This window comes from Setaria viridis, chromosome 1 (genome assembly GCF_005286985.2).
Source record: "Setaria viridis chromosome 1, Setaria_viridis_v4.0, whole genome shotgun sequence".
Classification (NCBI taxonomy): Eukaryota; Viridiplantae; Streptophyta; class Magnoliopsida; order Poales; family Poaceae; genus Setaria; species Setaria viridis.
Genome location: NC_048263.2, coordinates 31,988,655 through 32,049,602, shown reverse-complemented (window position 1 = coordinate 32,049,602; position 60,948 = coordinate 31,988,655). Strand labels below are relative to the sequence as shown.

At 46.0% G+C, this 60,948-nt stretch overlaps 7 protein-coding genes and 1 pseudogene across 11 annotated transcripts; 3 read left to right on the top strand and 5 right to left on the bottom strand.

Annotated features, from left to right (window-relative positions):
- Positions 1 to 5,108: 5,108 nt before the first annotated feature.
- Positions 5,109 to 7,574, bottom strand: LOC117833263 (uncharacterized). 2 transcript variants are annotated; one of them, XM_034713033.2, is made up of 6 exons: positions 6,863 to 7,574; positions 6,678 to 6,771; positions 6,106 to 6,227; positions 5,776 to 5,898; positions 5,598 to 5,705; positions 5,109 to 5,505 (listed from the first exon to the last, which is right to left on the bottom strand). In XM_034713033.2, the coding sequence occupies exons 1-6, from the start codon at positions 7,178 to 7,180 to the stop codon at positions 5,464 to 5,466; spliced, it is 807 nt and encodes a 268-aa protein (XP_034568924.1). In that variant the 5' UTR covers positions 7,181 to 7,574; the 3' UTR covers positions 5,109 to 5,463. The 2 variants fall into 2 exon arrangements, with proteins under 2 accessions (XP_034568924.1, XP_034569601.1); XM_034713710.2 differs by having other exon boundaries at positions 5,598 to 5,696; positions 6,863 to 7,565.
- A 5,495-nt stretch (positions 7,575 to 13,069) lies between these two features.
- LOC117835280 (elicitor-responsive protein 3) lies at positions 13,070 to 16,460 on the bottom strand. Its single transcript, XM_034714646.2, has 5 exons — positions 16,198 to 16,460; positions 15,556 to 15,621; positions 14,858 to 14,984; positions 14,508 to 14,622; positions 13,070 to 13,462 (listed from the first exon to the last, which is right to left on the bottom strand). The coding sequence occupies exons 1-5, from the start codon at positions 16,262 to 16,264 to the stop codon at positions 13,406 to 13,408; spliced, it is 432 nt and encodes a 143-aa protein (XP_034570537.1). The 5' UTR covers positions 16,265 to 16,460; the 3' UTR covers positions 13,070 to 13,405.
- A 358-nt stretch (positions 16,461 to 16,818) lies between these two features.
- On the top strand, positions 16,819 to 19,809 carry LOC117863939 (thioredoxin M1, chloroplastic). The gene is made up of 2 exons (XM_034747866.2): positions 16,819 to 17,126; positions 19,210 to 19,809. Exons 1-2 carry the CDS (start codon positions 16,925 to 16,927, stop codon positions 19,530 to 19,532), a joined length of 525 nt encoding a protein of 174 aa, XP_034603757.1. The 5' UTR covers positions 16,819 to 16,924; the 3' UTR covers positions 19,533 to 19,809.
- A 2,456-nt stretch (positions 19,810 to 22,265) lies between these two features.
- Positions 22,266 to 26,073, top strand: LOC117863915 (E3 ubiquitin-protein ligase RMA2). 3 transcript variants are annotated; one of them, XM_034747840.2, is made up of 3 exons: positions 22,266 to 22,918; positions 23,778 to 23,888; positions 25,049 to 26,073. In XM_034747840.2, exon 3 carries the CDS (start codon positions 25,142 to 25,144, stop codon positions 25,898 to 25,900), a length of 759 nt encoding a protein of 252 aa, XP_034603731.1. In that variant the 5' UTR covers positions 22,266 to 22,918; positions 23,778 to 23,888; positions 25,049 to 25,141; the 3' UTR covers positions 25,901 to 26,073. The 3 variants fall into 3 exon arrangements, with proteins under 3 accessions (XP_034603731.1, XP_034603713.1, XP_034603723.1); XM_034747822.2 differs by lacking the exon at positions 23,778 to 23,888 and having other exon boundaries at positions 22,519 to 22,918; XM_034747832.2 differs by lacking the exons at positions 22,266 to 22,918; positions 23,778 to 23,888 and adding an exon at positions 23,897 to 24,953.
- A 65-nt stretch (positions 26,074 to 26,138) lies between these two features.
- On the bottom strand, positions 26,139 to 32,889 carry LOC117863904 (putative nuclear RNA export factor SDE5). The gene is made up of 12 exons (XM_034747812.2): positions 32,733 to 32,889; positions 30,728 to 31,389; positions 30,613 to 30,638; positions 30,315 to 30,389; positions 29,704 to 29,765; positions 29,376 to 29,611; positions 28,497 to 28,582; positions 28,316 to 28,372; positions 27,937 to 28,004; positions 27,367 to 27,473; positions 27,214 to 27,284; positions 26,139 to 26,573 (listed from the first exon to the last, which is right to left on the bottom strand). The coding sequence occupies exons 2-12, from the start codon at positions 31,347 to 31,349 to the stop codon at positions 26,469 to 26,471; spliced, it is 1,515 nt and encodes a 504-aa protein (XP_034603703.1). The 5' UTR covers positions 31,350 to 31,389; positions 32,733 to 32,889; the 3' UTR covers positions 26,139 to 26,468.
- A 2,618-nt stretch (positions 32,890 to 35,507) lies between these two features.
- On the bottom strand, positions 35,508 to 39,902 carry LOC117865980 (expansin-B16). 2 transcript variants are annotated; one of them, XM_034750289.2, is made up of 4 exons: positions 39,421 to 39,891; positions 38,095 to 38,401; positions 36,981 to 37,110; positions 35,508 to 36,131 (listed from the first exon to the last, which is right to left on the bottom strand). In XM_034750289.2, exons 1-4 carry the CDS (start codon positions 39,602 to 39,604, stop codon positions 35,937 to 35,939), a joined length of 816 nt encoding a protein of 271 aa, XP_034606180.1. In that variant the 5' UTR covers positions 39,605 to 39,891; the 3' UTR covers positions 35,508 to 35,936. The 2 variants fall into 2 exon arrangements, with proteins under 2 accessions (XP_034606180.1, XP_034606187.1); XM_034750296.2 differs by lacking the exon at positions 35,508 to 36,131 and adding an exon at positions 36,204 to 36,556 and having other exon boundaries at positions 39,421 to 39,902.
- A 6,512-nt stretch (positions 39,903 to 46,414) lies between these two features.
- On the bottom strand, positions 46,415 to 48,089 carry LOC117863100 (CBS domain-containing protein CBSX5). Its single transcript, XM_034746695.2, has 2 exons — positions 47,618 to 48,089; positions 46,415 to 47,461 (listed from the first exon to the last, which is right to left on the bottom strand). The coding sequence occupies exons 1-2, from the start codon at positions 47,947 to 47,949 to the stop codon at positions 46,603 to 46,605; spliced, it is 1,191 nt and encodes a 396-aa protein (XP_034602586.1). The 5' UTR covers positions 47,950 to 48,089; the 3' UTR covers positions 46,415 to 46,602.
- An 8,745-nt stretch (positions 48,090 to 56,834) lies between these two features.
- Positions 56,835 to 59,134, top strand: LOC117842472 (cold-responsive protein kinase 1-like; annotated as a pseudogene).
- The last annotated feature ends 1,814 nt before the right edge of the window (positions 59,135 to 60,948 follow it).

Below are 60,948 nucleotides of genomic sequence, written 5' to 3'. Positions count from 1 at the left end.
TAAAATAGGTTTTTCATTTGTTTAAGTGTGGTTTTGAATTCAAATTTGAAACAGTTTTAAAATTTGAAGTGAGTTTGAGGCATAGGGTTGAAATGGCAGAGTTGGGATTTTTTGGATGGTTTTGGATTTTAATGGGGTTTGAGTGTGATTGAAATTGAATAGGAACCGTATAGAGATTTGAGTTGGAAATTAATATTCAAATTTGATTTGAATATTAATTTTAGAAAAAGAACCCTTATCCCGAGGATTGAGGGTTAGATTTAGGATGGGTTTTTGAGGGCAATAAAATGCATCACATATGTAAGTTCAATGCATGTTTTGGTTTGTAAAATAGGTTTTGAATATTTTAGGAATGAAGATTATGTTATATTTAGAGTAAAATTTAAAGAGTCCGTATTTTTTAAATGCTACTAAAAGTACCTTTAACTATAACGTGGTAGTTGGATTGGAATGAGATTATTGGGAGACTGCAAAAGCAACTATCCGCATAACGGTGAAAGTGATATTGTAATATCCTATTAACTAATTATTGGAAAATATTTATTGGGGGACTGCTGGAGATGCTTTAACATAGGCTTTAATATTCAAGAACTAAATAGTGATACCTCATATATCCACTTTATACCTCTCAGCATATTATAATCTATGATACCTCTTGATTGAGCAAGGCTGCAAGTTTTCTTTTCTCTAGCCTATGTGGACCGACTCAAAACTCATTCAATTTTTTATGAACTAATCTGGAACTGAAAAATAAAAAATCATAACATTACTAAGGGAATTCAACACTTGTGACATGGAGGTCCTAAGTTTGAACCAGCCTCTTTGCAGAATTTTAAAAGAATTTGGCAAGGGTAAAGCTATCTATAAATTTCCTTCCCCGGACTCCACCTTGTGTGGGAGCTTTCGCACTGGGCACATCTTTTTTTTATTACTAAGGGAAGGATCTAGATGTGTCCACCCGTGCCTACTTACACTACATCCTGACTCTACTTACATCATATAACATTAAAAAAAGGATCCTTTCACAACGAGATACTAAACAGATTCGTTGGATGCAATTCGGAACATCTAGTCATCTAGATACGGGCTTGTTCGATCACCGTAGTCTAAACGGGTGTATACCGTATACTTCTATTCGCGTAGACCTAGTCAGAAACTGGCCATTGAAAGTGAGAAGCCGAAGAAGAGTCATTCATTCAGAATGCAGCAAGTCCTTGCATGGACCGTATCTACAGTGAGCTGACTCAAGTGAGGATTCTCAAGAAAGAAAGAACGGCCCAAACAGTCCAGTTTTCTCCGATCAATTGGCATTGGCTATTGGGCTCACCCCGCAACATGAGCTTTCTTCGCTGTTGCCCACGTTGCGAGGTTTCAGTTCTGTTTCTGATGGAGAACTTTCACAAAATTCTCATGGAAGAAGAAAAAAAAATCTTTAGTACTTGTTTTTTAGAATAATATTAGTTGTAAGATGTAGCTTCAGTAACCTATTATATGAATCTTCAGTTTATAATCTTCATTCATGTCTGAAAAAGCAAATTAGCAAAAGGGTGACGATTGGTGCAGAACATCAAGTCTTTTCAGTTAGTAATCTTCATGTCCGCAGAAGCAACGGAACGGCGAACCATTTCATTTTTTTTTTCACCATACAAAATCAGAGTTTTCGTGAATACGCAGGAGAGCTGCGTATCTTTGTATTAAGAAGAAAAAAGTTTTTTACATCGCGGGCCTATCTAGGTTTAGGCATGTTTTAGCTTACATTACACCACCGCAATGACAACACAAATGGCACAGAAATGCCGAAATCAGAAATGTTGATCTAAAACACCTGATGGTATCGGCCAACCTATGGCAGCTAGGTGTTTTGCACCAGAGGCACACCAAAGTTGCCCTTCCTGAATGATCTCCTGCAGCAGTTGTGATGCATCCTTTGGTGGTGATCTTGCAAACACCCTTTCATTGCGTTCCTTCCATATTTTCCATGAAACAAGCATAAACGCTGAGTCAAAGCCTTTCATTTGCCCGGAATGGACACCGCTTCTCTTGCTGAGCCACCAGTCTAGCAGTCCGACTTCATTTGCCGGGATGGCGTTGTGCAGGTTCAGTACTGCACTGACTCGATGCCACACTTGCATAGAGAATGGGCACCTGGAGAAGAGGTGATCTGCAGTCTCTGATTCCTTGTCACACAGGCCACAACACGCATGATCTTGCAATCCTCGCCTCTGCCTCCTAGCAGCTGTCCAGAGCCGATTCTTGACAGCTAACCACATGAATACCTTCACTTTCAATGGTGCCCAAGCCTTCCAAATCAGTTCCGCTGCAGCAAACTTGACGGAGGTGCTGTAGAAGAACTTGCATACCGATTTAGAGGAGTAAGAACCAGAGATATCCCATTTCCAAGTCACCGAATCTTCAACCCCGGGCGTTAACTGAACCTGCTGTAAGTGATGCCATAAGGTGACGTATTCAGTTAACGCAGTTACTGTTAGGTGTCCGACAATATCATGAATCCATTGCTTTTGGTGCATCCCCTGCGCTACTGTCCATCGATTCTTGATTCGTGGCCTGATCAAGTTGCACAATTCCGGAGCCAAGGTACACAGCGAGGCCTGACCCATCCAGTTATCGATCCAAAACAATGCTAAGTTGTCATCTCTTACTTGTACCTGAATCGAAGCTTGGAACAGTTTTTTCAGATCATTATCCTGTTCGAAGTCGAGCTGCATATGTTTCCATGGACGACCGGGATACGTTTTCTTCAGCCATAGCCACCTCATTCTCAAGGCTAGCGATGCGATGCGCAAGTCGGGGATGCCCAACCCTCCATAAGCGAGCGGTCTGCAGACAGCCACCAGGCAATGGCCACCATACGCTGCAGGCTGGCTGCAGGCTTGCCGGCCCAGAGGAAGCCCCGACGTCTCTTGTCGATTTCCTGTAATACCAGAGTTTACTGACCTTTCCATGTGAAATCAAAGTAATTGTCTTGAGAAATTAATTTTTATAAGGATGCTTAAGCGCCATTTTATTCACTTTTATTTCCCTCTTCTTAAAATGAGTATCTATTTTCTTAGAATTTTAGCCAGGCTATTGTGAAGGGAATTGCTTTGTAGCAGTTGGCTTAGTTTGACGATATACAAATACCAAACTAGTAAACTATTTCAGTTAGGAAGATGCTTTCTAGATGCTGATCAGTCCCAAATCAATTCACATCTCATGTGAACGGAGTGTTTGAGAGGTCACCTAAATTCAACAAGGCGTTTCCAGCTTTTATGAGCTCACCACTATGGATGGCACTGTAGCTATCTGAGCTTAAAAATTTCCTGTCATTCCTGGTCTAATCAAAATGATCTGACCTTTCAGAGAAGAATCAGGAATTATTTTCTCCCTTAGAAGATTCATCAGAAAGGAACAGCTTATCTGATAGCATGAGAATGGTTGGATGGCCAACCAAATAGCATCAAATTACTCAGTTTTGGCATTATTGACATCATTGAGCACCTTTTCCACAACTGATCTTACAGGAACTGATAGTGACCTTAGTGTAACATATCCATGGTTGCAAATGCAATATGTTCCTTCATTTCCACTTTCATCTCCTTTTGCAGGATGTTTTACGGACCTGATGGCCCATACATCTTGTTCGCTGGCAGAGATGCAAGTAGGGCTTTGGCACAGATGTCATTTGAACCAAGTGATTTAACCAGTGACATTTCAGGGTTAGGCCCTTTTGAGGCCGAGGCCTTGCAAGAATGGGAGTACAAATTCAAGAGCAAGTATGTTACAGTTGGAACAATCAAGAAGACCGTTCTGGTTGCAGAGGAAGATTGTACGAGTACTGTGACAACTGAAAGAGACATCGATGCAAGCACTCTTGAAAGTGACCATGTGCCAGAACCAAAGGAAACTGGAGCATCAAATCAAGGGAGCGTAGTTGAGGAGACAACAGAAACGCCAGATGTCGATGTGAACACAAGCAGCCATCAAGATATAGAGAGGGAAAAGAATTGCTGGATTCAGATGCAATGAAAACAAGCAGCCAAGTAGATGCGGTAGAGAAGCCTGATGAAACACCAAATGTGGCTGTAAAGAACAGTAGTACTGAAGAAGCAATTGAGCCAAAAGAAACACCAGATGCGGATGTAAAGAACAACAGTAGCACTGAAGAAGCAGTTGAACCAAAGCAAACACCTCAGATAGTAGATGACAAGAATAGATGTAAACCTGAAGATGCAACGGAGAAGAAAAATAAAGCAGCAGATGCTGTAGATTTGAAGAACACAGCAACCAGCCATGAAGATGCTGGGCAACCAAAGGAAACAGGGAACATATAGATGAAAAGGATCTAAGCAATCGTCAAGATGGTGAGAAGCCGAAGGAAACTTCAGATGCGGAAGCCAGGAATGCATAGAGATTTGGCTGCTGCTATGAAGCTTTCTGGCTCTGGCTGTCTGCAGCTAGTTGGCATAATAAAGTGTAATGCACATTGTGTTCTGGATTCATTTATGAATCCTTGTATAGAGTATAATTACACTAAACCAAAACTAAACTAATAAAAACATATGGATCAAGGTGAACCGTCCTTCACCTTTGCATCATGGGTGCAATTCTGCATACCATCAATTTAGTACTGTACATGTGAACATTTGCAATCTTGTATAGTATTTTATATAGTATCAGCTGTGGAAGTTGTAATCAGCATTTGCTTACTGATTTCGTCCATTGGTTACTATAGGGAAGGGTTTGAAGCTGTTGGAAAACGATCAAATTATTTGTATTTAGCCAGCATGGTACTCGAAGCAAGATTTTGGTATATACTTGACGGGTAACGAGCTGTATAATCAGGTTAGAACAAGCAGCGGGACCAAGCATGCAGTTCTGCACCTTCAAATGATTTAAAATCTAAAGAAACACAATGTTAGCTCTTATTGGACAACGTTGTACACAATGGCAATTTAATCATCACCACTAGCTTCAGCACTGAGTTCAATAGTCATAATAGTTGCACCTCTGCACAACTCTGCAATAATTTGCGATTAAAAATCTTCTGCTTCTACATCAGCAACTGAATTAAAGCCTGACAGAGCATATTCAGGTCAGGCAAGATATAATAACACCAAATATCATTTTCATTTTGAATGAACACACCAAATACCAGTTTGGACAGTATACAGATCTTACATGTGTGTTGATCTACTTTGCAATCCAATGCCATTGATTATGTACATGGAATTGTGAAACTTGAAAGAATCAGCATGACCTATCACCTATGTACAACACATGACTACCAGCAAATAAAACAAAAGGCTCATTCTCAGCACCACAGTTGCTTCATAATCTGCCATGGTGTTTGCAGGGCTAAATAGAACGCAGACTTCATACACTCTGTTTGTGCTTCCTGTTCTTTCCATGTTTGAGAGTAAATCGTAGAAGTTGATACAGAATATGTGCTGATCACATATCGCATCATTCTCTTGTATGTGATCCTATGAGGAGAGACTCAAGATTCTGCATAAACAACAGGACAACAAAGGATGCTGAGCACTTGAGCTATCTCCAGAATTAAATGATGTGGCATGACACAGATTAAAGCCCTGTACCTTCACCGATCGACTAACTTCTTCAAGCTTGTGGAGCAATATACTGTCAGGAATTTTGCCCTTAGGATCGAGGAAAGCACGGATTGAGGAAGCTTTGACCTGCACACACTAATTCCACCCTTAGAATCAAGGACATCCAACAGGAGCAATGAGCATATGACCAGGGCCACAGGACTACCTTTGCACTAGGAGAGTGTAATCCACTAGTTGGTGGAACATAGGAAGGGCCTTCCCCAGAGTACAATCTAGTTCTCCAACTTTGGACTTCTTGTGTTCTCCTGGAAGCTTCTCTGATAATAACCTTCACGAAATAATGAAACAGACAGCACCAAACAATCAGCTAAGAACATGTATACATGTGCTAATTTTGTGACTGCAGAAAATCCCAGACTGGATCATTATTTTCAATCATAAAAATAGTACTAAAGATATTGTATAGCAGATTAACAGGTGTAAGGTAACACACATCTTATAAGGTCCGTTATTAGCAATGGCGCACAGCAAATACCTTTCTCAGAAGATCTGGATCATGGACACCATGAAATTGCAGTTCATCAACGGGAGCAGGTTTCCCATGGGCTATGCTTTCTATTATAAACGTGTATAAGCTATAAGCAGATTGTAGACAGCCTGCATAATTGAATTTTTTTTTCAGAAACATACAAACAAGGTCATTTCACAACTTTCTGTTTCATGTTCATCAATGAGATATGAACTGTAAGAAAAGCAGATATTTTCTTAAACATTAGATAAATAAATTCACTAACATGTGTTTCTTCAGTGAAGTTTAACAAACAAAAAATCAGCACATGACCAAAGTAGGTAACAGAAATGATAGGTTTACGCAAATGAATCCACCAAGCCAGTGTAGAGGTGATTTTTTTTTTAAAAAAATAGATGTTTCCAAAGCTTCATATCCATCATAAAGCAGATTTGCACTATATGAATATGGAAAGGCACCGTGCAGTAATTTCAGGATACCAAGAAGGTGTATTGCTACTACTGGTTTGCCTAAACAAGAAGTAACATGTCACTATGTCAATAGTCGAAATCAGAATAGGTTCCTATGCTCTCATCTACCTTGCTCAACTACAATATCAACGATCAAATGGAGAGGCACTTTAATCTCTTTCTTGACTATCCCCATGAACGGCAAGTAGGAAGGTCTAGTCGCCTGCGAAAATTTCACACCCATTGAGCACCAATATTTCACATCTCCAGCACAACCAACGAATCAACACAGCAGGACTACCGCTTACGGTTACCTTGTACACTATGTTGTTTTCCGTGACATAGAGTTGGCGGGACATGATGTCCCTCTTGAGCACGTATCTCTTGTACGGCAGGTAGAGAAGCAGGAGCAGACCGATCCCCCACGCCAGGACGAGCAGCAGGGATATCGCCGCCCAGATGATGGTGTCGTACTGTAGGTAGCCGGGCATCAGCTCCTGGAACGAGGCCCGGTACAGCACCCTCGCGGTGGACTCGGCCTCCTCGTCGCCGGCCTCGGGCGCGACATCCTCGTCCAAGCGCGTGCCGGAGTCGCCCCTCTCGCTCAGCGTCACGGCGCGGCCGCTCAACATGGGCCTAGTTCCCACCAGTAACCTGCAGGATCAGTAGCAACTAGTAGAACCGATTAACCAACGAGTCCCCCGCACTCTGCAGCCGATTCACTTGCCGAGGGAGAGAATTGGTGCCGAGTGGTAGCTGGTGAGGGGGGACGGGATCACGTGAGGAGGCAAGTGGGAACGGAGCTCAGGTAGCGGCGACGGGAGGGGGGAGTAGGAGATGAGCGCCTGAGCCCAAATCACACCGCGGGAGCGGGACCTGATGGTCTCAGCTGAGAATTTTCCCCTTCGCCTTGTCTGAATCAACGAAATCTTCTTCCCTCTCGCATCTTTCGCCAGAATCCTCTCGTCTCGCCGTCATACAGCGAGAGGAGAACGAAGAAGGTGAGGGGGTCCCAACTGTTTATTGGGCCGAGCAAAATGTAAGCCCACCCGTGTCTTAATTCCTTATGGGCTCCGTATATGTGGAGTGGGGGGAGTCCAGTGAACCCAACTGCGCCGCGCGGCCCATCCAAACGCTGCGGCGCGGTGCCGAGACCCATATACGTGCGACGACGAGCCGGCGACTGCACGAGCATCGACCATCGGAGTCAAGCGAGAAAAGCCACTGGCGTCGGCGCCGGCACGCTGGGGACGACGGGGATCACTGCCCCAGCGCCTCAGGTCAACACGTGCCTGCGAAATTTAGAATCCTCAATCCTGCAGTCTGCGCGTAGCCAACGATGCGCATGGGGAAAAAGTCGCCGGCTGCCGCGCCGACGCCTCTTACTCCATGCAGTCCTGTTTCAGAGCCAGCTGTTTTTGGAACCGTTGTTCCCCGTGCCTTCTCCTGATCCAGACATGCGACGCTTCAATTGGATGTGCTTCAGATGACAAATCACATTCCTCAACTTCTAGCCTGGAACGCGATGTCCATGGCAAGGCAATGGCTCCATGCAACAGAGACCAGATGGAGTAGTGATGCCATGTGGGTGGGCTAGCTCTGTAGTGTAATCACTGATCGTCCACCAAGAAACGCGTCCCTTCCCGTCTAGTCTCTTCCGATGGTCGCATATGAGCTAGCTCATAGGATATTTTTTTATATTTTAATAGAAGAGAGAAGAGCTATCTCTTAATAAAAAGATAGTCTCAGACATGCACTTTAAGATTAAGTAGGGACGACATGTGGAATTATTTATATTATGAGCTATGTGCTAAGTGCTGAAGAGTTATCTACTAGAGTGCTTAGAACTAGGTACTAGTATTAGCTTGTACCATTGGAGGAGGCCTTAACACGCGGCCAACTCATTGCAACTACGGGGTACAAGAATTTTAATGGCAATCAACAGCCCGGCAGCCACATAAATTGGCCAGCAGCGGCATAACCGATAGATGCGCCTCTTTGAACGCAACAAGGCTCCGTCAGTCCGTCGTCGATTTGGGCCTGCAATTAGAGCAAACAGTTTGGGGACTAGCCTTCATCGATACGCCTAATCAAGAAAGAGTACTGCTCTCTGTTTTTGCAGTCTTTCTTTTACGGGGTGTTTTGGTCTGAGCCAATATTTGATTCTTCATGAAGTGGTCTATTGTGAAACCATCCGATGAATTTGTCAGGAGAATGAACTACATTTTTATCCTGTGTGCAACAAGCAGACGCTATGGTGAGCCAGCCACTACTTCCAATGATTTGCCACGTACCATAGTTGCTTGCTGGAGGTACTGTAGTCAAGTCTATGGACACGAGGCCAAAGTGGTAAAGTGACGCAAAACGTTGTCTCTTCTAAAAAAATGGGAGGACATCCAAGCTAGAGGGGGGAAAAGAAAAGCATCTAAACTCAAGTTAAAGATGACTCAAACCTGGGTGTTGGAGATGTAGACCTGCACCTCACTGCTCTTAGGTTCAATTACTAAAATAAGACGGGAGGATAGAAATGTTCTAGGTTCTATACAAGCTATTCTAACTTGCTAAAAGTAATTGAGCATTCCTAGCCTTGCCATAAAGCACGACAACTAGACTCTTGCAATATCTCAAGTTTCAGAGAATTCTCTTAGGGCTTGTTTAGATACCCTGTGTTAAAGTTTAACAAGTGTTAAAGTTTTAACATTTTCAAATGAAGTGCTAAAGTTTAACACATTGGGGTGTTTGGATGGTGTGTTAAACTTTAACACCTTTGGTGGGAAATGACTCCATTGCCCCCTCATTTATGACCAGCGGAGAGAGAGGGAGGAGAGAGAAGGGGGCAATGGTGGGAAAAAGTGGAGAGGGGAATCACTTTTAACAAGTTTAACAACTTTTAACACCCCTTGAGGTGTTTATGAAATTGGGGGTGTTAAACTTTAACACATCCATTTTAACACGTATTTGGGAGGCAATGTGAGGCCCTGTTTGGGAAGGGGGTGTTAAAGTTTAACACCCCCTTTAAACACCTTTTTAACACATTGGCTGCCAAACAGTTGTGTTAAAAGGGTTGTGTTAAAGTTTAACATCCTATTTTTCATAAACACATGGAGGGGGTATTAAAACTTGCTAAAGGTGTTAAAAGTGATCCCCTAGTTCACATATCCCCTTGTTGCCCCCTCTCTCTCTCCTATGCTGCCCCCCATCTTCCTTCCCCGATCCGCGCGTGGCGCTCCGCTGTGCGCCTGTGCCTGCTGCCACTGGTTCGCCCGTCGCGCGCTGCCACTGTGGCGTCCCCCCCCCCCCCGGGGCCGAGCCCGCTTACACATGGCAGCTCTCTAGGATATCAGGAATTCCCTCACAGACCAACACAAGTCTTTTCTGCGCACTTTGTCCTTACTCGTGCGCACCCGGGAAGAACTTCCCGGTCGGTCACCCATCCCAAAATTGCTCTGGGCCAAGCACGCTTAACCCCAAAGTTCTTTGAGGATGAGCTTCCGAAAAAGAAGTTGCAACTTGTTGGTATGAGTATTCTATCAATCCTATTAAGCCTTGGGCCAGGATGTCACAGCCGTTGTGCCCGCCACCGCCAGTCCGGGATGCCGCGCCGGGCGGCGGGCTGGCCTCGCGCTGGCGGCCTCGCGCGGGCGCGGGAGTTCGACGCCCCTCGAGGCTCCTCCGCGGCGGGCACGGCGGAGACGCAGGTCGGCGGCGGCGTGGTGGTGGTGGTGGGGTGGTGCGCGCGCGGGCGGCGAAGGTAGGCGGCCCGGGGAGGGGGCGCGCCTATCTCCTCCCTCTGGCACCCCTCCTCCGGCCTCCTCTGGCGCACCTCCTCCCTCGAGCACCAGCCGGGTGCCCCAGGAGCGTGGTTGCTACCTCATAGCGCCGTCGGGTGGCCCAGGAGTAATGAGGGGCAATATTATCAATTCCAACATAAGGTGTTAAAGTTTAACCAACCATCCAAACACCCCAATGTGTTAAAATTTAACACCGTGTTAAACTTTAACACCCCCTTCCCAAACAGACCCTGATAAAAAGGTGTTAAAAGTAGGGTGTTAAACTTTAACACCTCCTATCCAAATATGGCCTTAAGCACGTATTGCTATTTCCTATATTGCTTATAAATTAATTTAGTACTTTCTCTTATCAAAATTATAAGCCCATTTAGATTTGTTCTTAAGTTAATATTTTGATTTCTTATAATTATTATAGTTTTAACTATCAATATCTACAATTGCACATAGATTGATATCACAAGATTAGCAGAATTATTTTTCAAAGTTTTTTTAAAAAAATATATAAAAGTTTCTATTTAACACAATATATTTGTACATATTACTAATTGAAAGGTTATATTGCAAATTATATAAAATATCTTAATGGATACTTGTGATCATGAAAGGAAGCACTCCCTTTATTTGAAGTTATTACTAGATTATTTATCTTTCATTAGGATAACCCTTTGACCAATAATTACTCCATTAATGTATGGCATAAAATTGATCTTACTAGATACGTATGTATTCAAAAATATTTCCTTATATAAGGCTTATTACGTTTCATTGAGATGAGACTTTGACCGCCAATTACTGCAATAATATACAACTTTTGTGATACAAGCTGATGTCAGTACTAGATTCATATTAAAGGATAGCTTTCTTATAACTATAGGTTTATATAAATTAAAGAAAACTTATATTAGTGAAACAAAATACGTCTTGTAAAAACCACAAGGAATATTAGTGAAGCAACTAGGGGTCAAAGCTTTATCCTAATGGAATAAAATGTAGTACCTTGCAAAAATAAAGAGAAACAACTACGCGGGGCATTTTTCTCCCCTTAACACCAAGGTACCGAATGAACCATTATCACCGGTACCACCATATTTAATGCTTATAAATGACCCACACGAACCAAGGAAAATATAAACATGTGCCGCCTTCACCCGAGACCACGGGTCATCTGAAGCTTCTGAGCAGCCATGAGCTGATCGACCTGCAGGCTGCAGGCGGCCATCTGGTGATCTCTCTTGCTAGCTTGCACTTGCAGAGCTGACCCCGCAGAGAAGCTAGGAAAACCACCCTTCCAATCCGCTCCTCGCCTCTTCTTGCACCATGAGGCACGCTCCATCGCCGGCCATGCTTCTGTTGCTGCTGTTTCTGGGGATCGAGCTGGCCACCGTCACCTGCAGCTGCAGACTTCTGAAGCCAGCCGTGGCGGCGGTGGCGCCGGAGCACGGCGGTGGCGCGCTGTGGGCAGCGCGCGCCCCGCCGCGGACGGCGCCCGGTGTCGGCGGCGACGCAGGCGCGTGGGCGGTGCAAGGTGAGTCGAAGAGGCTGGTTCCCCAGGGCCCCAATCCGCTGCACAACTAGCTTCGTTCAAAGCCTCGGCGGTTCAGCCCTCAGGTACTGCAACCGTGTGCGTACGTGCTCTGTCGTGCTGAAGAGTGCTTGCACCTTCTTCTTTCTTCCTTTTCTTCTCTCCCTATTTTTCTTCTCTGTTTTTTCTCGTGTTCTTGTGGAAAAGAGCACATGCAGGATACAGCATAGAGTTCGGTGAGTTAGCACTTAGCAAAAACAGGGAAATCATGGAAACAAGCAAGATTTGTACTAATGCCATTGCCATGTAATACTTAGTAGTAGAAAGGTTGTGAAGTCATACCCACTCTAAACTCTCTCAAGAGTCTATGCAGACTGCATTCTTCTTCTTCTTGTGATGGTGGACTGGGAGACTGGTAGAGTGGTGGTGGATGTAGTCAATTTTGAGGGACCTTGGTGTCCCTCTGGTGGTCTCGTGTGTCGTGATCAGAGAAGCAAAGGGACATGGGGAACCTGGTCAGGCTTAAGTTCTGGTGAGTTGTCTCATCTCACCAGCTATGACCAGCTCCTTTGTTCTGTTGCTTCTTGCTTGCATGCTTCCCAGTGCCCACAACACTAGTGGGGGGAAATTGGTTGGCTCCTATAGGATCTTGGAAGCCTGCACACTGTCATTGAGACAGTGACAATTTTACGTCTGATATTACTTGTTCCTTCTAGAACGGTGGATTTTCATTGGGAATTTCAGTGAAGAACGCACTTATTCATGCAAAAATTCATCCTGTTTGAACAAGCCTAAAACAAAAGAAAAATGCTCAGTGCAAAATATAAACAGCAGCATCAGAAGTTCGTTCAATTGCTTCCTACACTTCAAGGATGGTAGGGTAGCATTACTGAATTCAGTATGTGGAAAAACTGTCAGCGCAGCAAGTTACATGCAGATCACAACTCCCAGGAGAAGGTCAGTGAACATTTTGCCAGAAGCCTTCTGATGTTCTGCTGCTACAAAGCCCTTACAAGACAAGTACGTAGGATCTATCAGCTTCATAGCAGGAAGTTAGAACTAAACTAAGGTTTGAATTTATGATTAACTCATCCTGTACATGTCAAGTTGGTACTGATACCATTGTTTATAAGGATAAAAATAAATTTGATGCTGCTGCAAGAGAAATGCTTCCAGTATTACTGTCATACACCTTCTTAAACGTTGAACAGAAAGAAGGACCACTTAAAACTTCAAAAGCATAGAGAGAGAGAGAGAGAGAGAGAGAGAGAGAGAGAGAGAAGTAAAGAAGCAAAACTAGTTACTGCAACCAGTGATCACGAACGGCCTTAAAATTTCCAATAACCGAGGGACTGTATAAAATACATCAAATGCAGCTGTGTTTTTAGATTAAACTCGCTAATGATGCATCTTTTGAAACAATTAAAGAAGCCAAATCAACTGAATTTCATGTTACATTAGCATGAACGTGTACGAGGGATGAATGCCTCAAGCACATGAATTGTCGCTGTGCTCTGGTGGAATCTCAAAAAATCTTGCTCTTTTCAGTGAGATTGCTTCCATCCGCCGCAGTCATCTGGGAGACCCCTCTGGCGAGTATTCTATATAAAGAACAACAGTTAGCTTACTCAAAAGATGCCGTGTTTTTTGTTTGCAGCCTAATACTAGCGTATCAGGGCAAGGTAACCAAGGATTTAAACCATGGTATTCTGCAACCAGGTTTCATGTGAGCAACTGACGAGTAAAGGAGCGTATTTTTTATTCGGTACTAGATGAATGAGAACGGAGCTACAAGACTGAAAAGTCATGTTCAGGTGATTCCATGGTTGCACATCCAATGAAAAAATTTGGGCAAATGGTTCAGTAGCTTCACTACTGCCAACTGAATCTCAGTACAGAAGTATAATTGGTAGTACTTGACACCACTGCATTGCGGGCAATGGCATCTCATGACTAGACACCATTGGATGGTCAGGCTACTATCCGCAATTATAGTGTACCTAAAAAGTAGGAGCTCATCACAATTAATATGATTGAAAAATGGGAACCTTGGATGTTATACTCATAAAAGAAATCCTTGCTCTGGACTGGGCACGAACCTTTGTAGTTTGCAGGTTATGCATACACCAAAAAAATGGAAAAGAGTTGTTTTAATTTTACTTTCTGTAATTAACAATGACCAGGAAATTTGGACAGCAGAGAAACATCAAACATGCTGGTATATAGTTCATATTTTCAACATAATGTGAAAGCGATCGCCAGACTGAAATGCTTGCGAATTATGAAACAACATAATTTAATGTAGCAAACTGCCAAAATTCATGAGCTTGGCGTCCATAATTTGATTCATTCATGACATCACTCTGGACCAAAAAACAATTGTATCTGCCCTAATACAAAATAGTATTGAACGAATCATTCTTAAGAGTACTTACATATACTGTTATTTTGATAATCTTCCCTAGCAAATAATTAGAAAATTATGGTAAAATCATAAATATCCGAGGTTGTGTTAACTTTCAAAAGGGCAATCAAAATAGAGGGGATGTACATAGTGCCTATCCCAAAAGGCATTCAAGATAAAAGTTGGATTCAGGAATTTTAGTATTCAATGAAATATAACATAGAGGTAGGTTTTCAAACTACCTCGGGAGTGAATGTGAGACCAACTTTGATTTCCCCACAGTACTTTTCACCTTTCACAACATTATAGATCGTTGGTGGAATGCTCCTTTCCGAATACACTGCTTCCAACGGAATCCTGCAGAGACCAATTCAATTCGGCTCTTTAAAATTCGAATCGCCTACATCACTACAATTTGCTAATTGACATTAATACAGTGGATGATATGCAGAAGAGTAACTTCATGAAAAATGTTCTGCAAAGCTTATGAAGAATCTGATACCAACATTACCAACTGTTCATTTCTTCCAAAAAAGAAAGTAGAATTGCAGACATAATTTACAATAGGAATTCCATTGCAATAAAAACTTACGTCGCTTCACCTACAAAGTCATCTGCTGTGCCTGTATCACTATCCATAAGCTTGATTAGCAAGTCTGTAGTTCGGTCGGACACGGTGAAGACAAAGTTTTCATTCCACTCAGGGTTAGTTCCTTTTCCTGTATGCATGATCATGTGACAGTCAAGTGTTATTCAAGAAACATAAATTAGTATCAGTCAATACCTTAGAGAAGTTATATATGTACTCAGTACACGAAATAATAGCATGATTTTCTCTATCTTTAGAAAAGGATATGGATATCATAATAGAAATTTGAGGTCCCGACCTTTTTTCTATGCAGTGCATTAATTAACCAAAATACTGACTTTCAACACAATGCAAAGTGTAATTTCTTACCATATAAAACCCCTGCAGCTGAAAAATTGTGTCACTATCATTTGACTTGCATCATACTACAACTTTTACATGATGTCTACTATTGTTCAAGCAGATTACATTACAGCCCAACCTGCATTTCTAGTATTCCACAAAACAGAATTTGCACAAGAGATCTAATGTTTCAGTGTACTTCTGAATTCTGATAATCAAATTGCTTCACTATATCTCAGTAGGAAACTAGAGACCTATATCCCTAGTGCAAAACATGGAAATGTTCAGAAATGCATAAGTACAATGAGGAAAGAAAGTAACTATGACAAGGAAAAATACACATAGATGAGTATATCCACCAGCTGCAATACTGCTCCTCTGCTCCTGTGATCGGCACTTGAGAATTGCATACGGATCCATGTTGCCTGCGGGATCAATTTGCCATAGAAAAACTCATCACAAAGGAGACTTATCAGCATTCAAGAAAAAGATGGGAAAAGATAAACAAGCGATGCGGATGATTTTATAGCACTTCTGATTGTAAAGAAAATAATCTCCCATGTCCTATATGGTCTTTTGCTACTGATCATCACGAAAAAAGAATCACAAACCTAATCACTGTACATTTGCTAAATCCACAATCTCCGAGGGTCATTTCTAGGCCAGCAAGTGTGGCAACAACCCACAAAATCATTGGACTCTTTGCAATGGTAGAAAAAGAAATTATTCATTAAGAAATAGCCCATAAAATCATTCTTCCAAGCACAGCCCACCAAGGCCGAAGAAGTGATCAAGCAACATGTTGCATTAATAAAAAAATATAGGTTAGCAACACAATTAATAGGATTAAAACCCATCGACCGATAAAGATTAGCCGAGCAATTATTATTGTCAGCCCAAATGCTTCGGTTCCCTATGGAAAAAGAATGGACCGCGCGCAATATGAAGATCGAGCAAAGAACAGGAAAAAGGACTATGTTGAAGATCTAGCCGATGCGTACAGAGGTAATCGGTGTTCTCGAGGCCCTTGGCCCCGACGAGCAGCACCTCCAGCGTCCCGTGCACCATGTCCTCCTCCTCCTCTCTCCTCCTCCTCCTCCTTGCTCTCCCTCACAAGCTCCGGTGCCTTGCCTGTGGCGCCAACGAACGGAGACGCAGACAGGTGGATCCGAATCTCTGGCTGCCCTTTATACGCGTCTGGCTACCTGCCTCGCATGGCGGAGGCGGCATGGCACGGATGGCCATTAGCTTCGCCCGCCACCGCCAGTTCCGCGGCGTCAGGGAGGGGTTGAAGCCGAAGCACCACCTGGCCGCCGATACGCGCCGATGTGGGCTGGGATAGTTGGGCTCATTTCTCGTGCTGGTAGGCTTCTATTCTTTTTTGAAAAACAAGCGTTGGTGGGCTTCTATTCACCTTGGACTCGAAACGCTCCGGCCCACCAAAGCTTCGACGTGAGATTTTGTGCGAATTCTGATGACGTTTTTTTCCCCCTCAAAAAAAAAAGCTCACGCGTCCACATCGGCTGATCGGCAGCACACGGCGGCGCCACACGTCCCCCGCCGCGGGGCCCACCGTCCGATCTGTACTTATCTGTTCACCCATATGGCCATATCACTCCTAGCACCTTCACAACTCGCCCCTCCACTCCAACTCCCTCCCAACCACCTTCCCTTCCACACCGATTCCCCTCGCCTCCTCCCTCCTCACTCCCGTCCCCATCCGCCGCGATGGCCTCCCACCTCGCCGTCTCCGTCTCCGTCGCCGCGCCCGCCTCGTCGCCGTCCCATGTCGCCGCCGTCGTCGCCCCGCCCAGCGTCGCGCTCCGCCGCGGCCTCCCGCCGACGCGCCGCGCGCTCCGCGCCCGCCCGAGCTCCCGCGGCGCGGCCGTCGTGTGCCAGGCCCAGGGCGGCCAGGACACCGCCATCCAAGGTAAATTGGTCCTCGTGTAGGTTACTCTCCTGCTTTTAGGCTTTGGTTTATGTATCGATCTGAGATGAAATGGCGCTGGGCCGCTGATCTGGATTCTGGAACCGCCCTGTGATGCGAGTAAGACGTTAAGGCAATATTAATTGGGTTAGTGATCCGCCGCTTGATTGTGAGTGTTTCAACGGAGTTAGGGTTTTTTTCGCAAATTTTGTTAGTTGGAAGTTGGGACTGGTTTCTAGACGAATAGGAAGTTGGAATAGCAGGCCAGCAGGGCATAGAGCAGTTCTAACGATGAGATGGTGAAGCAAACAGCCGTTAATTGGTGAGGGCATGGCGGCTAATTTGTGTATCTGTATCCCTGCATGCATGTATGTATGTATCCGACAAGACATGCATCACCTACCGTGTTGTGCTGCGCAGACCTGTGTGCACCAATGCATGTATTTGGATATGTGTGCATATCAAACTTAACAGGAGATGTGCATGAGGCATCATGTGTAACTAATTCTGTAATGCATGTATATGGCTATGCGCTTTAGGTTTCCTCTGCATGTACGCAAAGGCACGAAAGTTAGTTTGAAGTTTAACCTATAAACAGTTAACATCCCATATCATTGCTTTGTTGTGGTCTGTGAAGAAAGTTATAAATTGAACGTAGCATTTATGGCCGCAGTTTTATACTGTCTTTTGGCGCCACGCGCCAAAAATACGAGACTATGCCATTTTTAAAGTTGACCAAATACAGGCAACGTGTCATACAATTAGATAAGAAGAGAGCTCTATTTATGCTTTCACCATAAGTGTGTTTGTCGAAACATGGTATTACTCTTATTCTGAATCTAATTTTAGCTAGCCATTAACTTCGATGGTAACTGCTGTACACTTGTGCTGAACCATATTTGAATATTGTGAAATGTAGCAATGAAAATATTTCCCTATTTCAAATTTGGGATATTTGGTATATTATAGGTTTTTTTAGAGACCATGGTATATTATAGATTTGTCATATTGGTACTGTTACTAGAATGTGGAAAATTGATTCTTGGTTAGGATTATTACGAAATTTTGTAACAGCACAACGGTATGGTGTGATTGTTAGGATCCCAACTGTTGTTTCCATGTCATCCTGTGGTTGTTTTATATGGATTTCATTTCATTTATGAAAATTGGCTGCAAGAGAGCTACCAGCCATTTCATTAAGGTAAAACTGCTAGGTTAAGTGTGACTGCTTTCTTTAATGTTGCTATCGTTTCCTGTCTCTAAATTGAATCAAGGTTAAGCAAACAGCTATGATAGAACTTGTTCATACTGCAATAAGTTAGGACATCTACTTCCATTCTCATTAATAAGTCTTTGATACCGGCTAAGCGCAAAGATTGCTGTACAAAGCTCAAAGCTGCCTTAAAGTTCTCCTGAGGCTAGCAGTAGCTGGGAAGAACATGGATTAGATGCATCATTTGTTCAGTTGATACGTTGCAGAATCAAATCAACATTGTAGTATTGTTCTCGTAGTTCCTAGTTTTGAATATGATGTATAGTGTAATGAATTTTTTCACATCTTGCATGGTGGAATGCATACCATGGCCATACATCATTTACAGTCTATACTGCCTAATCGAAACACAATGAATATGCTTATGAATTGCTTTGACAAGACCTATTCTCATAAGCTTTGGAAAAATGCTTATGAATTGCATCTTGGGCTAGAAAGCTATGGTTGCTGAATCTTTAATGCTGTGGTAGGTTTGTGCGAATCTTTAGAGTTCTGGCACATATCCTAATGCGTGAAGCTAGGCGTAGCGTAGTAGAAGCAGCATCTGTGCAATGGTATGTGAATTTGAATGATATATTCGAAGAAATGGATTAGAAAAGCATGCAAGGTAGAATCAATAAATTGAACTTCTGTTCATTCATTTAGTTAATGGCACAGCAGTAAATTTCTCTTGCCTGCTTTTAGAATAATTATGCGTCAACTTTGACTTGGAATTTATTGGCCCTATAAGCAGCATTGAGTAGTTTATGTTTTGTCCTATGTTATGGTGATTGATGTGCCACCTTACATACTCCAAACCTGCTTCCTTTTCAGTTCCTGATGTGAGCAAATCTACCTGGCAATCGCTTGTGGTGGAGAGCGAGCTCCCCGTCCTCGTCCAGTTCTGGGCCTCATGGTGCGGACCGTGCAAAATGATAGACCCCATCGTCGGCAAGCTCTCAAAGGAGTATGAAGGGAAGCTGAAATGCTACAAGCTGAACACTGATGATAACCCCGACATCGCGACCCAGCTCGGCATCCGGAGCATCCCCACAATGATGATATTCAAGAACGGCGAGAAGAAGGAAGCGGTGATCGGCGCCGTGCCGGAGAGCACCCTCATCACCTGCATCGAAAAGTATGTCGACGGGAGGTGAAATCTGAAACCGAGCCGGTTAGCCTTGGACCTCTATGTGTAGATGGATGGGTATGAGTATACCGTTTGTCATTAATTTGCTCTTAAAGTAGCCATATGTAGATAATAATGTGAGATAACATCGAATAAAAGCGATTCAAGGATGAGAAGTCATGGAAGATGGCCCAGAGGTTGCTTCTGGTCTAGCTCCTCCATGTTTCATTCATTGGGTTGTGCTACTGTATGCAGATCTGCTAAATCGTACAGCATCGACCTAATCCTTTATCTGAATTTCCTTATGATTGTTTTGGACTGAGTTAATGGATCAGGAGCTGGGCCTGGATGCTATGTCGGTAATGCTTTCGTGGGCTTTGCAGGACTTCATGGCCTGTTTTGGCCTAGAGGTGGCACTGGAAGCTTATTTCAATGGACAAACGAATTTTGGCTAATCATCGTGTAATGCTCTCGCCTGTAAACCACCCATAACTTCATAAGGGTTTGTAAGGCCTTGTTTAGGTTGAATTGGAATGGGAGGGATTGAGAGAAAATTAGTTTATTTTTGACTCAATCTCCTTCGTTCCCTTTTAATCCTTTTCTATCCAAACAAGACTTGCCAACGTAAAGAGCTGAAGTGTGGCTGGACGAGTTCTTCAGACTCGGAGCCCTACGGCTTGAGGAACAGCTCAAGCGTCGCTGGTGACTGAACTGCAATGCTCTGGGTCAAAGTGCAGCTTGCAGTGGAGTCCAACGATGCTAGGGTCGTGTTCAGTTCACCTCCAAATTCCAACTTTGACAATATACAAAAAGAAGATTCCCCATCACATCAAACTTGCGGTACATGCATAGAGTACTGAATATAGACGAAATCAAAAACTAATTGCACAGTTTTGTTGTACTTTGCGAAACGAATGTTTTGAACCTAATTAGTCAATATTTGGACAATAATTCACAAATACAAATGAAACGCTACAGTTGCGCTACAGTAATTTTGGTTGTTCAAAGTTAGGCAACTAAACAAGATCCAGTTCACATGGAAAGCTGTTGCCAGGGTGGGAAACATGGCATGATAGAGCTTTAATTCAGACATGCGAATAGCGATTGCGGTTCAGAAACACGAGTTGATGTGGGCTACGCGCGCTGCTGCTCTCACGTCGATTCCCATTCGGCGTGAGGCGAACGAAACAATATTCCCACTGGACACCAGCCTAACCACCCTTGGTCCAAATGCTCGCCCCTCGGGCTAGGCATGGAGCTCTAGGCACTAGGCACTACGTCGGCAGAGCTACCGGTGTTCATCTCGGCGTCAGTGCCTCTTGCAATTATTGTGCCCTTTCTGTCGGAGTCGGTGCGATCGGATGAAGCACACTGGGTCACTGGCTACGGGTTTGCAGTCTGCGTGTGTCGACCAACCATGCCGATTTTCCCTCGTTTTCATGTAGCTGTAATCCTGTTGAGCACGCGTGCTCACGATCGCGAACTTCACGCGACGGGTGTTCAAGTTGGTTGGAACTTGGAAGCAGGATTTTTTCCCCCTCCCTTTTTTGGTTGCTTCTGCGGTTGGGAACTCGTGAGTCGTGATCGGGGCGACCCTTCGGCGCAAGTCCAAAAGACGCTAAGGGGTGATTGATCCCCGGGCTAAATTTTAACCCATGTCACATCGAATGTTTGATACTAATTAGGAGTATTAAATATAGACTAATTACAAAACTAGTTTCACAATCCATATGCTAAATCACGAGATGAATCTATTAAGCTTAATTAATCCATGATTTGACAATATGATGCTACAGTAAACATTCGCTAATGGTGGATTAATTAGGCTTAATAGATTCATCTCGCCGATTTAGACTAGGGTTCTGCAATTAGTTTTGTAATTAGCTCATGTTTAGTCCTCCTAATTAGCATCAAATATCCGATGTGATACGGACTAAACTTTAGGGGATGTTTGGGAGCACTCCACTCCAAATTTTTGAGCTCCACTCCACCACATTGCAGCTCCACTCCACCAACTCCAAAAAAATACCAGAGTTGTCCACATGTTTGGCAAAATGCACAGATCCAGCTCCAAAAACAGAAGATCTTGCTGTGTAAAGTCCATTATACCCATGTGAATGGGTCCCACTTGTCAGGCTCTTTAGTTCTCCCTTTCTTCTCCATTATTCCCATGCGAGCAGGGGCGGGCGCGCGGCAGGGGTGGCCGCGCGGCGGGCGGCACGGGGGGCGGCGGGCGGGGGCGGGCGCGGCAGGCAGGGCGGGCCACGCGGTGGGCGGCGCGGCGCGGCGGGCGGGCGGGCGGCGCGGCGAGCGAACAGCGCGGCGCGGCCGGCACGGCTGGCGGGCGGCGCGGTGGAAGGCACGGAAGGGAGGCTTTTTTCTATTTCGCGAACCGGTAACTTGTATAACGAATGGTAATGGTGGGTAAATACCCACCAACTCCACGATGAGGTCTGTAAAGTGGGTTTTTGGAGCACCTCTTGAGGTACTCCACAGAAAACGTGGATCTACCCGCTGCTCCACCTTTTTTCCTAGAGCCGGAGTTGCTGGAGCTAGACGCGTTTGGCTGCGAAATTTTCGAAGTCGGTGGAGTGAAGCAATTTTTCGTGAAGTGGAGTACTCCCAAACACCCCCTTAGCTTCAGAATCCAAACACCCCTAAGCAGTCTAGGAGGCACAATGATGTAGCCGACGAGCTGCAACTGTAAACTGCGGCGCGCACGCTTGCGGCGGCGCGGCCGTTGCAGCTTGGAGCTCAGCCTAACGCGGCCGCGCGCGCTGTGCCGATCAGCTGATTCCTGCTGTACTTCCCGGCCGGATCCGCGCCCGTTGCCCTGCTGATCCATGGACAAAGTGGCGTGCACGAGCTGATGCCCATTGCCCCGGCTCTCACGCCAAGGCAAGCGTACGCGGACGCAAGCTATCCTTCGGGATCACTCAAGAACAGATTTTCCGTCACCGAATGATCACATCACAAGCCGATAAAACTAGCCGAATTTTCTAACGGTTTGCTTCTGGATAAGAGCAAGTTTTTTCTTCTGATAAAGAAAATGCTGTAGGTTAAAGAAAGAAGAAAAAAAATCTGCACCCAACCAATTGCTCCCGAGTTCCAACAACACTTCGGGTCCCTGCACCGCCGCTCCGCTTGTATTCCGTCTCTTCTTCTTCCTCTCCGCCTTTTTATCCCCCCTGCACCCCGCGGCTGACGTCAGACGCGCATCCGCCGCCGCCGCCCTCCTCATCTCCTCCTTGGAATTGGCAGTCTTCCTTTCAGCCACAAAAGCTGTTAGCGCCGGTACCAGTCAGTATCTTTCCTCCGCATCCACACCACCATTCCGTTCCTGCGCCAACTCCTCGACCTGCAGAAGGATAGCGAACCGGACGTCGCCTCCACTCTGCACCCTGCTGCCACAAGGTCAGCCGATGATTCCTGCGCCGTCAATTCTCGTGTTCTTATTGGTTCCTGGTGATGCGATGATCTTAGAACTTTTTTTTCCCTTTCGTGCTACGAATAAGTGCTGCTTGATGTTATTCTGTTTGTGCTCATGGTTTGCAACTTAGGATCAGCAGCTTCGGCTCCTCTGGTGGAGTAGTGCAATTGCTTCGCATTTTGGGGGGAGTTCGTTGGGGTTGTTTCCATGGGGATCGTTGTTGCGTCGCTGTTCTTCAATTGCTCATGATCTCCTCTCTCATCAATACTCCCGCACCATTTTAGTGCCACCTTGTCCTAGTTTCCGGATCTGGCTATTGGGTGTGTTCTTGACATCTATTGTTATGCGTGTTCCTTTTTTACTTTATTGGTGCAGTTGTTCACGGGATGCACCAATATTTTCTTTCTGAACGCCAAATGTTGTTGTCTTCTTTTTTTGTTCGGCAAGGAAACCAAATGTTCGCTGACAAGTACCTTTCGCTAAACTGCAAGGCTATACTTTTCAAATCATTCTAGTTTCCCGATACGAGGTTTGAATTTGCTTCCCATTTGAAACACGCGTGTTATATTGTGTCTGAGTTTACATTTTGTCAATTATTCTGCCATTCATGTTCGATACGAAATGAAATTGACTGCACAATACTAGAGTAGAGGAAAACTTCAGGATGTTGCTTCAGTCTTACACAACAATAATCGGATCGGCTATATTGTTGAGTGCACCTAATCAAAAGCTGAAGGGCTAACGGCGCCTTGTTTGCAGGCGCCGTGTGCTAGTGCTGTGTTTTTTTTGCTTTTGGAAGTAGTGCCGTGCTTAACTAGATCCAAATCATTGATACCTGTGTAGGTTACGTCTTTTATGCATCGGTTTTGGAGTGCACCATCTCACCTTGGTATTGAGTACTCCCTATGTCCCAGGATACATCGGTTTTGGAGTGCACTAAACCATCTGACCTTGGTACTGAGTACTCCCTCTCTTCCATAATACAGCTACGTTTAGACTTTTTCAAAGTTAAAACCTTTTCAATTATTTTTAGAGTTATTGTTGATCAAAATTAAAAATATTTGACTTTAAAAAAAACCTAAATATAGCTATATTCTGGTACGAAGGGAGTATCGACTAACAGTGTAAACCAGTAAACGTAGCTATATTCGTAACTATTTCGGTATCTATCAGTAGTGTCGGTGTTTGTCAATTGCTCCTATAGAACTAATTGAGTGATTAGGATCAGACTGAGGATTAGAGTACAGATGCACGTGGCTATATCTTCCCTCCCTCCCTCCCTCCTACGATTGTTGTGTGGTAAACTCTGCTCTACTGGTCATTTCTTGGTCCTTGACGAAAAACAGAAGTTAATCCCTGTCATTGTCCATGACCTGCATCTTTGTCCGAAATCAAGTCTGCAAGACATGCTGCCTGATCCGGTTGAGCAGCAGAATTTATGAACGCTGGCACCCTCAGCTCAAGGCAATCATGGATGCTGGGTGACAGCTACAGTCTTGACCTGTGGAGCCTGATCGTTTCGACCAAGGGCATGTCTGTATCAGGCCAACCGTGGTGCCGGGTACGGAAGGGTAAACATCAGACGACAAGAAGACGCAGTAAAAAAACAAGATTTTTGCGGATACAACAAGAGTGATTGCGGTTAACGCACGCCTTCTTTGTCAGATTACCATTGGCCATTTGGCCTGGAGCAGTAGTTGTCGTTTGCATTGCTGTTTGCTCGTCTGGAGCAGTGTATCTTGAATTCTTTTGATTAGGACCCTCTGAATTTTGGATAGGGCACTGAGCAACATCTGACTGAACCTGAAAGTTTCTGGACCCATCAATCTCTGCCGTCCCTACTCTTCTTGTAGGTTCATTGGTGTCCTTTCGGTGGCACCCCCACACGCAAGTATATCTTGCACATGACCCTGTACAGCAAGGCCACATATGTGTAGTCAACGTGGCTTTATCCTTCTCCTTTGTTTTGCTGCTGCCTGACTAGTCGTCTCGCACAGTTTCGATCGTACGTCTTGATTGGTGAGATGCGGCATTCAAGTCGGTGCCCTGTGCGTGCGCGTCTTTGCTATGATTCGTCACCGGTGATGGAATGACCCTCCTGGTTTCTTTTGCAGTGCTACAAGAGGAAGACAGCAAAGCCGGAGTGCAGAGACCAGTAAACCACAGATCACCGGCCTTGTGCTTGCTGAAAGCGCATGAAGTAGTACATGGATCAGACGCGCACGGCCGGTGCCGGTGAGCAGCCGGCGGCGGCTGCCGGCGATGAACCGGCGAAGAGGGTCGTCGGCGGGGACGCGCCGGCGGCAACAGGAGGCGGCTGCTTCGATTGCAACATCTGCCTCGAGTGCGCCGCGGAGCCGGTCGTCACGCTCTGCGGCCACCTCTACTGCTGGCCCTGCATCTACGAGTGGCTGCGCCCCGACGCCGACGCGGACGCCGGGAGCTCGGCGAGGCGGCGGTGCCCCGTGTGCAAGGCCGCGGTGTCCCCCGACGCGCTCGTGCCGCTCTACGGCCGCGGCGGGAGCTCCCGCGCCAAGAAGCCGCCGCCGCGCGGCCTGGCCAGCAGCATCCCGCGCCGGCCGGCTCTACGACAACAGAGCGCCCGAGGCAGCGACAACGGCGGCGGCCACCACCACCGGAACGTCGAAACCGACGCGCCGGCCCGAGCACCACAGCAGGCGCGGCACCACGCCGACGCCGCGCGGTTCGACGCCCTCCTCCCCCCGTCGTTTGTGGACCGCGGCATAATGCACTCGACGGCCGGAGGTGTGCTCGGCAGCATGGCGGTGGCCGTGCTGCCGTGGGTGCTCCGGGGTCAGGCGCAGGCGCCGGGCATGCACTACTCGAGCCCTTACCACCTGATGAACCCCAGGCAGAGACGGCGGCACATGGAGCTCGAGAGGTCTCTGCATCAGATATGGTTCTTCCTCTTCGTGTTTGTGCTGCTGTGCTTGCTCCTGTTCTGATGTCTGAAGCAGAACATGATGCTGCGAGCCATGCGCAGAAACAAGAGAACCGAGTTGCTGACTTGCTTTGTACATAGTGAAGGGATGTGTGATATGATTCACCCGTGACCTATGTGTCTAGGCTCTTGTTCATGTACATGTGAATGTAATAGAGCTGTGGCGATTGCATGATAGAGTTCAGGATGAAAATTGAAAACCAATGAACATAGCTTTTCGATCCTAGAAAGAATACAGGGAATTGGTTTAGAAACTGCAACGGATCCTTTGCAGTAGATTAGAAAATGTTGTCCACATATCCATGCGCACTCGCAACAGTGAAGCTACAGGTAATGTAGATCGATGTTTCAGTATCTAACTGTTACGCTACCCTCTGCCAGATCACCTGTTAATTCCAAACATCTGCAATGTGCTCACAAAAAAGAATGCCAATCACGGCAGCTTACATGGATCGTTTGCCAAAAGAACAGAGAGCACCAAGATTCAAAACGGCAGTTGAAGATGTACTACGAGCTATGATCATCTTCCATCAGTTTTGTGTCACGCCATCTTTGTACACAAACGGATGGACCTATCCATGCTGGTTTCCCACCTGATTAATGGAGATGAGAATGTTCCCAGAGTGGGGTTCTTCTTCGGTCCACTTGATTGAATTCTTCTCTAGATACTTCATCACCTGTCAATATTCAAGCAATCAAACTAATCAGATGAAGACCTATAACAGCATCTACGTGAGCTACAAATAGGAGTCTGCTAAACATAGAATTTATTGCCAGCATACTAGACAAAACATCTGATAGTTGAAGACCAGCATAACGTATTTATTGCCATTGGTTGGAAGGCAGAATGGAGAAGCAAAAGTCCACGAGTAAGGGATTTGATCACGATTAGCAGATTTGCGACATATACAATACCTGCATGTTGAGTATGCATGGGTATATGTTAAAGCTTTAGCATGTCTACTAAGATTTCATTTCTGTGTTACAGATATTATTCTTATCATTTTATATATTTATAAATTTTGTTGGCACAATTTCGCTGGATATCTTGTCAATAGCTAGATGAGCCAAGGGAATAAAAATGAATAATTTTATAAGATAGTGCCCAAGGAGCGAAACAGACTGAAGTAGTGTTGTTGATATAATGAAGCTTTAGCACCACTTGATGCTAGTAGTACCCTAAGATATTTATGTCAATACAAGTACTTTCAGTGAAAGCTCAAGGATTGACTTCAGGATCACACATGCAGATGCAGTAGGTACAGCGCAAAAATCATAAGTAACAATCATTTAGCAGATAATCTGATAAAACGATACCTTTCTTCTTTTTTGTCCCATCTTGAAACTTCCGTCATCAATGCCAACAATAACTAGTAGGTAATCAATAGCTGCACACATGAAATATCAGGTAAATCAGATGGTTCCTGACAAATGAATTGATAAACTCAAAAAGCCATGTACTGATCTTACATGGAATGTTTGCCAACTGTTTAAGATGAAATCTCAAGAGATTAGGTATGTTTGCTGCATCTTGTTTGCGCAGATCAAGACACAATTCATTTCTGGACTCTACTTTCCTGCAGTAAGCCAATATTTTTATCATTAGCTTATATTCTAATTCTAAGATTACAAAAGAAGTCCATTTTACTACCCTAAACATCTATTTTGTCAGCTTAGCTCCCTGAATAAAAGTTCAGCTTGATTTACTCCCCCCAAAATATTTCAATGTGATGTTTCCTTTTTGTTTCTCCATTCGCTAGTTCAAATTTTGTGAGGTGACATAGTACACAATTTTTTATGATTATTTTTATAAGTTAGCATTTAATACTAATTAACCTAGAGATATAAGATTGCATGAAAGTATGACGAAAAAGTATTTTTCTTGAAATTGTTTGGGGGAACTAATCGAGCCATAATTTTGTTCAAGGGGTCGTCAAACGAACAAAGTGCATTGTTCAGGGGTAGCAAAATGGGCACACTACAAAAGAAAAAAGAGTCAAATAATTCCAGCCAACATAGAAAAGATATTAGTACACTTACTTGGACTTGATAATCTCCCCAGCAGATTTCTCATCAGCCAGTCGAGCCATCTGATAACAGCGCTTGCCCTTGATATCCAACAAAAAATATATTCAGTCAGTAATTTATTTTCTTAAATTATGTTATGGACTTATGGTCTGTATGTTGCCATCATAACCAGACAAGCAGATAAAACCTCAGCATGTTTTATGTTTAGTGACTACATGTTATGTTATTCTCTTTTTTATTAGAATCTAGTGTAGCTCAAAGACATTAAGCAGGTCAACAACAAAATCTCCAAAAGTTTCATGCAGTTGTTATAGTCTATGTTACCCAAAAGTGATTAAGAAAGTAGTCTCCACCCATTCTCTTCTCACCAAAAAGGAAGTGTGACACTTACTTCCTGTATAAGATAATCGACTTCTTTCTTGTTACCCTCCCTAAAAGCATCAGCAGCCTGCAATTTCAGCAGAACATAGCACAAGTGATAAATAAACACCATATATTTACTGGAAGTGAATTAACAATGGATGCCATTTATGTTCTCAGAAGAAGAAGAAAAATCATCTTGGAACCCTTACCTTTTCATAGTACTGCTTCATCATATCCCAGTGCTGCTTTGCAGCCCTGCGGTAGTTCTGATAATCCTCCTCATTGATAGCTGGTTCTAAATATAATCCAAACAACACAAAATAAGTTATAAGGAGTTTCCATAAAAGGTAATACGATATCATCTGACAGATTTCATGTTAGCTGTTTTAACCCAAGTTATCAACATTACATAAAAGCATTTAAGCTCTTTGTTCTGATTCGAGGACGCATGTTTTGTGCTGCAAACAGAAGCATCCTTAGTATGCTTTGACAAAGCATAGAACACAGATGAGCACTTGCTGATTTTTTTCACGAGACCTCAGTACCACAAAAAAAAAGGGCAGACTACATATCCCACAGTTTGCAACTTGTCATTGGCAAATATGAAATATCAAATCCCTCTGAAATCCTGTAGACAACGCCTAGAAGTAACTTAGCATTCAGATAACATTTTTGACAATATTAGTATCAATTGGTTAAACCTGCAACAGGTAAGAAACGAATGGTAACTTTACTTTTTCCTACCGTAGGTTGTAAGTGGATGGACTTAACACAAATTCAGCACAACAGCGGAATCAAAGAACTAATATGACTGAGCTTAATACCAATGTTGGCTTTAATTATAAGCATAATATGCCAAGCCGCTGGAAAGGCTGTATTATGGTTGGTTTTATCTGTTCCCTTTAGAGATCTTACAGTCAGTAAATGCTTTACAGGCTTTAACTGAGTATATCAGGGCAAAAGATTAAATATGTAGAAATAGCAGCAGACAACTGGACAAAGATTTTGATACTCAGTATGCTTCTCATAAAATGCATAACTAACCTCAATTCTAAAAACAAATGAAAGCACTGGTATGGTGAGTATACCTTTGCTAGCTACGATAACTTTGACAGGAAAATCAGTAGAATATGTTGAAAGGTCCTCAAGAGGTTTCAAGACTGGTTTCTGATCTGGGACTCTGCTTCGATTTGCCCCTAATTCGTATCTTCTTAGTTTTGGCTCCTCCTCCAATCTTCCAGGTACGGTGAAGATTGCTTCTATCAACTCTCCTGGAGAAATCTGCTGTTTTGGTCTCTGCATCCCCTCTTGTGAAGAATGGGTACTACAAAGAAAAGTGTTATGGAAAACAAAATAAATACCAGCTCCACAGTGGAAAGAGAGGGGGGAACCAATAAATAATAGAATAAGTAGAACCTAGGGGTGGACTGTGAGCCTAAGCATTTTCCCTTGGAAACAGAACATTCTGCTGCCACATCCTGCACCATAGATATTATGGACTAAATCAGTCAAATATTTATACACAGTAAAAAAAATGCCAAATACATCCAGAGGGAACTTTCATATAAAAACTAGCACAGTAGGAGCATCAGTACATCGACCAACAGTTCACTGGCAGGAGCTACCATTCAAAAGGACCAAGACAAGATCTTAACCGACACAATAAATCATATACCAATACCATGTAAGCTAGAAAGGGCAGCCCTAAAAGATGCATGCTAAGATCAAATATGCTACATAGAAAAATATCGGGGCCAAATGATAATTGTTATATATTAAATCTCATTGAAAATATATCAGCACGAGAAATGGTGGGCAATTCTATCTGGCAAAAATGAATAGTAAAAAGCTACATTCAGAGTTTGGGACAAAGATCACCAAACAAAATGTAATAGTGCATGTAAATATATAGAGAAAAAACAGTCCTTAAGGCAATTCAGATGGACAGCACAGCATAATTAACAAGTAGCACCGGTACAGAAGCATAGTTTAGAAGTTACAGATGAAGAGACCAGAAGAAGTCTTACTTGTACAGCATTATGTTTGCTTTCTGCCATTTTGTCTAGACCTTTTTCAGAAAAAGATAACAATTCCTCCATGCTCTGCATACAACAGCACAGCCATATTAGTAGGCCGATAAGAAAATGTAACAACAAGATTCTGTACACACAGCTATATTAGAGGGTCAAGAAGAAAATGTAATGACAGATGAAACTGCGTACTCTAAATTCTCAAGCCTAAATGCTAGAACCCATCGATATATTTGTGAATTGTGATGATTAGGAGTGACAAAAATACACAATAACAACAATAATGTATCAGTACCTTCTTAATGTCATATCCACAGCTACCTGCAAAAGGAAATAAGAAACAGTCAAGACATAACCTGGAACAATGAAATGAATGGGTGAAATGCAGGTTAGATAGCAGGCATGCTAACCTAGAACTTCACGGATTACATCCATACTAAGCTTAAATCCTTCACCAAGCATGCAAAACAGAAACTCCTCAACATCCCTGTTATTCAAAGTCTCTCTCCTTGGCACAGAATCAGATTCATCAGATTTCACCTTAAAATCATCACGCATGTACTCTGGCAGTTCAACCTTTAGAGGTTTGTCTCTTTTTGATGATACATTCGCTGTTGCTGTAGCCCTGGCAGATTCTTTTCCTAAAATGCTGGAGACAGTACCAAATGCAGCCCTAGTCTTTTGCAATTTTTCAGGCATCTGATCTGAATTCTCTGTATGCTTTTCTTCAACTGCCTGGTCAACCTGGGAAAGAGTTCTTGGTTGGCTTGAATTTTCCATATAGTTTTCTTCAACCGCCTTGTCAGCCTGGGGAAGGTTAGTCTCAACGCTTGGCTCGACAGCATTGATATGAGGCAACGAAAGTTGCAGGTCAGTTAAGAAATCTCCAGCTTTGTTGACATCGCCCTTTGCTTTGATATATGCATCAGCAATATCATCAAGTGAAAAGGCACAACCAAACACATCAAGCAATGTATTAAGTGCCCTGGTCTCATTGTCACTAGATGAAGTTAGGGAATGTGATAGATCCATGGTGAGGACCTTCCCAAAAGGCTCTTATGAACTGTAAGGCCTGCACAAAAGGTACAGAAACGACTTATGGATAGGTATAATAGCAAAATTGAAGGTATCAAATCGACTCAACCAATAATTGCGAACAAACTATTTGACTGTAACCATGATTTGAGGACAGCAACTTTTACTCATCGAAGAATCAACATAATCGTAGCACTCGTCAAAAAAAAACGAAGGGTCACAATGATGAGCATGCCTCTCAAAACATTCATCAAATATTCACAGACTGATGAAAACATTGTCTATTGAAATAAATATCCCACCAAAATTGATATAGAATTATCATAATCAGCAAAAGGTATATGAGTTACCCACCTGGACTAAGTAACAGGACCAATCATCAGAAGCTAAAAAGAACCCAACATAAAACCAAAAAGGAAAAAAGAAGAATCCAAATAACATGGCAAAATTGGACAGCAACTTGTCTATATGTATGATCAAGCACAATCAAGCTGTAAATTCTAGCAAACAGATGGCCATCACACTTCAGAGTTCAGCACAACCAATGCCTCCGCACTAACCCATCCCTTAAGTCCATAACCTCCCCAAACCACAAATAAACCCACCCAAACAATTGACAGGAAAGCAACCCAAGCATAAGGTATACTGATGTGTCTGGATAGAATAGGTGAATGACCAACAAACGACATGTAACTTCAACTTCACACATTTGCATGCAGAATTGGGGCAGAGTAATCAGCAAAAAATTGAAAGGAAGCTTGTCACATAATCACACTAGCAAACCCAAGAGCACAGCATATCAGCCACAACTGCTCCCGCATGAGCCGAGCAGATTTGTTGTTTCCGAAAGGCACTGGGACATCAAATCGAACAACCGATCATGGTTTCAAGCAAACAAGACACGAACTGGGGCGAAAGGGCCCAATCAAGGCATATAGAATCATAGAAACGACATTGCCGGAAATCGCCCTGGTTGTGCAGCAAAATTCTCTAAAAATCTCTCAGAAATGGGGGGAAATCTAGAAGCTACCTGGTCGAGAGCGCCGCACCCGTCTAATCAGAAAACCCTCACCAAAACCCCCTCAATGGCGAACCGAACAGCCACGGATGAAAACGCAACACAAACAACAGAACTGAAATCCGCGAACCGACTGGGAACTGAAATCGGAAAAATTCCGGAGCAGCACAAACCGATCGCCACCTGCGCAAACGCCCCAGGAACGAGACGCCAACCCCACACTGAACCAAGCACTCACGGGACCCCAAGGCGGACCAAGGGCACCAGATCAACCTCCGCCCCCAGACGAAGCCCCGCCGCAGCGGGGTTCGGATACATTCCGGAAGGTTCTAGAGTAAGAGGGAGGGAGGGAGGGGGCTTACGGCTTCTCGAGACGACCCTCGCCGCACGCGGGCCGCTCCGGTGGCCACTCCGCCCCCGCTGCTGCACGGCCGCTCCCCTTGCCCACTGCCTTGGCTTCGTTTGTACGCCCGAGGCCGAAGGTTTAAAAGGAGAGGGGGGTCAGCAGGTGGGTCCACCTGGAGGTGGGTTACGCTGGGTGGCCGAGGTCTACGAAGCTAGGTGATCCACGCCGTCCGTGCGCCGCGTCGGGAACGCTTTTGGCTCGGGGATGGTATTGGCGGCGCCGTGGTCTATGAACCAGGTCTACGTGCTGCTCCGACCGGTGGGCCCCTGTCGCTCCGATGCTATTCCTGGAAATGGTGCGGGTACTCTTTTGGGCACTGTTCGTGAACCGCGCGAGAGTCGTGAGTTGTGACCGAGTCGTGACTGCTTTCGCAGTCCCAGTTTGCTCCTATTCGTGCTGTTTGCCTCCGTGTTAGGTCCACTGTACCTTATTTTTTATGGTTTGGTTTCTAACTTTCTATCAGGAAAACACAAAAATCAGAGGAGGATCCGAAAGGGAAAAGCTATAGAGTGTTTTCTGAGCTTCCCATACTCGAATTTTTCCCCATCCCGTCCCATCCTTCCCATCTCTGGTGAGATTCAACTCGTCTTCTTCATCTCCGGCAAGAGTTGACCCCGTTTACTTCATCTCCACTTGATCTATCTCCGGCGAGCTCCGGTGAGGGAAAGAGGTTAGAGCCTTAGGGGTTTAGGGATGAGGGTTTCGAGCCTCAGGGAGTTGGGGTTCTGGTATTGCCGGACTTAAAGGAGGCCACAGCGGCAAGCCGGATAGGCGGTGGTGGTGGGCACGAGGGCGGTGAGGCACGGTGGCGGTGGCGCCATCGGCCCAAGCAGTGGAGGATGGTGGTTGGGTCAGGTGGGGTGGGGGCACCAAATCGAGAGTGGTTAGCGTGGGGGAGGGGAGCGGTAGTGGATCCAACGGCGGGAGCTGCTGGAGACAACTAGAGGAGGGCGGGCGGGGGTACCGGCGTTGAGAAAGAAGTTTCGATGCTGCTGTTTTTATTTCACAGGTGAAAGAAGTTCCGAGGAAGATGAAAGGAGGAAGAAGAATAAGCAGGACACGTTAGATGCAGATCAAATGGTTAAGAATTTCGAGTGCGCGGGATGCTAAAATACTCGAATACATCATAGCCAGTCCCATCCAAAAACTACCCCTTATCCTTTCGCCTTAGATATAAAGAGCTTAAACGTAATTTTTCGTGTAAACATCATCGAGCGTTAGATTTTTCTTTTTCAAACCACCTTTGGATGTTGGATCGAGCGCAATTTTTGGGAAATCGTGCACATTTTTTTGCCATACATTTCAAGTGACATCGCCATGATCAGATTGGACATGCTGGTCTTTATCTCAATGTCGAATCGACGCCTTTAATATTTTTGGATCAAGGGGTCCTAGTGTGCTTTCATAGTTGTTGTAGATACGGTATGAAACTGCATCGCAACTGACTCATGCACGCGGCGTATCTGGCGTGATCGCACATATTGTTGGAAAGTGAAGAAGTCCATCTATTTCTGCTGGAGTGCTGCACAAATAATGTGACGATGGTATCCCAACTTACTTATACAATTCGGATGCACCCATTCATTGAAAACTGAAGGAAAAATGTTGGTTTCAATAAAACTTGCCAACTACTCTCTCCGTCCCAAATAACTATTCATTTTGAATTTTTATACATACATCACTTTTGTTGCGGTATGAAACTACATCGGAACTTACTCATGCGCGCAATGCATCCGGCGTGATCGCACAGGTGGTTGGAAAGTGAAGAAGCGTCCATCTGCTGAAGTTCTGCACAGATAACATGATGATGGTATCCCAACTTACTTGCATTGATACGATTCTAATGCACCCATTCATTGAAAAATAAAGGAAAAATATAGCATTCAATAAAACTTGTCAACTACTCTCCCCGTTCCAAATTACTATTTATTTTAGCTCTTATAAACTTTTGTTATTGTACGAAACTGCATCGGAACTTACTCATGCGTGCGGCACATCTGGCGTGATTGCACAAATCATTGGAAAGTGAAGAAGCTTCCATCAATTTCTGCTGAAGTTCTGCACGCACAAATAATGTGACGATGGTTGTCATTAATACGATTCTAATGCACCCATTCATTGAAAAATGAAGGAAAAATGTTAGCTTCAATAAAACTTGCCAACTACTCCATCCGTCCCAAATTACTATTCGTTTTGACTTTTATAGATACATCACTTTTGCTATGCTTATATTGGTTGTAGTTTCGGGCAGGGAGGACGTTGTATGGTATAGCTAGTAGAGCTCTCCAACTCAGAAAGCAGTGAATAAAGAAAGAGATCCCCATTCAAGGTTGTCCCTACTATTCCTAATCGTTTCTATTGGATTCAGTTCATTTATCTGCTAGTAAAGGAATCGGCGCTTAATAACTCATAGGGGTTACATCCCGCTGTGGTTGGAACAGCTCGCAAAAAACAACCACATCAGCTACTTTATAGCCCCCTTACCATTTCCAGTACCTCGGCTGAATCACCCGCGTTGATATGATGTTAAATACCACCGGTATACCTACATCCCTCTTTCCAGTAGAGCACATGTACCAGTATTCAACCTATTAGCAAAAATGATGTATATAGAAAAGCTAAAACAAACGGGGTACGAAAAGTATTACTCCAGTGGACTGTCCTTTGTTTCATTCAAGCATCGCAGCGCAGACGGCAACATACATAGTTCGTGAACAGTGAACAGCGACAGTTGATCATGTGAACTTCCATAATTTCATATGGCTCCATTCCTTGATAGGTAACAGGAACGAACAATATAAGATTATAGTTTACGGTGCACAAGTCACAAGTTACAACCCAAATATACCAAGGGCATAGTAACAGTCGTAAATAAAAAACGCACAAACAAGTATAAGTAGATTGTAGACCGAGGACCATGAGTTCATCCAAGCCGCTCTTCACCGGAGCTCCCATTCCAGCCTCCAGGAAGCATGCGGCTCACACCAACCAATCACACGCTCTCTCTCCTGCCCTTTTTAGGTGGAGAGGGCTACCTGGGCCCAAATACTTGCTCGACACGCTCAAACTACACGAGAACAGTATGGGCCTCCAAATGACTGTATCTAAGCCCATTGAACTACACCGCGGGCTGAGAATACGCGAGCCCGGCGGGCTTCATCTACGCGAAGTTGAGGCGGGAGGTGTAGGTGGCCTTGGGGGTCCAGTTCTTGGGGATGACGTCCTGGGCCGTGAGCGTCTGCTTGCCGGTCAGGGTCGTCAGCCTCACGGAGAAGGGCCCGACGAGCGGGCCCGGGGTGAGGCTCCAGGTGGCCCCCCAGATGTGCTGCATGTCCTGCCACTGCGCCGAGTTTGCCTGCATCCAGAGAAGTTGCAATTGCTGTCACTCTAGAAAACCACAGGAACTTTCGACAGTGTGAGACCGGAAGACGAGTTTAACTCCATCTTTATTCCCCACATGATGGAGGGACACTGTTGAAAGGTTGTAGCAATTATTGTACAAGCAGAAGCAGGCTATAGGGGAAAGGAGCAGATTATTCTCTTGACAAAATGAACTGGAGCACGTGTAGCTGTCAACTGAAGCACTTCAGGCACATAACCTTTCCCTTTGCCTACCTATGAACCAGTACAAATTACTATTTACAGCGTAGGGGTAACAAAACACTGCCTTGTGCCATACCACGCTAGACTTGCCCGGCAAAAGCTCCAAACTGTACCAAGTTAGCCTAGTTTCCTTCTACTAGCTAGCTCCCCCCGTGTCGTTGTTTTCTCTGAGAGAACCTGCATGTGACTATGTGAGTCTAGATTTCTAGAAGGAACCCATTATTATACTGCCAACAATAGCCAATGCACGACAAAGTTGATGAAAGAAAAGTTTGCGAGCAAGCACAAAAGGGAAACAGACAGAAAAGGCCTAGCTCCGGCCCATGCTGGCCCATCCGTCCAGAAAACCATCGCCCGTGTCCCTAGCACACACGCATGTGAAAAGGAGGGTTCCCACTCACATGCTGCACTAGTGCTGCCCAGTGGCCAGTGCCCACGAACACCTGGCTGTCCCTAGGAAAACAAATCGCCAACACCCTGCCCACCGGATTATTGAGGCAGAGCCCTCGTATTCAGCATTGCATAGGCGGCGAGATGGAGTCGACTTGTGCGCGGTGTGAAGTGGGAAGTGTGAAGAAAAGGTCCGGTGATGTGTTGTTACCTGCTTGAGCTGCATGGATCCGATGTCACCGTCGCCGTCCTCGAACTCGACCAGGAGGGAGAGCCAGAAGCTGGTGGAGCCCTCGTTCACGTGGAAGGCGATGTTCTTGCCCCCGTACCTGCACGCCGTCCTGCAAGCATACAAACGCCCGTAAGCCCCACCCGTCAGTAGTCAGTACTGAAGTAGTATTCACCGCCCAGTTACCCCAGAAGCACGCAACACGCTGGTCGTCGCTCATCGTAAACTGTAGCTACTCATTCCAACACACGCCATGAGCGAGTACGGACCGTGCGAACTCTGTCGCGCGCGCATTGATTTCTGCTTGGTGCACGTCCAAGATCAAACAACTACCGCGGGCGGCGGGGCTGCAGGGGCATAAGGTAATCTCTCCGTTTCAACTTGTAAGTCATTCTAATTTTTTTGGAGAGTCAAATTATCTCAAGTTGACTAAATTTATACAATAAACTATGAACATTTATGATACCAAATAAGCACCATTAGATTCTTCATTAAATATATTTTTATAGTATATCTATTTGGTGCTATAAATCTTCGTAATCCTCTCTATAATTTTGGTCAAACATAAAATGGTTTGACTCTCAAAAAAATTGGAATGATCTACAGTTTGGAACGGAGAGAGTACACGCATACTCCCTCCGTTGTTTTTTTCAAGAGTTCAAAATTTCTAGAGTTCAAAATTTATTCTAAAATAAGTGCACATCTATGAACAGGACCACCCAACTCTAAGCTATTTTCTTTCCTCCCAACTTGCAATAATTACATCTTTATAGGAGTATATATGTAGGTATGTAATTCCTCACGATCATTGATCTCCTCACCCCCGAAGTGCTTCGTCTGACAGCAGCACATTTTTAACTCTGTCAACTCTCTGTGGTACCACTGCCGGGAAAAACACGGTACTGTAGAATCCCTTTTTGACAGAGTTCAAGTGTCTGCGTTTCTAGTAACGTCAGACGCAAGGCATGCAGTTGAGCAGTTTGCCGGATACGGTTGACCGCAACCGCCGCCAGCGTTTCTTTTACTCTTTACAGCATTCATGTCTGTCCTACTCGTACATAACCACTAGTGGATGGTCTCATTGTCACCACCGTACCTGCGGAACACGACGTTGATCTCGCCCCGGTTGCGCAGCTGGCCGCCGGCGCCGGCGACGGCGAGGCGGCCGAACGCGGCGCCGCTGAGGTCGAAGTGCGTGCGTCCGCCGCCGCAGACCCCGCCGGGGCACTCGTCCGTGACGATGACCGTGACGGCGCGGCGCGAGCAGATGTTGTGGTCGAGGCACCGGACCTTGTAGCAGGCGCCGCAGCCCTCGCCGGACTTGAACAGCACGGGGCTCACCGCGCCCACGCGCGCCTTCATCGGCACCACGTCCACCAGCGTCCCGTACCCGCACGCGCCGCCTGGGTTCATCAACATTATATTCAACACGGTGACAGGGATTATTAGAGAGCCGCAGCTACTATCATGACAGTTTCACACAACCTAGAAAGTAGAAAGTACAGGTGCAAAAGGTAAAACCGACACGTGCTTACTGCGTGGTTCAGATCTAACAATCACTAGCCAGACGGCGACAGGATATTTGTGGGGACGCAGGGAAATGCAACTGGTTCCAGTATGGACAGGAACAGCATGCACAGAGGTCAGCAGTTCCGTTGAGAGATGAGTAACCAAACTCCAAACTGACTGCCCATAACAACCCTTCTTGCTTTGCATGCATGACTGTTTCCACTAGTTCACTCTACATTGGTCAGAGTAAAAACAACGCTGATGCTACACTCGTTGTGAAAAGAACAAAAGAAGCGTGAGTTTAGTACTGAGCCATCCCTGGACTCTGCAGCTCCTCCATTGACCACTGTACTACGCACATGATGTAGCACAGCACAAGCTGCAATTTTTGACTTGCAGGTTAATACATCCATTTGGCCCACTTGTCTGTGCCAGGCGGAAAATACAACGGAGTGGCGGTGGATTATACCCCGATACGGTCGTTGGTTCCTAGTAAAAGCGGCGAGTTAAGGACCCGACACGGTAGAGCACGGCCGTGGCCACATGCTCCGTTGCCGGCCACAATCGTACGCACGAATCTTAAAGGCTCTTGGCTTGACAATTGTCTCGAATCTACGGTGGCAGACAAAGTTCTTCTCTCTGTATCGGACCTCAGGGAGGGATACACCGAGGTAATAGCGCCAAAATGTTGCAACGGCAAGAACAATTTGGCAATTTGCAAAAGAAAAACAGTACCTACTGGGAATCCAATGGTTAAGAGTTTGATGCTTACTGAAGACGAGTTTGAGTGCAGTGAAGGGGTGCAATGCAATCGCCATTGTTAACTCTTAGCCGATCGATCGATAGAGTGCATATACTCCTCCACCCAGAACGAATGAGACGTGAGAATTGAGCTGAGCATACGAGGCCTTACCGTCGCTGCCGTCGCCCTCGGCGCTGCCGTACCAGGTGGCGGTGGCCGGGTGCCACTCCGGGTCGACCACCCTGTGCGCCGCCCCCGAAGCCTCCGCCGAGCCGAAGAGGCACGCACCACAGACGACGAGCGACGCGAGGAGCACGGCGCTGGCGGCGGAAGAAGAGCTCGAGGAGGCGGCCATGGCGCGCGCGCACGTGAAGAGCAGAGCACGGCGGCGCAACCAGGGAAAGACCAGCAGCGAGCGAACACCTACCGACACTGCTCGGCTGTCTCGTGCAGGAATGGCCGCGCGGTGGTACTACCACCCGCTCCTCTCTTTCTGGGATCGCTTTTAGGCCTTCGAGAAGCCCCAGTCCCCGATGCGCAGAGCGCTCAGAGCTGCCCCCTCTGCACAAATGGCGTGGAAGGGACAATGGGGATGCACGGGTAGGGGCGCTAGGGTGGTGGCTGCCTGGATGGCTGGATTTATAATGTGGACAAGGGTAGAGGAAAACAGGAACGTTCGGCTTTTTCTGCATGGCTGTTTGGTACGAGTACCCCCAGCGGCATCCGTTTCCTGTGTTTTGCTATGATGGAGAGCTTGGCCTTTTCCTTTTTGCCACGTGATGAGGGGTGGCCTTGCTTATTGGTGCACATTATGGTTTCAAAAGTTTTAAATACTAAATACATACTACTCAAATATAGTACGTTTCACCAAATACTTATTCCGTTCACAGAAGTGACATAATTGTGAACATGGATTTATCCACCATTTTCTACGGAGCAAATAACAAGTGAAATTATTACATTTTTGCTGTAAATGTGACATTGTGAACATAGTCCCCAATTACTGTCACTCTTTTTTTTAATAAATAGTATAAAAACATGCAGCTATTAATTATGAAAAATCAAGAAAAAATACAATGACTCCATGTACAAACTGACTATTCGAAATAGTTTTTTTTGTTATAAATGAAATGCCATAGTTAGATAGCTGTAATTACATGCTACCCGGACGTCATATTTTCACAACAGAGTATAGGAGTAGCTTTTTAGACATTGATAACTGCAGTGCAGTTGTTAACGAAGTTATTAACTGCAAATAGTAGTGGTGATAATAGTACGCGATGTTACGAGTTGTTCTTTAATTTCTAGACCCTACATAATCGGCCAAGATTTGAATAATCATTTTACACAGCAACCTATCTTCGAATCTTCCTTTCTTGAGACGAATCCACATGTTTATTGATCAGGGGCCCCGATCAACATCCGCATTCCAGTAAAAAAATTGTTTGGGTCTTTGGGATGATAATGCTAGTTACCTCTACCTGAAAAAGAAACAGCGGGTGCATATGTCATCCAACACGGCTACTGCTCCCAGTCACCTTGGGAGTCCGCTGTATACACACCGCACGGCACATCCACCCAAACCAACCCACATGTGTGAATCCACCCAGAATCCTGAGATGGAGCGACATGCGTTGCAGGCGGCGGGGCTGCCCCTGTCCCTGGATCCAAGATTCCAGAATGGAGTGGGCAGGCAGATGGAAGCACGGAACGGAACGCCCCCAAATCTGAGTGCAACGCGATGGGATGGGAAAGCACGCTTATTACGGCCACAGGACAGTGTCGACACACTGTTTTTATCCTCCTCTGGCCCGTGTCGCCCATCTCTTTGTCAAGTTGCGCTGCCTTCCCCATGTGCGCGCGGGCGCACGGACGCGACCGGTCGCCGAGGGCTGTGGCCCTCGCGCCCGCCTGGCCGTTGCGGCTAGCATCCAGGATCCGCGCGCCCCGCCGTAACGGCGCGGTTGCCTCGCCCGCCCGTCGCCCCCGGTCGACCGTTGCCGTCTCGTGGGTCGTGGGCTCGTGGCACGCACGCGAGGATTGGTTTTCGGAGGGCGATGACATGTGGGTCGCCGGCTCGCCGCGTGGGTAGGGGAGGCGGCCTCTCAGAGTCGCGGTCCCGGGGGGCGCTCGCGTGGTGGTTTGGTTTGCGCGAGTCGCGACGCGCGCGTTGGTGGCCTGGTGGGGCTTTGGGCGCGGGAACGTTGGAGCCGGGGGGACGTCGGGGTTTGTTGGCGGGTCGATGCCACCACACGACCACGGTTTTTTGTTCGTGTTGCGTCGCGTCGTGCCGCCGTGCATGAGCGAGCAGTGAAGCGGCCGCGCAGCATGAGCAACAGCTAGCGGCTGCCGTACGGGCACGGGGGCAGTGGAGTGAAGACGGGTGGGTGAGGGTACATTTGCCTACCTGTTCGTGCCGTGAAAAGCGATCGAGCAACAGTGTACGGGTAGAGGCTTCCCTCACCGTACCGGGAAAGAAGAAGCTCGATCCACGGGGGCCTGCTCCTGGCTTGGTGGAACGTAATACGGCGACTAGATTGCAGGTTACTTTCGGTCCTTTTTTCCACTGATGTGTCCACTTGATGATACGAATCCGTTACTTCAATTCATATATGTTTGCTTTTTATTTTTAACATTATTGGATAAGATTCATGCGATCGCCATGGGGTTAATGTTGTAGTTGTCTGTCAGTATATATCTTCCTCTGATCAATTATCGAGCTATGTTCCACGCCTCAGGTTGGATAATAAACTCTCACACCCCCATTGATTTCGATTACAGTTGTTGAGCATTACTGCCATGCTTCTTTGGGACTTCTCTTGGCGGTAGTTTCTTCGGCCTTTAAATTGTGAGTAGAGGGCTAGAGGCACGGTGCCACCTATCAACTGCCATCCAGTCCTGCAATTTGTGATCAGGTCGAAACACCACATGTTCGGAGACCATTGCGATTGCTTGGCATGCCGGAGCGTACGTACGTGCTACTCAAGGGTGTTTTGGTTGCATGGACTTCCATGGACTTCTAAAGTCCAGTTCCTGTCACATCGAATATTCAGATACTAATTATAAGGGCTAAATATGAGCTAATTATAAAACTAATTACACAGGTGGAGGTTAATTCACGATACGAATCTATTAAACCTAATTAATCAATCATTAGCAAATGGTTACTGTAGCATCATATTGTTAAATCATAGACTAATTAGGTTTTATAGATTCGTCTTGCAAATTAGTCTCTGTGCAATTGATTTTGTAATTAGTCTATATTTAATACTCTTAATTAGTATCTAAATATTTGATGTGGTAGAAATTTTAGAACAAACACCCTCATTCTATCCGAAGAATACTTCGGAAAGGACAGTGAGTCAGAGCTGCACAATTACGCCGGATGGACGGTGCGTGGCAGCCGGTGCGCGTGCACTCCGATTTTACTTGCTGTCAAAGGCTGTGTCAGAACGACTGAACAGAGGTAGCGCAACGAAGGTCATGTTTAGTTCACTCCAAAATTCCAACTTTGGTACCATGCAAAAAGAAGATTCTCCATCACATCAAACTTGCGGTACATGCATGGAGTACTGAATGTAGACGAAATAAAAAAACTAATTGCACAGTTTTGTTGTACTTTGCGAGACGAATCTTTTGAGCCTAATTAGTCAATATTTGGACAATAATTCACAAATATAAACGAAACGCTACAGTTGCGCTACAGTAATTTTGGCACCTTAAAGTTGGGCAACTAAACAAGACCGAAGGCTGTATCCACACAATCTGGCCCACGCCATCGAGCTCAAAACTCCAAACTCCCATGACATGCTTATGGAAGTACCATGTTTTGCCTCCCTTTCCAAGTTTCCATGCCTGTTCACCGTGCTTTCGTGGTTGCATTGCACGCACGGTTCAGAATTCTCAACCGAGCCACTAAATGCAACAGCGGCAGAGTTGTTCAGGCAGCTCCCTTAATTAAACTCGGCAAGGACGACGTGAGATGAGCGTAACTGGTGAGAGCTTTACCAAAAAACAGCCAGAGCTTTCTTGGGAGGAGGGTCCACCGCGTGAGTCCATCCATTCCTGCCGTACGTGCTCGACCGGCCGATCCGTAACCTTTCCCCGAGCACGGCCGGGGCGCCCAGCTCGAAATCGATCCCTGGCCCTGCGCCCTGCTGTGCATCCACGTGAAGCCGAATAATGTGCGAGCTCGTTTCGGTCGCTGCGATGTTTCGATCTGATCGTGGTGCAGGTACGGATCGGGTTAACCATTCGTGTTTGTTTCTCCGGGACATCCTAAAATTCATATCACATTGAATATTCGGATGTTAATTAAGAGGATTAAATATGAGCTAATTATGAAACTAATTACACGGATGGAGGTTAATTCACGAGATGAATCTATTAAACTTAATTAATCCATCATTAGCACATATTTACTGTAGCATCACATTGTCAAATCATGGACTAATTAGACTTAATAGATTCGTTTTGCAAATTAGTTTCCATCTGTGCAACTGGTTTTATAATTAATTTATATTTAATACTCTTAATTAGTATCTAATTCGATGTGACAGGAATTTTAGGAGGGAGTAAAAAACAAACACCCCTTAGGCTCGTCTCGTCCCTCGCCCCGCTTCTATTCCCGAGATCGATCAAGCCGGTTTTCGGTGTGAATTCTGGCGGGCTTCCGCAGCAGCCGGGCAGGCACGGCCGCAATGCATTTTCGTTGAGCGCGGGCGCGCCATGGCCGTGGGCAGGCTGTGGGAATGGTCAAGGAGACAGAGTTTGAGGGCACGGTTCCTTTCTTTAGGTGGGGAAAGAGGAAAAGAGCGCGCGGCGGTGACCGACGGGAACAGCGGCTTTTGGCGTGCTTGCGGCACGGGCACGGCGGTCGCCGGCCGGGCCGAACGGCGACATCATGGTTAGGGCGCAATTTGACCGGCTGTGCTCAAAAGTAGGCGCGGCGTGTTCGCTTTGGTGGCACTAGCTCCTGCGATCTGCATACGCTTTTGGGTACATAACCTGATAATACTGGGTACTGGTCCTTGGTACGGAGCGCATCGCATGCCATGGCTATGTTGGAGCAGAATGTGATGCTCAAATACCTTTTTTTTTTGGCGAAGATGTGATGCTCAAATACAAAGGCAAGATGTATGGTAATTCTCTCAGCAAAATTAGATGTTAGTCTGAAAAAAAAATGATATCTAGTAGTAGTAGATTAGAAGTTAGAAATGCAAAAGCGAGAGTTTTTTTGGACGAAATGCCAAAAGCGGTAGTTAGAGCCCATTAATGGGCCCATATTGTGGCTTCCGGACAAAAAATTGAGAATTTAGGCCCTTCTTAGAATCTGGGCTGAAAAGTGTTCCTTGCCGAAACACACTCACTTCAGTTCTCACCTTGGAGATATGGGCTCATTTACGTTCATCCAAGTTCGTGCTTAACTAAGTTTCAAAAAGCCCTTAAAAAAAGGGAGTGACTACATATCTTCCGGGTGATTTTGTGTTCAATTCTCAACCACTTTTTAAACCAATGGCACATTGACACGTCAATAATAAAAACAAAGAAAAAGTGAGTGATACAACCAATTTTATCAATCAGCAACACAAAAAGGGCAACAACGAAAAACTGAGTGATAATGAGATTAGATATCATTCAGATTTCCTTGGTCGTGAGTCTCTCACGTGAGTCTGCATCTGCCAGCACACATGAGCAGTGCAGTTTAGTGGTGTCTAAATCAGTAAGTAAATTGAACACTACTAAAACAATTCCATCAAAAGACGGGGCAATTAAAATAAAAAATATTATATAGTTCTTCAGTCGTGTTTCTGATTGAGAGTTCATCAAAACAAAAGGAAGGACATGACACATAGAAAGTGCAACAATCTTAGGACCGGATAAAACTGAAACATGGATAAAAACAATGAATAGAGCAAAAACTGAATGAAATAGGCACTCAATCATATTGCACTGAATTAAGAAAAAACTGAAAGCTAAAATCACTACAAAATGAGTTATCAATAGAAAAGGACAAACAAGCAAGTAATGAATCAAAGAAAAAATATAATGAATATTATGATTATAGCACGCAAATGGAAAACTTATTATAACAAAAAAATACAGAATACTGAAACTGGCTCCATGACTACCAATACCTACCTCAACTACTAATTTTTAATTTGGAGGGAAACAAATTTTAGTGATGCTCATGTTTTATATGGTACCACAGACATATAGTAGTATATAACAAGGAGAATAAGCACGGCTAATTATCCACTGCCCATGTTAGTTGGTTAACTTATAGAATAAAATATAGAAAAACTGCGAGCACCTGTATTAACTATTAAGTACATGCTCGAATACAAATTATATCACAAGAAACCTAACTAACTAAGCTATGGATTGGTCAACTATGTTTAGTTCGCCAATTAGTCAGTAATCAATTAAACACAAAGACAAAAATAACAGCCCCAACTACCCCTACTCCGCGCACATCTATGGGCAGACAGAACAAGGACGTATAAAGGGGAGAAAGTAGCACACACAAACATTACACAAACATTCCTCGTAAATACAGACGCGACACACAAAGAACACAACTTCACTACTCGAGGAGGACACTTCAGCCCCTATTTGTTTGAGTTTCCTAGTATCTTCTCAGCATGAAAAGTCAGAATCTCAAATGAACAACGAATTTCTTGTCCAGCTTTCGAAAAGTTGGAAGATCGGAAAAGCTGAGTTTATATGAAAAGCTAAAAAGCTCAGTTTTATGAGCTTTTCGTAACTTTTTGAGCTCAGAAAGCTGAACACATATTCTAAAAAGTTAGTGTTGACTTTTCAGAAAAAAAATCTAATAATATTTTTTCAGAAAATCTCAAAAGCAGCTTAAACCCCTGCGCCGCTGCCGTTGAAAGCCAGAAATCCCCAATTGCGCCTTCTCTCCGCCTTACCACTGTAGCTGTAGGAACCAAATTGAAACCAAACACCACGTGTTGCCTAAACGCAAAATAAAACGTAACAGCAACAACGCGCCGCGACACGCCGGTGGGCTGACAAGCAAAACAGAAATCGGCCCATTCTACTCTCCATCTTCAACAAAGCAGCGCACAAATCTTAAACCAATCTGAGCCACACAAAAGTGGTTGAAAACAGACCACGTTATCTTCCGCGAGATATTTCGGAATTCCGTAAAAAAAACTAAGTTTCAAAAAGAAAGTTCATGCTTATGGTACGCTCTCGTCAAAACAACAAACTTTTATATTATTCAGTTCGAATTTGACTAAGAGGGATTGACGGAACAATATAAACAACTCTCAACTGTTTTAGCGTTGGAGATCTTTTGGTGAACACATCAACTGATACGATCGCTGATTATCGGCATAGCAACTGGGATTGAGGGCGGAGATGCTCCAGGAGTACGGCGAGCACATCGGCGAATCGCACTACTCCGACGAGCGCGCTGCTGGTCTCATCGACGACCCAGACGTACCCTACACGGTGCGCGAGGGCCTGGGCCATGACGGCCACAAGCGAGCTCCCGGAATGGCATGCCATGACGTCCTCCGTCGACCGCCAGCCGAAGCTCCCTGACGACATCCTCCTCGGGCGTCGTCCGCGTCCCGACGGTGAGTCCTCGTCGGAGGAGGTCGACGACGACGACGGGGACAAGGGAAGAGAGGCGGCCTCCGCGGTGTCCATGAGCTCCGCAATGGCGTCGAGGCCTCTGTCCTTGAGCTGGGCTCTGACGGCGCGCAGCAAGAATTCCGGCGGCGTGTGCGACAGAGAGCAGTCGATGTACGTCATGACGTCGCCCACAGAGAGAGCGGCGAAGGCGGCCGATACGGACTCGACGTCACACGACGCGAGCACGCTGGGGCAGATCTCGCCGACGAGCGCGTTGTCGTCGGCAACGACGGCCACGGCCGTGCCGTCCGAGACGGCTCTACGTAGGAGCGGGATCGCGTCGAGCCCGTCGTCGGCGACGTGGACAGCGTGCACGTCGCGGCGGACGAGGCCGAGGGAGGCGACTGTGAGCACGGCGACCGGGGAGAAGTGGGAGATGGAGCCGAAGAGGTGGCGGACGATGTCCTCTCGCGTCAGCACGCAGCAGTCGGCTGTCGCCACGGCATCGGAGGGGACCTGGTGATGCCGCTTCCGGCCGCGCGCGTGGAGAGGAACGAGCAGGCTCTGGCAGCCGTCGGTCAGCAACACGTCAATGGCGTCGAGCAGCCTGTAAAGTTTGACCAAACAGTTTAGCCGCCTTTGTTACTATACGAGTGAGTTTTTTTATACAATACTGCGACTGAGAATTTTTATTTTTTGAAAACTAACGGCGACTGAGAATTGACAGTTCCGAAACAAAACAAGAATCAGAAACGTGCCGCACCTCGTCTGGGGGTCCACTCGGTGGGAGACGCCGTAGCCGGCGGCGACCGCGGACACGGGCCGGCCGAGCGCCGCCGCGGGGTCCCGGAGGTTGCCCGCGTCGCCGCAGACGTAGCAGAGGATGTCCGCGACGCCGACCTTCACGTACGCCGCGGCCGCTCCCCTCTTTAGGCGGTGGGCGGCCGGTTCGGCGTCCACGAAGACGAACGGGTCGGCCCCGGCGCGGAGCGCGGCGAGTGCGGCGGCGACGGGCGTGGACGGCAGCAGCGTGAGGACCTTCGGCCTGCCGATGCAGAGGTCGGAGACGACGTGGGACAGGAGGGTCGCCGCCATGCACGCGCAGCTCGCTCGCGGGAACGGATCGGAATGCCGCCGATGCGCGCAGGGATGGAAGAGAATGATGAATGTGCTTGTGCGAGCGTGGGTTGTTGATGCTGATGAGCGCTTATGCCTGTGCAGGCTACTTATAACTAGCGGAAAAGCTGATGTGCTGGCGTGGAGTCCGGTGAGCAGTGAGCTGTAATTTTGGAATGATGCTAATGTTTGGCCGGTAGTTGGTACCTTAGCTCATATATAATTAGTCCTTTTAGGTTTGACCCAAAAATGAATCAAACCATTGTAAAGTTGTTCAGACTATTCGGTGTCATGAATATGAATATTGTCGCTCTTTCATACGGTAAGCCTTAAATTACGTCCTCTAGAAAATTCCCCAACTCACATTGATTTATTAAAACGCCCAATAAAAATCGAGGCAATTCTATTCTATGACAGTCTGTCAGACGAGAATAATCCAGAATTCCAGGTAGCTCCGCTGCATGCATGCCAGCATGTCATTACTATACTCTCACCGTGTCACATTTAGATTTTCAGCCATGCACGTGGTCTCACACATGCTATCAGTACCTTCAGCACGCTCTGATTCAGAGTTACAGCCTACAACTAAGCAGCCCTATTTCTCTTAGTTTGTGTTTTTCAGCTCATGTTGGTCTAGTTGTACACGCGAGCAACGATCGAAAGCGATCGGGGTGCAAAAGGCACATGGACACATGGTCGAACTTGTTACCTGCAACTTGAATACTCGCGACGACGACCAGATCCGCCGTCTCAATCGGGCGAAAGATGCGCCCTGTCCCCTGAAATGCAGTGCCTTCCAAAACCCGAATCCTGATCGCGCAAGGAATGATAAAAGTTTCGAGAGGATCACACGGATCCACCACGCCCGGCGCGGGGGGGGGGGGGGGGGGGGGGGGGGGGGGGGGGCGTGCAGCCGCCCCTACGGGAGCGGACAAGCCCCTGGTCATGGAGCCGTGGCCGAACAGCTTGGCGCGCCGTACGTATCGAGACGGCCAGTGGCAGATCACATGGCGGGGGCAGTTGGAGCTCAGGGGACGTATCGCTACGCGACGCCGGATAAGACGGCGCCGCCGCGACCGCGAGGCGAGATGCCTTTCTCTCTCTCATCGGATCGGTTTTCTTCCCATTCCAACCAACCCATCATGAGTTGTGCTCGCATCGTAGGCGCTTATAACCTTCCGCGGAGCTTCCTTGACCTTGAGGTAGGAGGCGACGAGGCGTGGTGTTTGGTCAGGACCCCAAGACCAAGACTGAGAGGAGAGAAAAGGAGCCGTGCTTCTCCTCTCCTGGCCATTCGATCCGGACGAACCCAGACGGTGGCGCGAGTACGTGCAGCAGCCTGCACCCAGACGCGAATACAGGATGGATTGAAGAACGATGCGATGCGATGCGAGAGAAGAGATTACAGAACAAGACGCTCCTGCCCTGGTCCGATCGAAGAGATAATAAATTTTACCCACGGATGCAGAGCAGCCTACGGGCCAAATTTCAAATGAAAAGCAACGCTGACCCAATGCACGCAACAAGAGGTCCACCCAACCGGTTTGTAACTGGCCCATTAGTACCCTAAGGATGAGGACAATTACAAAAGCCCGCAAAGTGATGCACATCCGGAAGAAAAAATTTCGGATGTCTTCCAATAATGTTCAAGAGGGATTGGTCAACGGATCAGAATTCGTGGGTGCACGGGCTCACGGGTTTACAGCCATTCCATGCTTCAATTACCTGATGGCATGGACGAGGGCTGCCGTAATGGCCATGGTTCTGCTACTGGGTAACAGTAGTATTATGTACATGGGTTATAAGGCTAATCCCAGTGGATGATTTTATTTTGACGTTTCCAAGATAGTCACATCATCAACAAGAAGACGAAATTGTGTTTGAAATTACCCCTCCAATGCACAATTTCATTTTATTGTTTCTTAGGCACTGCATAACATTTAATTTCATGACACATTCAGAGTTAGTTTTCGTGCCAAGAGAGTTTCATCTAGATGAAACTAGTCATTCTCTTCCCTCTCAGGGTACGTTTGGCAGAGCTCTCAGAGTTGATTCTCCGCTGATTCCAACAAGAGCTCTGCCAAACAATTTTTTAGTGATTCTCTACTGATTGTGTGAAGTGATTTTCTAAAATGAACTAAGAGGTACCATTGCAATAGAGAGGGAATACACTAAAAAAATTAAAATATTACACTAAACTGAGGAGTCATAGGCATCCTTATTACAGAAGCATGTGTGGAAGTTTTGAAAATTCAAAATAGAACAAGGTTGATAATGAATAATGCAGCATTGGTAGAAAATCATAATTATCAGTGCCCATGCACTAAAAAATAACAGGCAAACTATCCCCTCCCCTCTAGCATGCCATCAGCACTCAAACACATGCATGCATTTGAATATGCCATTTGCATTCCAATTCCAAGCAAAAAATGATGCCTGATTAAATAATCAATAGATAAAAATATCAGAATGAAATTGACTTAATATTCAAAATAGATGGACAAAGGGTAACAATGAGGATTTGAGCCATAACTATCACCGCCAGAAAAAAGGGTAATGAAACTTAGCTAACCAGTATGAACTAATGAAAACAACAGTATATCAGCCAACCCGCGCGTATGAACTAACCCAAAGATCAAAGCATGCGTGCACGCCTAGAGGTATGAATATGTCATGAACAAACCAGTAGAAAATAAATAAACATGTAAGAGATTCCTTAGTTACCTGAATATGAATTCAGAAACTTGGGCATAGAACAAGGTGTATAAGTTGGTTTTGAAAAGAGAGTTCTTTGAGTGATGATAGATGGAACATCTTCAAGCGTATCCTTCTTGATATCAAACATCAGAACACAAAAATCAATCTTGGTCCATTTGTTTGACCTTGGAGATCATGTAAAGAGAATTGCTAGCATTGTTACCAAGGGTGGGGACAGACGTGAACAGGTTGTTCAATGTAGCTGTGCTTTCCCCAAACTCATGCAAAAACGTAGCAAGAGTTGGATTGTTCACAGTGATGTCATCAACAACATCAACAAGACATTATTTGCGCCAACCGGTGGATGAGAGGGTCATGCTCCATACGATAATCCACCAACCTAGGTACTCGTAGATCTCCTCCTCCTCCATGTCCTCCACTACTGAGTCATGGAGGACATCAGCCGACCATACATCCTCTGGTAATAAGTCACGAGCTACCTTACATTCATGCATTATGTGTCGCCACTGGGCTTCCAGCTCGACATATCACAAACCATTCGTGCAAATGGCAACATCATGAAACGAACTTATAGAGCATAGGTGGTCCTCGGACTGGTTGTTCGGGATCAACTTGGGCAACACAATGAACCGGTATGCGGGCTTCTCCCTAAACACGTCATAGATCAGAATCCCCTTCAAAAGATCGACAAACGCAAGCTCACCACCTCCAATAGCTATCAACATTTCTACATTGGTAAGTTGGCGAGTTCCAAGAGCCATCACATTCTTGGTCCATGCGCCGCGCTAGGATTGGAACACATGGAGCTCGTATTGCCCGGGATGAAGCCGTCACCATTAACGTCGCTGCTGCCAGGAGGAAGCCGACGGAGGCCATGAACTGAACTCCCTTGAGTTACCCGTCGCCATTAACGTCGATGCTGCCAGGAGGAAGCCGACAGAGGCCATGAACTGAACTCCCACGAGATAATTGTTGGCATTTTATGGGCTCCTTACATGTGATATATGTAATTTTCTCTTAGTTTATGTTTTGATACTTATTACAAATTTAAAATTTAAATCATGTATCTAATGTATATAACTATATATCGAATATTTTCATAATTTAAAATTTTCATTTAAATGTTTAGTTGTATAGTTATACAAATGAAAAGCTTAATTAAGTTTAAGATTTCTATTGTTGCTGCTGATATATACTTATGGATACCAAATTTATTTTCACCATGATCATCATTAAAATAAGTACTAATTAATTCTCTAACATATTTTTATGAAAATTGTATAGAGGGCTAGAGGCAGAAGGTAACGCATATTCACCACTATATGTCCTTTTATACATTAATAGAGTTTAGTACAATATATGGTTAGTTGGTCTATCAAAGCAAAATACAAACATAGATATTAATACACATTCTAGATAGCATAACAACTGCATGAAAATCAGCTCATTTTGAACCTATTGTGGCATTAGCTTTAATTGTAGGGTTGCACATAGCACAATGTTTGCATGCAGCTATACTGAGTGCTAGCGACACGTCGCCACCGAAAGAATAGAGCAGATAGCTAGGTAGAGGAGTGCTTTGTATTGTTAAGGGCGTGTTTGGTATGGCTGTGGAGCTGAACTATAGCAACTCCAACTAATTTTCCAGCCAAACATCCCAGCTCCAAAATTCCATGGAGCTGTAGTGCAAATGGGGTGGAGTTTTGGAGCACCTCTTTTGCAGCTCCAAAACCACCCAATATGAACCTCCTCGTGGAGTTGGTGGGTAATTACGCACCAATGCCACTGGTTAAAAAAAACGGTTCATTTCTTTTCTCCTGAGCCCCACCCCCCTCCCCTGCCGTGACTCCCTCCCACGCGCCTGTCTTCCTCCCCCGCCGCCCGTCAACGCACCGCCAGGTGGCCCCTTCTGCTACCCCTCCTGACCATCGCTGTCCGCCCGACCCCCGCCGCCATCCACCGTCCGCCGCTACCCCATCTTCTGCTCGTCCCGCTGTGGACCCCGCTGTCCGCCCACCTCGCCGTCCCACCATCTGCACCCGCCCGCCGTCCGCCCACCCCGCCGGTACGAGCGTGCGCCCCGCTAGACCGCCGCACCCATCTTGCCTGGACGGGGCTCCTCCACCACCGGACCAGGCCGCCGCCCTGAGACACGCCTCCCGTGCATCTGCACCCCTTCTCCCGCTGCCAGCCGCCCGACCCCCGCCGTCCCATCGTTCGCACCCCTACCCGCGCCTTCTGAGGAAAAGGAAGATGGGGATAGAGAGGATGATAAGTGGGGCATGAATTGGGGGGCAACAATGGTAATTCACACTGAAATCGATCTTTTTTGGAGCTGAGAGCACTCTTCTGGCCAAACACCCCATCTAGACCGTTCCAACTCCACCTAGAGCTGGCTCCACCTGGAGTTCTGGAGTGGAGAAGCTCCACCCAGAGTTGGAGCCATGCCAAACAGGACCTTACGAAATCATAGGAAACAAAATCTGGACACTTTTTTACTAGTTAAGTTGTTTAGAAGCCTGCAAGTATTGTTTTCAATCCTGATTCCTAAACCAGGTAGAGGGCCCTCCCTGGCCGCGAGGCCTTGGGTAGATGCCCTGCTCACCCTGCCCCATGGCCGGGCCCAGGGCCGACGCTCGCGTCCAGCACGGTAGAAGAAGTACTCGGTCTTGGAGCTGCAGGCAAAAGTGACGCTGATTACGATAAGGTCATCCACGAGTGGCAGATGGATGGCTTCCCAAGGTAGTCAAACTTTTCAATTAGACCAGGCCACCAGGGCCATGGACGTGGAGGTGGGAGAGGTACGATGGATTGGTAGTGAAGAAGGAGACCTTAACAAGCCACCCTGAGGTTGTTCGAGCCTCGGCTGTGGTTGTCTCGTTCCTGCAATCCTCTTCGTCGATCTGTACCGCCGCATTAAGCAAGACCTAGGTGGGGAAGCTGGAGTTGGGGAAGATAGTGTCGATACCCGATAGGATGGTGGGGATGCTGCTGCCGGGGGACGACAGGATTTGTGCCCCGTAGCATGGCGGGGATGCTGCAGCCGGGGGCGACAGGATTGGCACCCCGTACGTTGGAGGAGGACAACGCCATGGATGCTCGATCGAGATCTCTGGAGGTCGGTGCAGGAAGGGATCGGGAGAAGGGGAATCAACCTTGGGATTATGGTTATATTCTTTTTTTAGAGGATTAGGGTTATATTATGTGAATTGTGAGCATGTGCGAGGTAGTATTTGTTTAGGTCGGTTCAGGTCTCTTCTCATGTTTGTCAAGCGACATGAGAGGAGATGGGGGCTCCTATACAACTTGTGGAAGTTGGTTAAGCTTATGGCTTTAAAGCCCCATTAGGCCCAATTACAAATCTGAATTCAACATTTTAAAAGATAAAAACTTCAACATTTTTTCAACAATAGATCAACATTTAAAATCTCAGATTCAACATTTTTGAAAAGCTAGATCAACATTTTGAAAAATAATACCTTCACCATTGTTCAAAACCTATTTCAACTTTTGAAGCAAATTGATTCAACATTTATCAAAAATTCGATCAACATTTTGGAAAAAGTATGTCGGCCGGCATGCAGTTTCATCTCCGGTGGCGGCACGCGGCAGCAAAGCACCCGCCGTGCTGCACGGTTGGCTCGGCGGAGCCCTTGGGGAGCGCACAGCGGCGCCTATCGTGGACGGTGGGGCGCACGAAGGTGGACAACGGTGGTCGGACGGGGGATGGGACGCGCGGACGACAGCCTTGGGGACGGTGGTGGGGCACGCGCACGGCGGCAGCGGCCGGATAGGGGACAGGACGCGCGGATGGCGGTGCACGTGGAGGTGGCCTCGCGGACGACGACTGGGCACGCGAACGGCGGTGGTGGCGGCCGTAGGAACGACCACGCACAGGCATGAAAGGGGGTGGGCAGCAGACTGAACCCTAGCTGAGAAAGATAGTCCGCATCCAACGGATGAGAATCATTGCACGAATTTCAAACACCGGAAGCCCAATAACAAACGGGCTTCCCGAAAGCTATATAGGATCTCCGAGAGGAGATAAGCGAACGAGACGCCCGTGGGCCGAAGAGATGAGAGAATTTTATTGATGACAGCAGCGCAGACTAGATCGGGCCAAATTTCAAATGAAAGGCAATACCGACCCAACCAGAAGTACATAGGGATATGGACACATGATGGATAGTCAGAGCTTGATTGGTTTGCTGCAAAAATAGCCTGTTCGCTTCAGCTTATTGAGCCGGCTTATTAGCCGCATGCCAAAATTTTAGCCACTATTTGTTACCAAAGGTGGCCAACATCTCCCACTTATTTTACCAAAGTATTGGTAAATTTGTCTCCCAACTTTTGGTTTGCTGGCATATCAAAATTTTAGCAAGGCCAAGGAGGACCACTAAAAAAGCTCGCAAAGCCCACGACAACCGGTAACGTTCGTGGTATCAATCAATAAATAAAAATCCTACATTCATTTCTGCTACGACATCCAATCAATCCCATCTTGAATTTTTTTTTAAAAAGCCACGATGTTGTCGCAATCAAAATGGACAGGCAGGTTAGCCTTTGCAAGTGCGCCCAGGAGAATAAAATGCCGTGGATGAATGGGGAGTAGAACATTTATATACAGTTCCAAGATGCAGTGGGATGGTCACCGAGAGTTGACCTCTATAAAATCTTTAAAAAAAAATAGGGCCAACCAAAAGCTTTTCGGCTTCCCTAAAAATAGGGACCGTCTACCCATCGACTACGGTCACAATCATCTGGGTGATTTGAAGTTGGATAACGCCCTATTTTGAAGAGAAAATAATTCAGGTGCTGCAAATAGATTTATCACCTGAAAATTATGATCCTAAAATTCTGATTAAAATTATGACCCTAAGATTCTGATTAGAAAACAAATTGTGCTGAGCATATAGAAAACAAACTGATGTAGAAAAGAGAAGGAAAAATAAAATGCAAAAAGTAAAATTATAAACTTAAACAAATTTTTACTATAGTCAGTTAGATGACAAATTATTTTTAACTGTGAGAAACCCTCAAATGCAAAAAATACCAATCAAATTTCAAATAAACAACATGCAAATTTACATAGATTGAAAAGTACACAATATACAAATTGAAATTATAGTCTGTAAATTACTTACATAGTGTAAAAGAATTCTAATGTACAGGGAAACGCACGCACTGCGCAGCCCCGCAGGCATGCGGCATGCTCGATGCTCATAGCATGCAGCCGTGCAAGGCCTGGTCGGAGCGCTGCTGTGTAGCGCAGCTGCAGCAGGCCAGCAGCAGGAGGCAGCAACATTTATGTGACGAGAAAGCACCACAGCTGTAAGATCCGACGGTGCAAAATTCAGGTGATGGGAGCTTGCGAATCACCCGAGCAATGTATGGCTTTTCCCTAAAAAATAGCTTTGCGCTTTTGGTTTCTCGCCTACTGCACGTTCTTGAGGGGTGTTTGGATACATCCCGCTAAACTTTAGCACATATCACATCGAATGTTTGAATACTAATTAGGAGTATTAAATATAGTTTAATTACAAAATTAATTGTACAGATGGAGTCTAATTCGCAAGACGAATCTATTAAACCTAATTAATTCATGATTTGACAATGTGGTGCTACAGTAACCATTGCTAATGATGAATTAATTAGTCTTAATAGATTCGTCTCGCGAATTAGACTCCATCTATGCAATTAATTTTATAATTAGCTCATGTTTAGTCCTCCAAAATTTAGCATATCGTATCAAACACCACTTATATCAAACACCACTTATGAGTCTCGGAACTTTCGGAGTCCTTACCCACCTCGGTCGTTCCTTCGTTCCGACGCCGACGTCTCACGGCTCGCAGCGACACGTCCGGTTCAGATTCTAGGACCAGCAATAATTCTCAAAACCCAACTGCGTCGCGCCAACAACGGCGTCGCCGGCCGGCGCCGACCGGCGAGTCAGCACGGTGGTCAAGTGGCCGCCTGGACAAGTGAGGCCCTGTTTGTTTCCGCGGGGAGGGAGCGCGCGCAGCGCTTTGCTGCAGCGATTCGTCCGCGGTGAGCGTTTCACGATCCCCAGTTAAAAAAAATGAACGCGGTGGTGGAGAACAGGCGACCGTGGGCTGACGCGCGGCCGCCAGTCTGGACTCTGAAGTGACTCGTCCACCGCCGTCCCGCTCACAATTCATTGCGCCCCAGCCCCCCCCACCACTCTTTCGGCTTTGCCGCCATAAATTCTGGTTCAGCCCGTCATCCGTGAAGAAGAGCTCAGCCGCCGGTACGACCTACTACGAACGGTACGAAGCTAGGTGGCGGCACGGCTCTTTCCTCTCGCTCCCAGCGGCCATGGCGATTTAAATGCCTCCTGGCTCCTACCAATCCTGTCTTCCCCGGCGCTAGTTGCTCTAGCCTGACGATGGCGCTGTTGAGGGGATGCCTCTGTAGATCCGAGGAAGATTTCAGAGGTAACTGACCGTCTGGCTCTAGCCTGCTCGATCGACGCTTCATCGCTTCTCCATGTTCTCCGTGCTTAGTTGTTGGTTCTCATGCTTTTCTACTGGTACTGGACATGAATTATTATCGTTCTGCCAATGTTTTCTCTTGGTTTACATGTGACGGAATCCAAATCATAGTGATGAGAACTTTTAGCAAGGCTCGTGGAAGGGCTAGCCGTCCAACAGCTGATTGAGGTTGCTGTCTTGCTTTCTGAAACAGGGCTTCTCTGCTTGGAGAATCTCCGGTTGTTTTCGTACAAGGAGATCAGAGCGGCAACGAACAACTTCGACAAGAGTAACAAGCTAGGCCGAGGTGGTTTTGGAACTGTGTACAAGGTACTGTATCCAAGATATTTTATCTTGGCAGTGCTCCTGCCTCTTTTCAAAAAAAGAAAGAAGATATATCTGCTGCTTTGATATTTTAACTGCAAGTAAGTCCTCCTTCGAGTGAGGGATTCTTAGCTGAAGCCATGCAACTGTATTTTGCGACACAGGGAGTATGGGGAGATGGCACCACATTTGCTGCAAAGGTTTTGTCCTCTGAATCCGAGCAGGGGATCAAGGAATTCCTAGCTGAAATCGAGAGCATTTCCGAAGTCAAGCACGCGAACCTCGTCAGGCTGCTGGGCTGCTGCATCCAGAGGAAAAACAGGATCCTCATCTACGAGTACCTCGAGAACAACAGCCTTGATCATGCATTGCAGGGTAACTGAACCATCAAACACCTTACTACTTGAAGCTGGATACCTTGTGAACAGCAGTCTTGATCGCACGTGCTTGTTTTTATAGCTTTAGGTTCAGCGAACGGAGTGACGTGTCTGTCTTGGACCACGAGGTCGGCTATCTGCGTGGGCACTGCCAAGGGGCTGAGCTACCTGCACGAGGAGCACGAGCCGAACATTGTGCACAGAGACATCAAGGCCAGCAACGTTCTTCTTGACAGAGACTACAGGCCAAAGATCGGAGATTTTGGGCTGGCAAAGCTATTTCCGGACAATGTTACTCACATCAGCACAGGCGTGGTCGGAACATGGTAAGCTGTTTTGAAGATTAAAATATCTTTATGAACTTTTGTCCAAAAAAGTGTATTAAGATATTCTGTTCCTGACATCAGTCTAACTCTCTGCAGTGGGTACTTGGCGCCTGAATATTTTGTGCATGGGCAGCTGACCAAGAAGGCCGACGTCTACAGCTTCGGAGTTCTTATTCTCGAGATCATCAGCGGGAGGCGGATCTCGCAGACGATCCACTCAGACATGTTCCTGGTGCGAGAGGTCGGTTTCTGATTCTCTTTCCTGCCGATGAGCTCTTGCCTTTCTGTTCAGGAGACTTTGTCTGCAATGAACACGGAACTCTAACGTCATTTTTGCCTCCGGGTTGCAGGCGTGGGTGCTGTACCAGCAGGGTAGCCTGCTGGACATGGTGGACGCGCGCATGGAGGACTACCCGGAGGAGGAGGTGCTCCGGTACATCAGGGTGGGCCTGGCCTGCACCCAGGCGGCGCCCAGCAGCCGCCCGACGATGAGCCAGGTGGTGGCCCTGCTGTCGCGGCCCGTCGCGCTGCACGAGGCGGCGATGCGCCCGCCGAGCTTCGCCGAGCTCGGCGGCGGACACCGCACGGCCCCGCCGGACGGGCCGAGCGCGGGGCTGTTGGTCCAAGCGTCGCCGAAGGCGAGGTGGCCTCCGGCGGCGGCGGCGGAAGCAGCTGAGCAGCCCGCGTGCTCTGGCTCGTTCACGTACAGCGAGGTTGCTCCGCGGTAGATAGGCAGGTGGCGGTGCGGTCGGCCATGTACAGAGAAGTGATCGTAGTTGCATGCGAGGCGGCGTTCGTGCTTCGGAAAAGCTAAACCATGTCTTGCCCGAATGCGCTCCCCATTTTTTTTATCCCTAAACATAAACGATAATCTGCATAAGAGCTCGGCAGGCAATTCAAACACGGTGGCTACATGGATTTTTCATCCTGCACCAGGGAACCCATCTTCTCCCACAAGAACTCACCTTCCATGCGTCTCCTTTTGTTCCGGTTTAAAATTAGCTCAGGATAAAAGGAGGCGCGTCATGATAGGCTTATTTTCAACCGGGACTAAAGCCCCCATTTCGTCCCAATTGTAACGCCTAGTTCCCAGCCACCGATAGTGTCCCCCTTTTGTCTCGGTTGGAGTCTCCAATCGGGACAAAATGTTTACTCCCGGTTGGTAATTTCAACTGGGCGCGCTTTTGTCCCGGTTGGTGGTTCCAACCGGGAGTAAACTTCAACTGGGACAAAATATGTTCCTTTTTATCCCGGTTGGAATTTTAAACCGGGATAAAAAGTCATCCCCCATTACATCCCAAGACAAAGACCTTTCTTCCTCCTCCAGCTAGAGCCAATCCACTCCACAAAGATAGAGAGCTTCACCCTCCATGGCGCCGAAGCAAGCCTAGAGGAGGTGCTGCCCCAATTTTTTTCCTTATTTCTGTGGAGATTTCACTTATCCAAAGTGTTGTGAAGGTTAGCTACTTCATCCTCTTGTTATGCTTTAGAGAGGGAGAAAAATTAGTTTGCTTGTTAGAAAGAGGAAGAATGAACAGGATTTGTATTTATACATGTTTTTATGCTAGAATGTGATGGATAGTTTGCTTGTTACATACGATTCGTGTTAGTTAAAACAACTTGATGTGTAGAATGGAGATGGATAGTTTATTTGCTAGAATGTGAAGTAGAAAATGGAGAGGATTTTAAGCTAGAATGTGAGGGAGAATGGAGAGTAAATGTGTGGGAGAATGGAGAGGATTCCAATATTAATTTTAAGGAAAAAATTAGTATGTCATATGTGTCATATATATAGCATGTATCCTTGCACGGTTTAAAAATGCTGTTATCCTTGTCTAAACGGTTTATCTTGTGAAAGTCAATATGCTTTTTTAAATCCGTACTTGTTGAACTTGTATACCGTGTTCATCTCGGCGAGCATGTTCTCCACCGAGCGGCAACGGACGTAAAGGAGGAGCTCCAATGCTACGAGGAATAGTGACAACGGATATCGTGGAAGACCGTGTCCCCTTCCTCGTAGAATCGAAGCTCTTCCATGGCGAAGTACGGTGCCGGCCGGTGGAGAAATGCTCGCCGAGATGATCACGGTCTGCAAGTTCAACAAGTTCTGCAGTGCTAAGGTATGAATTTTTGTACATAGAGATGGCTTCTGCTGCTGGAGGTAGTGGCGATGGTGAGAGCGATCGTCGTTCCTCTCGCGGCAAGGGGAAAACCATAGTTAGCCCTCATGATAAGCCAAAGAAAATAAGCACGTGAGAGAAAGTAATGCTTCGTTATTTGCAAAAATGTCATGAAGATGCTGTTGCGGCGGGTCAGGAACATCCTTTTGGTGATCGTTGTGCTCCATCATCGGTCCCGAGTGTTTCACGTCCACTTAGTACTACCGTTGCAGGAGACACAAATAAACCATAGGATGAGGCTTGGTCAGTGGAACCTTCATCTTCGCCGCCTAAGGATGCTTAAAGTCCTCCTAGATGGTACTCAGTGGATGGTTTGTTGTAGTGTATCATGTTGTTTGGATCTGAAATTTAAATATGTGTATTTCTATCTATATCTAAACTTTCAGCATCATTTGCACTACAAAATTTGACATGCTTTCAATCGTGAATAACATGTAGATAAGTCATAAAGCGTATCAAATAACCATCAATAGATACGTAAAGATGAATTTTGATGCAAAATGGAAATAACACACTTATTCACAACAAGAGAAATTAATATTTGTAATCATTAAAGGAT

Bases quoted from the DNA above. Each gene is read 5' to 3' on its own strand.
- LOC117863100 (XM_034746695.2), bottom strand. From the start codon at position 47,949: ATGGCGGCGACCCTCCTGTCCCACGTCGTCTCCGACCTCTGCATCGGC. The intron at 47,462-47,617 runs GTGCGGCACGTT...CAAACTTTACAG, and splicing joins CGAGTGGACCCCCAGACGAG to GCTGCTCGACGCCATTGACG.
- LOC117863915 (XM_034747840.2), top strand. From the start codon at position 25,142: ATGGATCAGACGCGCACGGCCGGTGCCGGTGAGCAGCCGGCGGCGGCT.
- LOC117833263 (XM_034713033.2), bottom strand. From the start codon at position 7,180: ATGTTGAGCGGCCGCGCCGTGACGCTGAGCGAGAGGGGCGACTCCGGC. The intron at 5,899-6,105 runs GTATTTGCTGTG...TATTTCGTGAAG, and splicing joins ATCCAGATCTTCTGAGAAAG to GTTATTATCAGAGAAGCTTC. The intron at 5,506-5,597 runs GTACAGGGCTTT...TTGTTTATGCAG, and splicing joins AAGTTAGTCGATCGGTGAAG to AATCTTGAGTCTCTCCTCAT.
- LOC117865980 (XM_034750289.2), bottom strand. From the start codon at position 39,604: ATGGCCGCCTCCTCGAGCTCTTCTTCCGCCGCCAGCGCCGTGCTCCTC. The intron at 38,402-39,420 runs GTAAGGCCTCGT...TGATGAACCCAG, and splicing joins CGAGGGCGACGGCAGCGACG to GCGGCGCGTGCGGGTACGGG. The intron at 36,132-36,980 runs GTAACAACACAT...CTCTGGATGCAG, and splicing joins GATCCATGCAGCTCAAGCAG to GCAAACTCGGCGCAGTGGCA.
- LOC117863904 (XM_034747812.2), bottom strand. From the start codon at position 31,349: ATGGATCTATCACATTCCCTAACTTCATCTAGTGACAATGAGACCAGG. The intron at 30,639-30,727 runs GTTAGCATGCCT...TTCCTTTTGCAG, and splicing joins TGTAATCCGTGAAGTTCTAG to GTAGCTGTGGATATGACATT. The intron at 29,766-30,314 runs GTAAGACTTCTT...TCTATGGTGCAG, and splicing joins GCAAACATAATGCTGTACAA to GATGTGGCAGCAGAATGTTC.
- LOC117835280 (XM_034714646.2), bottom strand. From the start codon at position 16,264: ATGGTGCACGGGACGCTGGAGGTGCTGCTCGTCGGGGCCAAGGGCCTC. The intron at 15,622-16,197 runs GTACGCATCGGC...TTGATCCCGCAG, and splicing joins CGAGAACACCGATTACCTCT to GCAACATGGATCCGTATGCA. The intron at 14,985-15,555 runs GTGGATATACTC...TCATGCATACAG, and splicing joins GAGGAGCAGTATTGCAGCTG to GAAAAGGAACTAACCCTGAG.
- LOC117863939 (XM_034747866.2), top strand. From the start codon at position 16,925: ATGGCCTCCCACCTCGCCGTCTCCGTCTCCGTCGCCGCGCCCGCCTCG. The intron at 17,127-19,209 runs GTAAATTGGTCC...CTTCCTTTTCAG, and splicing joins CCAGGACACCGCCATCCAAG to TTCCTGATGTGAGCAAATCT.